Source organism: Benincasa hispida, chromosome 1, assembly GCF_027475165.1.
Source record: "Benincasa hispida cultivar pf3 chromosome 1, pf3_genome.v1.1, whole genome shotgun sequence".
Taxonomy (NCBI): Eukaryota; Viridiplantae; Streptophyta; class Magnoliopsida; order Cucurbitales; family Cucurbitaceae; genus Benincasa; species Benincasa hispida.
In genome coordinates this window covers 70,642,523-70,714,611 of record NC_143478.1, presented here as the reverse complement: position 1 = coordinate 70,714,611, position 72,089 = coordinate 70,642,523, and the positions used below count along the sequence as shown (strand labels likewise).

The following is a 72,089-nucleotide window of genomic DNA, read 5'->3' as shown; positions in this document are numbered from 1 at the left end:
ATGTATCAAACGCTTAATAGACATATTAAATGTTTCGATAGCTTTCATATACCATTCTCTGTCTATTTTCGTTCCTCCATTAATAACTTTCCCCATGATGTCTTTTTAATCCCCTGATAGTTAATATGAATCAAACAAGTACTTAATCTGTGTTAAAGGTATAAAATGAGTTTAGCTAAGGCATGCTTGACGACATCTTCACCTGTGAGAGCAGAAGTGAAGATTCCATTCTGATCTATTGAGAGAGGGTTGGAAGAATGCGTTAACTAAAGTGAGTAGTACTTCCAGATATGGAAGCAACCATGCATTCATTACATTATTCTCTGTTTCTCCACAAATATGTAGAAGCGTGGCCAATCACTGAAAGGTGTACGCCAAGAGAAGAGCGAAACAGTATTTCTAGCTTCAACGCAATTGAGAACTTGCGTTGTTTATATTATTTATCTTTCTCTTTCTATTCTGTTCATAAAACTTGCCGCCACATTCCACTTTCTTTGCATAACCTTCGTAGCCAGCCTTGACCCCAACATCTTGTATCATGAGCCTGTATCTTGTATCATCTAGCTTAGGTTTATTGTATTTCATTTTACTATCGCATTTTTACTGCTTACTTTCTTTTACCGCAATTTATTTACTTGTACAAACCACACTTTTAAAGATTGAAAACCTGGTCGCATATATCACGAACATACCGCAATAACCTAAAACAGTCCCTGTGTTCGACCTCGGATCACACTAAAAAACTTGCGATGGAATTACACTTGGTACCATCGCAAGAAAACTTGTGACAACGCATGGCATACTACGTGAACATCCATAATTAACACATATCCAGCAGTAGTATCGCATCATTTTGAGCATAAAACATCATCAATCATACACATCAGTGTTTTGTCACAACACTCCACTATTGTCACAATAGAGAATGACAGGCAGGTGCATATTAGGAATTATTTCCAGATCTGTCAGAAACTTTTTGATCCATATTGATTCTTTTGCTACTTCGCTTGCAGCTACATACTCAGCTTCCATTGTGGAGTCCGCAATACAACTCTGCTTGATGGCCCTCCACAAAAAAGTGTATCCAGTAAGGATCAGATCCTTAAGACCATACGCGAGCATATAATCTCTCGTTCTCCGAAGGTACTTGAGAATATTTTTAACTGCAGTCCAATTATCATGACCAGGATTGGACTGAAACCTGCTAGCAATTCCTATGGCATAGCATATATCGGGATAATTACACAACATTGTATACATCAAACGCCCAACTACAGATGCATATGGAATTCGATTCATCTCCTCAACTTCTTGAGGTGTCTTAGGACTTTATTCTTTAGACAGGTGAATTCCATGCTTGAAAGGTAAAGATCCTTTCTTGGAATTTTGCATTTTATACCTAGACAACATTTTGTCTATATAAGATGCTTGAGATAAAGCTAATGTTCTGTTCTTGCGATTCCGAACTATTTGGATTTCAAGAACATACTATGCTTCTCCCAAATCTTGCATTTGGAATTTCGAAGCCAGCCTTCTCTTAACGTTAGCTAGATATTATACTTCATTCCCAATGAGAAGAATATCATCAACATACAACACCGGAAAAGTGACAGTTTCGTTTACGATCTTCTTGTATAAACAGGATTTGTCAACATTTTGTTCAAAGCCATAAGATTTGATCGCAACGTCATGGGATCAACTGGTAAAGCGGTTTATGAAGAAGTTTTTCCCACTTGCTGTCAAAGCAAGGCAACGAAAGGATGTGTTGAACTTCGAACAGATGGAGAATGAGACCTTAAGCACCGCCTGGGTGCGATTTAGGAGAGTGGTGAAAAACCGCCCGCATATCGGGATCCCCGATTGCGTCTTGATGGAAACGTTTTATAATGGCCTTAACAGAGCAATGCAGGCTGTTGCTGATGCCTCTGCAGCAGAAGGTTTTATGGAGAAGACATACATAGAAGCTAAAGTCATCCTCGACCGCATCTCGCGAAATATGGATGACTAGATCGATGATGGATATGGAGGCCGAGGTGTCGAGAGAAGGAAAAGTGAAACAACCACTGTCCTTACGGAGACAATGACCACGTTGGCCGCTCAAATCGCCGCGGTGACCTCGATCCTCCAGTCAATGGCAATCAACCAAGGAGCCATTGTTCCACAATCAGCGCAACCCGCTGCACCGGCTCAAGTGGCCGCAATCAGTTGCGTCAATTGTGGAGGAGCTCATGGAGCTGACACATGCCCATTGAACCTTCAGCAAGTGTGTGCTATCCAGAACAATCCCTTCAGCAACACCTATAATTCGGGCTGGAGGAGCCATCCTAACTTTGGTTGGGGAGGCAATCCCAACCCAGGAGGGCCAGTTAACCATCAAGGGGGTAGTAGAGGGAATCCGCCTTTTTACCACAATCAAGGGCAATCAAGACCGCACAACCAGCAACCATCATCATCTAACACCTTAGAGACGCTGCTGAAGCAATATATGGATAAAAACGATGTAGTGATGCAAGCGCAAGCATCTTCAATAAGGAATTTGGAGATCCAAGTGGGCCAGCTGGCCTCTGAGCTAAGAAGTCGAACACCGGGAACATTGTCCAACAATTCAGAAGCCTCGGGATCTACAGGAAAGGAGCAATGTCCTTACAGACATTGAGCAGGTAAGTCTGATCGCCTGCGGATATGTGGATTGAGATCACTCATGACAACGCAATTTTTGGTCCATATCTCAATACTATGTTTTATGCTTTATTAAATTTTTGTCTATTTGAATTCTGAATTTTGTCTTCAATTCTTCATTTAATTCAATTTTGACTTTATGAATTTATTTCCTCGGTGATTTCTTTGCATTTAATTCGGTCTCGTCTTTAATTCCTTGACTTTTTCTGTAATTAATGCATTGAGCTTTAAATGGTGAATGATTGGGTAATAAAGAGAAATTTATTGCCACAAGTCACAACACTTGCGTTGATGAAAAATATATAATAGCAATAATAAAACAATTAACAACAAGAATGCAAGGCAACAATGGACACATCTTAAACCAATAAGGAATGCCTTGCGTTCACCTAACTCAACTATATTGAGTTGAGGGGTGTGTTGCGCTCGTATATGTGCTTTGCCCATCCTTAGCTAAATGCACTATGTTATGGTATCCTCCAGAAATGCATTGGTTAAGGGGTGTGTTGTGGGGATATATACATTGTTGACCGTCCTCTGCGAAAAATGCAGTTGCGTTGGTGAGCATAATGCATTAATCTTTATCTTGCGTCCATTCAAATAAAATATTAAAGAAAAAATCTTTTGGCAATTTGAGGGGGAAGTCCAATCGATTCGTATCCCCAAGCAATTATGACTTGGCAGATGAAAGGACAACTTTATCTGAATTTTCATAAATGAAGGAGGTGAACCGGCGCACCTGTTGAACTGCTCGATGCCTGTCACCGCAAAAATCGCGTTGGGCTCACCACGGCCCAATCTATAAATAAGGCTTCCTTCTTCGTGGGAAGATCTTTACCTCATTTTGGGAAAATCCGAAACCCTAAGCGCCTTGCACCCAGACCTTTCTTTCTCCCCTGTAGCTCAAGGTTTTAACCAGACCTTTCTCAAGTTTGTATCCATGGCTGACTAAACTCCCACCCAATCTGCTTCACTTTCCACACCTGACCAAGTAGCCATGCGAGAGGCAACATTCTTGGCTGCCAGTCTCAGGCTTGCCGCCCAAACCCACATTGTCCCCAGACTCGCTGAGAGAGCCTGGAGAAACCTTTTGGCCATTAGGCCTCATTTGTTAAAGCGAGGAGGAAGCACCGAGAGCATGCCTACACCAACACCTGCCGTCTCAACTGAAAGTGAAAGGAAGAGACGCGGTGATACGGAGGTGTTTGGCAACATCCTGAGTACCTTAGAGCAAGGAGGTGGACTGCCCGAGGCAGGGGTTGTAAATCAACCACTACCTATGGAGGAGGAGATGGTGGGGGTAAAGGATGGAGTAGTGGTGGCGGAGGAAGTGGTGGTTGAAGAAGAAGAGACGGGAAGAGGCATTCTGGCCCCTAAGATTCCTGAGGTGGCTGCCAATGCAGAAGCCTATAACGGACCTCCAAGAAGAGAAGAAGAAGAGATTGCGAGGAAGGAAAGAGAAGAAGAAGAGATTGCGATAGAGGAGGCCAAGGAAGGCGAGGTTGCGTTGGAGACCCCTGACATTGCGTTGGAGAAGGTTGCAAGGGAAGCGCAACCAGTAGTGGCTGAAGAAAAGAAGAAGAAGTAGAAGAAGACCAAGGGAAGAAAGGCTTGGGAGGCTGAATCTTCCCATCATCGCAAAGAAAAGAAGAATAAAGAGCAAAAGGATGATGATGAAGATGAAGAGGCAAAGTAGAAGAGAAAGAAGAAAGAAAAGGAAGAAAGGAAAATGCGCCGATGTGAAGAGAGGCACTTGAGAAAAGAAGAGGAAGTGAAATAGAGGGCTGCGAGCCTTGAGAAGGATAGAGAATCAACCTCCGTAAGGGGGGATAGGGGAAATGACACAGTTGATGGAATCGGTGCAACCCATACCAACGTAAATAGTTGCGATCAATCAAGGAGAAGAAGCAGAGGGAACCCCCTTAATGCGGTGTCGCAGGGAGAATGCACCGCAAGGGTCCACAATTGACTCTCAAAGATTAATTTTGGCATTAGAAGAGAAGGAGAGAAAAAGAAGAGGAAGAGAAGCAAGAAAAGATGGAGAGGGGAAAGCTCATCATCGCAATGGGGAATAGAAGAAGAAAATTGGAGTTTGAAGAAATGTGAAGCAATAATGAGCTTGCAAGATTTGAAGGGATCTGGAAGCGCGAGGAGGAACAACATCTGTTGCTGGCCTCTAAGCAATTTGAAGAATAATTTGCAGAGAAGAAATAGAAGAAGAAGAAGAAGAGATGAGAAAGAAGGAAGAATAGGACAGATTGTTGCTGGAGGAGAAGAGGAAGAAGCGCGAAGCTAATAAGTGGCGCTTATATAAGAGCAAGGGCAAAGAACTCCCAGAGCGCGAGAAAGAGGAACAGCGCAAGGAGCAGGAAAGGAAAGAAAGACAAGCAGCCCGCCTTGGCTGGTAAAAGAAAGGCAATAGTAGAAAGCAGCGAACCCGTGGCGGCCAATAAGCACTCATCAAAGAAAAAGGAGAACGATGATATGTTAATCGAGATGGGTTTCTTTCTTGCACCGAATCCACTACCTGACCTCATCACGAGCGTAATTGTGAAACATGGGTGGGACACATTCTGCCAGTGCCCATCCATCATAGTGCCTCAGGTAGTATGAAGCTTTTACCGCGGGAGGCTACATGGAAATAGGGATGTGGTGAACTTTAAGGGAGAAACAGTATCCTTCAACACAAGGGACATCAACAAAATTTATTATATGAAGGACAACCCTAATGCACCAGGGAATAAGATTATTGATGATCCCACAGAATAGCAGATGGAGGACGCGTTGAGGATACTAATGCAACCGGGCACGAAGTGGTCGGTCTCGCCCAAAGGCATCCTTACCTTGGAGTCCAAGTCCTTGCTACCGGAGGGGAGGCTCTAGGTTTAATTGGTTAAGAAGCGGCTGATCCCAACAACACACGACAGAATTGTATCAAGGGATCGGGTCATGGCCGCATACTGCATAGCCCACGGAATTCTTATCGACGTAGGGCAGTTGATCGCGAGGCAAATCAGAGCATTAGCAGGGCATGTTCAGGGGCAGTATTTCTTCCTGTGGATCATTTCAAGTCTATGCCTGTCTATGGGTGTAGGCATTGATGAGGAGTCCATGCCAAAAGTCCACGGCTTCATCAACATAAAAATCTTGAAGATGCTCCTCAAAGATTCTCCACACTGCCTCGAGCTGCCAGCAAAAAGGCCTGCGATCGATTTGAATGTGCCTCAAGTACCAGGGCCCAAAAGACAGAGAAGAGAAGATAAGGGAAAAGAGAAGGGTCAGGAGTCACCAACGTAAGATCCGGAACTTATGGACCCTCTTCCCTTAGTTATCCGGCCTCCAAGCCCTCCAAGCCCACCAGCGCAACCCTCTTCTCCCTTACACGAACATTTTATAAACCCCTTTATTGTCCCCAAATCTCCTATTATTTATCTAGCAGCCCCCACTTCACCATTAGCTTCATCACCGCAACCCACCATTCCACCGGCGCATGTTGATGACCCACACGATTTGGGTGAAGGCACCTCTGCCTAACCCCAAAACGATGTTGGCAAGACATCACAGGCACAACCATCCTTCACCTCCATGGCTGCTAAGTTAGCTGAAATGAGAACCCTCTTCTCTCAACAATAGAAGCTTGTCTCTCAATAGCAACACTTCTTCAATCAGTGATTTGAGGTAGTAACAAGGCGCATTGATGAGATTCAACGTAGTACTGCAACTTCAAGGGAGGCGCTCATCAATATGCAGCGCAGTATGCATAGGATCTTCCTGCACCAAAGACAGATAGCGAAGCGTAATCAAGAGTATTTTAATTTTCTCACCGCATATCTGCATGGTTCGATGGTGCCTCCACATCTAAGGCAACACTTATTGTTTGATTACGCTTCTTTTGCACCACCTCAACATCCTCCGCCAGATCCCCTGCTTCTCAACCTTAATGTTTACACTTTCTTCCAATGTTATTTCTTTTATGCGGCCATTCTTTATTTTGTATTCAATTCATTTATTCTTTGTTAGTTAATCAAATTCTTTGACTCTTGTACAGGCAACAGAAAATTTTGTATTGTGTTCAATTATACTTATTTGTACACTTTGTTAATATTCAATACAATTAGAGTACATGATTCACTCTACTTTTTGCCTGTGCCTTTTTCTTTATCTTCCATTGTTAATTTTTGTGATATTCTTAATCTTTTATTTTTACGATCTTCATTGCGTTGCTATGATGTATTATATGTTTATACTTAGAAACATTTCCCATACTTAGTAAATTCTGACTAACACTTAGTTAATTCTTCGTCTAGCGGTACTTTACCTTTTATCTTTCAAAGTTCTGCTCAAACCTTCTGTTTGAAATTTTCTTCCAAGTGTTTATACTTAGGACCTTGCCCATCTTTAAATTTAGGGGTGGGGAAGGTCTGAGTAGATGAGATCAAGATTATGCAGTATTAAAGAAAATGCGTCCATTTTTCATAAAAAAAATTAATGCAAAACTCCAATATTAGCGTAAGGGAAAACCTCAAAACTGTCCCAACCTGATAAGAGTTTAGTTGTGAAAGGAGCCTGCTCGTAGTTGGATGTTCGTATGACACCCGTAGGAGCAAGCCAAAACGAAGGTGGGTTTCCAAGAACAAAGCAGTATGGATAGGAAAAAATAATAGAATGCAAGAGACAACTCTTCTGTATGACATGAGTTAAAGTTGAAATTGGCACACAACCTAGTTCCCGCATGACACCCGTGGGGATACGCCAAAATGAAGAGTGTAACCATGACCAACAAAGTTTTGCTCACCGCATATAGATACATTAAGTTGTTTGACAAATAAGAGATAAACATTCTGTTTTGAAAACTAGAAAAGCATCTTTGAGTAGAACTTTGTCATATAGAAGAATAAAGTAGGGCTTGCTAAGAATTAGCAAGGATAGAAGGAAATTGCGATGTCAAGTAATGTGCCTAAGTGTAACATTCGGAGCAACCAATCTTCGCAAAAATATAGGATAGGAATTAAGCATGATTGCCTTAGTAGAAGATATGCTTGAGGACAAGCATATATCTAAATTTGGGGGTGTGATAACTTGTAGAAATACAAGTTATTTATGCCACCTTATCTAGATATTGCGGCCAAAAGTTAGTGAATATGCGTCGATTGTATGAAAATTAGCTTAGAATTACAATAATTATAAATGATCGCAATTAAACCCACTAACACTATAAAGATGGAATACAAGCCGAGTTTTACTCTGTTTTGCAGGAAACCAAGTCACCGCTTTCGCTCAAGGCTCACGAAAAGCTGATCAACGCAACTCTGTCACATTGCGCCTGTCAATCAACAATGAAGTGATGATTACTGCAACGACGGCGCAATGTGATAGTCGATCCAGAGCTAACTTTCAACCACATGCGATAATAAAAACAACATCGCATGCGAACTCACGATCAAAAGATGCAGTTGACCAACACAAAAGCTGAGGATTGAGATTCGTGTACAACTAACGATTATGCAGAATTGACGGTCTGATTGCATAACAGAAGGAATAATATCCCTCCATCTTCAAAATTACCATAACAATCAGTGGGGACCACAAGGCTGGAGTCAAACGCCTGCACCTATAAATATAGATTTCAGAGAAAACTTATGGTACTTAATACGGGGTTAATTGTTGCAAAAGTGTTGAGAGAAAAGGCTGAGCTGAGTACTTAAATGAAGAAATCCGGAAAGAAGACGAAACAAGGCCAAGAGGTAAGTCTCAGATCTAATCTGCCGAATACCCGATCCGAAGCTCTGTGTACAGAAACTTGCTACTGGTGGAGCAAGCCTGAAATGGAAGCTCTTCCTACCATCAGATCCATCCTATCCGGCAAGCAGATCTCCATCGAATCGGTGCCAAGACATTGGTACTTGTTTGTATATGCTTTGTCTCTTTCATCGTTGTATTTCACTTTCTCTTTATCTTCTCATTCACACACCATGTATCAAACGCTTAATAGACATATTAAATGTTTCGTTAGCTTTCATATACCATTCTCTGTCTATTTCCGTTCCTCCGTTAATAACTTTCTCCATGATGTCTTTTTAATCCCCTGATAGTTAATATGAATCAAACAAGTACTTAATCTGTGTTAAAGGTATAAAATGTGTTTGGCTAAGGCATGCTTGACGGCATCTTCATCAGTGAGAGCAAAATTTAAGATGACATTCTGATCTATCGAGAGAGGGTTAGAATAATGCGTTAACTAAAGCGAGTAGTACTTCCAGATATGGAAGCAACCTTGCATTCATTACATTATTCTCTGTTTCACCACAGACATGTGGGAGCGTAGCCGATCACTAAAAGGTATACGCCAAGAGAAGAGCGGAACAGTATTTCTAGCTTCAACGCAATTGAGAACTTGCTCTATTTATATTATTTATCTTTCTCTTTCTATTCTGTTCATAATACTTGCCGCCGCATTCCACTTTCTTTGCATAACCTTCGCAGCTAGCCTTGACCCTAGCATATTGTATCATGAGCCTGTATCTTGTATCATCTACCTTTGGTTTATTGTATTTCATTTTACTATCGCATTTTTACTGCTTACTTTCTTTTATCGCAATTTATTTACTTGTACAAACCACACTTTTAAAGATTGAAAACCTGGTCGCATATATCACGAACATACCGCAATAACCTAAAACAGTCCCTGTGTTCGACCTCGGATCACACCGAGAAGCTTGCGGTTGAAGTACACTTGGTTCCATCGCAAGGAAACTTGTGACAACGCATGGCATCCTACGTGAACATCCATAATTAACGCATATCTAGCAGTAGTATCGCATCATTTCGAGCATAAAACATCATCAATCATACACATCAGTGTTTTTCCACAACACTCCACTATTGTCACAATAGAGAGTGACAGGCAGGTGCATATTAGGAATTATTTCCAGATCTGTCAGAAACTTTTTGATCCATATTGATTCTTTTGCTACTTCGCTTGCAGCTACATACTCAGCTTCCATTGTGGAGTCTGCAATACAACTCTGCTTGATGCTCCTCCACACAAAGTGTATCTAGTAAGGATCAGATCCTTAAGACCATACACGAGCATATAATCTCTCATTCTTCGAAGATACTTGAGAATATTTTTAACTACAGTCCAATTGTCATGACCAGGATTTGATTGAAATCTATTGACAATTCTTATGGTATAGTATATATCGGGATGAGTACACAACATTGCATACATCAAACCCCCAACTGCAGATGAATATAGAATTCGATTCATCTCCTCAAATTCTTGAGGTGTCTTAGAACTTTATTCTTTAGATAGGTGAATTCCATGCTTGAAAGGTAAAGATCCTTTCTTGGAATTTTCCATTTTATACCTAGACAACATTTTGTCTATATAAGATGCTTGAGATAAAGCTAATGTTCTGTTCTTGGGATTTCGAACTATTTGGATTCCAAGAATATACTGTGCTTCTCCCAAATCTTTCATTTGGAATTGCGAAGCCAGCCATCTTTTAACGTCAGCTAGATATTATACCTCATTCCCAATGAGTAGAATATCCTCAACATACAACACCAGAAAAGCGCCAGTTTCACTGATGATCTTCTTGTATACACAGGGTTCGTCAACATTTTGTTTAAAGCCATAAGATTTGATCGCAACGTCAAATCTCATATTCTAGGATCTAGAAGCTTGTTTTAATCCATAAATGGATCGATTAAGTTTGCAAACCTTTTGCTCTTGACCCTGCTGTATAAACCCTTCTGGTTGAGACATATAGATACTCTCTTCAAGATAGCCATTCCGAAAAGATGTCTTTACATCCATTTGCCATATTTCATAATCATAAAGTGTGGCTATGGATAAGAGTATTCTAATAGATGTTATCATGGCAACTAGAGAGAAGGTTTATTCAAAATCTAACCTCTCTCTTTGGGTAAACCCTTTTGCCACTAGTCTAGCTTTGTAGGTCTATACCTTACCAGCTTGGTCTCGTTTCTCTTGTAGATCCATTTGCAACCGATGGGTTTAACCCCTTTCGATTGATCTACAAGATCCAGACAGAATTGAAATACATAGATTCCATTTCAAGGTCCATGGCTTTAATCCATTGATCTTTGTTCACATCATTCATTGCTTGACTAAAAGAAAATGGATCCTCTAAACCATCATCTGGTATGATGACTTGAGTTTGAGTTAAACCCATGTATCGGTCAGGCTGTTGCACAACTCTCCCACTATGATGAGGCATTCTCAACTTTTGAGAAGGATGTGAACTATTAGTTTCATCAACAACTCTTGTTGATGGACCTGCTCTATCAACAACTCTTGTTGAAGGACCTGCTCAATCAACAACTCTTTCTGATACGTTTGTCATTTTTCTGGACATTTCTTCTATTACTAGCTTACTGCGAGGTTGATGCTTTTTTATATAATCTTCCTCTAGGAAGGTTTCATTTGTCAATACAAATACTTTATCTTCCTGAAGATAATAAAAGAGACCACCTCTTGTTTCCTTTGGGTAGTGATGACACGCAAAAATGCATGTCATCTTAGGTCTTTTACTTAAAATTATGAAGGTTGTTAGGCAGAAATTGTGTCGATTATGATAGGAATTAATAAGAAAAAGAGTTTGCGTCGATTAGCTTGGCGAATCTTAGCTAACCCATTGTTTTGCGTTAATTATGTGTTCAATGTTCTATCTTTGTAGCTAATGCAGGAAATGAACGCAAATGTGGAAATCAGACCACCGCATAGACGATCGCATATGGAGAAACTTTCCATCGGAAGGCAAACGCATCGATCAACGCATGAATGTTGCGGTAATCAGTTGTATGCGTTCATCGCATGGGAATTGCACTCGTCAGGCGATTGCGGTCATCATGTTGAGTTATGGTATTAAGGGAATGCGGTCATTGAATGATTGTGGCTACCCGACAACACATTCTAATGGGATCAATGCAAGGTAGGTGGAATGAATGCATCAATGCATCTACCTCGAGAAAATCCAAAGATGATGTTGACATTTCACCTACCACGTCGTTAGTGGCAAAGGTTCAGAAAGGACGAACACACCGAACGTCAGACTTAGAGTAGTCCAATGAACGTTGTTGACAATCCAAGCTCTATAAATAAAAGTCAATAAGTTGAAATTCATTTCATCTAAGGTTTTTCCCTATAATCTAGACAAATGCGTGAGAAGACGCTTGAGAGTTCTTCACCTCTTTCATCCATTTCGAGTGACGATCGGAGCTAAATCTCGAGAGAGTCGGTTCCTGCACCCATCCATGGCACCACCGACAGCCTTGATGCACAACTGCTAGAAGCAAGTCTTTGCTTCCAGCTGGTCATTTCCTCTTTCTTCCTTTTCTTATATTGTATTGTATGACATTTTAGAATTAAGAAATTAATACAATTTGTATTCAATGCATTTCTCTGTTCCTTCGACTCCAAATCCTTCTTCTTTGCTTAGCATCATTACTTTCATTGCAACACTTAGTGGGATTGCTTGGGTATTGCACACTTAATGATGTCGATTAGGGATATGAAGCATGTAGCAAACCACCGAGAGGTGTGCGTTGCATGAGTGTGTGAGAAAACTTTATTTGCTTAGTATGAAGCTGCGGCAATGCCTGTCTATAGGCTAACACATTGCTTATCTATGAGTAAAGTCAGCAACAATCAATTGCTCGGGAGAGTAAGTGTTTGGACGCATTAAGTGAGGTTTGCGTTGTTCACTAGGGATAGTAACAATCTTGCGTCAACCAAGTTCATGCGTTTGTCTTGTTTTATGTAGTGCCCAACACCCCTTTAGAGCTACTCGAGAGAAAGTCTAAAGAAAGAACCTAACAACTCAAGAGAGCTAGGTTAGAATCTAGACTCAAGAGAGCAAGATTAGATCGGCATAAGCAAGAGATAGGGACTTAGAGATAAGCTCTGTTTGTCAACATGCATCGCATGCACCCTAGGAATAGGTATGATGATATGTGGTCGCCTTGTTTGTGTATCATCACATAGACAATAATTATTGGCTTATGTGTAGGCCCTATAGACACCTTTGCACATACATCGCATGCGTTCTAGCATTAGAAGCCATAGCATTCACACCGAGAGGTGGTTTATTATTGTATGCATGTTGCATGATTGCATTGGCCTGTGTTGACTAGGGTTGCCCTTGCGGTCACTCTTAAGAGTTGCAATGGAAACATCTCCGCATTTTATCTATTTTCCCACACATTTATTTCATGTCAAGGTTTGTCGTATCTCTACCTTTCATGCACATTCTCATTGTGTTGTCTGTTAGATATGACTAGGAGTAGGATTAACTTAGCAACATCCCTTCCATTCTTTTATTCAAACCGTCGCATGCACATCATTTAAGCATATAGCTATAAGTCCCTGTGTTCGACCTCGGATTACCCGAGAAACTTGTGTTCGCGTTATACTTGGCGTGAGTGCAAGAAAACTTGTGGCAGGATGTATGGTCATTGCATACATTCGTTAGCGCATGATCATTCGAATGCATGACCATCGACACATGACTATCAACGCATATCTTAGGAACATGCATCACATATTGCGTCCAAGGAAAATTGGTTGTCAAGTAAAATTGACTTCCAATTTCCTGTCATCAGGTAGCCTACAAATAGGCACACTTTTGAATGATGTTCCAACTTTTTAGGATTTTGCACCAACATATGTGTTGGACAACTTTAAATCCTGAAGTAATACAGATTTCCTCTACGTTCTTGATAATGGGTAGAAATGCATGTTATTATTGGCCTTTTATTTAGAATTATGAAGGCTAATAAGTAGAATATGCGGTCATTATACTAAGAATTTATGAGAAAAGTGAGCTTGTGTTGATCAACATTGAAAATCTTAGCTAACCCAATATTATGCGTTATTTTGCATCCAAAAGTCTATTTCTGTAGATACTGTAGGAATCGATCGCATGCGGTGAACCTCACCATCGTGGAGGCGATCACATACGTTCAACACATGGATGTTGCGGCCATTAACCACATGTGTCCATCGCATAGAGGTTGCGGCTATAGAGTAATAACCATAATAGCGGGATGAACATAAGGGTGGTGGAATGCGATGGTACTTCAGAAATCAAGCATGAACACATACCGTTGAAGTATCAAATGGTGATGTAGTCATTTCACCTACCACGTTGTTAGCAGCAGAAATTCAGAGAAGGACTATTAATACTATCGGCGATCAAGCTCTATAAATCGAAGCCTTGGAGCCCAACTTCAAATCATCCGAGCTTTTGCCTTAGGGTAGATCCTTGTGATCCAGAAAAAAGCGTGAGGAAACATTCTCTGAGAGTTCTTCATTCCTCAAACCTTTCTGAGTGACGATCGGAGCTTTGCTAGAGATAGATCTCAAGAGAGACTACTTCACCGCCCATCCATGGCACCATCAACAGCCTTGACACACACCTGATGAAAGCAAGACATTGCCCATCTGGCCCTCCATCTCTCTTCTATCTCTGTATTGTATTACATTGTGGCTTAAGACATTAATACATTTTTTGATCAATGCATCTTTGTATTTCCTTCAATTCCATCTTCATTTACCTCTTCTTATCATCCTTTACTTTCATTGCAACGACTACGTAAGATTGCTAGAGTATCGCATACTTAATCATGCGACATAGACATATGAAGCATGTAGCAAACCACCGAGAGGTGTGCGTTGTGCGAGTATTGTGAGAAAATACTCTTTGCTTAGTGTGAGGCTATAATAATGCTTGTCTATGAGCAGTCGCAATGCTTGTCTATCAGCTAAAAAGCTGCGACTAACTGCCTGAGAGGGTAAGTAGTGGAACGTATTAAGCAAAGTAAGTAGTGTTCCTAGAAATAAGAATAATCTTATGTCAACCATGCTTTATGTGATTACTTTGTCTTATGAGCGCATCATTCATCATTTGGACATACTTGAGAGAGTAGTCTAAAAACAAAATCTAGGCTTAGAGAGTCAGATTGGAATGCATAAGCAAGAATAGAAGCTTAGGAATAAGTTCTATTTGCTATTACACAGCACATGCACCCTATAGATAGGATATAGTAGTATGCGATCACGTCACATGCGTCCAGAAGTAGGATACAATGGTATGCGAACCTTGTTTATGTGTGAGAGCATGTGAGCAAGAATAGAGACTTAGACATAAGTCCTATCGACACTATTGCATATACATCGCATGTGTCTTAGTCAATTGTGTCATAATCGCATAACTTGCGCTAGTTGGGGTTACCATTGCGATCAAGCTTAATGTTACAGTTAAGTCATCCCTCTCCCCCCCCCCCCCCCCCCACCTACCATTTTATTTGTTTTTCCCATGCATCTTATTACGCGTTAACAGTTTCCGTATCTTTAACTCTCATAGTCATACTTCCATTGCTTAATCTGTTTAGTTAGGAGTAGGAGTAGCGCATAGTCTTTAAACTTCAATATTCTTTTATTTTTCGCCACAAACACATTACCTCATAACATTTAGCTACAAGTCCCTGAGTTCGACCTTGAAGCACCCTGAGAAACTTGTGATCTTGTTATACTTGGCAAGAGAGCAAGAAAACTTCTGGTAGGAACGCATGGTCATCGCATAGATTCTTAGATGCATATTGCATATCCCTTAGTCCAACGCATGACCAGCGACACATGGAGAACGAATGATGAACGCATATTTATTTACTCTATTTTCCACACATCAATCCTCTCCAGAGCTCGTAAGGTGTTTTAGAAACACTTTTCGAGGGAACCATATTCAAAATATACACCGCAATCTCAATTGTGTGTCCCCAAAAAGAATTTGGTAAATGAGTGTAACTCATCATGGAACGAACCATGTCCAACAAGGTTCTGTTTCTCCTCTCTGCCACACCGTTCTGCTGAGGCATGCCAAGGGCTGTGAGTTGAGACTGAATTCCATGTTCTATCAAATAGTTCTGGAATTCTATGTCCATATACTCACCACCTCGATTTAATCGAAGCATTTTAATATTTTTACCTAATTGGTTTTCAACCTCAGCCTTATACTCTTTGAACTTTTCAAAAGTTTCAAACTTTTGGTGCATTAGATAAACATGCCTATATATTGAATAATCATCTATAAAACTGATGAAATATTCAAACCCTCCTCTTGCTCTAACATTTAGAGGCCCATAAAAGTCTGAGTGAATCAACTCTAGGGTTTCTTTGGCTCTAAGACCTTTTACAGAAAAAGATCTTTTTGTCATTTTATCCTCAAGACAGGACTCACATGGTGGTAATGAACTATCTTCCAACTTGTTTAAAAAAATCGTTCTTAACCAATCTCTTAATTCTGTTGAGATTTATGTGACCCAGTCTCAAGTGCCAAAGATAAGCATTTGGAGTAATCTTCCTTTTCTTATGAGCCCCAACAATTTTAAACATCTCTATGTTCAAAATAGCTTTGACCTCAGTTGGTTTTAACATATACAAGTTATTTTCTAATTTTGTAGAGCAAATCTGTTTATTTCCCATTTTGATGAACACTTCACCATTTTCGAAATAAACTTTATAATTTTGTTCTATCAAACAAGAGACAGATATTAAATTCCTTTTCATAGAAGGAATATAATATACATTTTTCAAGTAAATGTACTTATCTTCTATAAATAACTTCATATCCCCACTGTTTTGGCTGAAACAATCTCCCCGGTCCCTACCTTAAAGATTGCTTCACCTTCTGTCAGTTGTCTCCAAGAACTTTTTTCCTGTGAGATAGAACATACATTATTAGAGGCACCTTATCCATATTTTATCGTTTTCCACTAAACATGCTTCGATAACAAGTAGATCATATTTATCTTGTTGATCGAATAGTGCATTCTCATCTACATAATTCATAATTTCAGATGAGTTGGAAGATCGAGGACAATCCTCTGTTAAAACTCTGTTGGTGTAATCAATCGCTAGTAATTTGTTTGTTGATTTGATTTTACTGTTATATGAGTCGGAAGTGAGTATTCTAGAATTCGACATACTGATAAAATTCAAACAAATTCTAATTAGCAAATTGTAACTAAATCCAAAATCAAATTTTTAGCAAAAAGTAATAATGTAACCATGACAATTATTTATTTGCGACGATATTTTAGTGAGTCAGAATATGTGCTATCGTGGAGCAGTCAGATACTCCTTCACTAAAACAAACAATTTTGACCAAACACTATCCCCAAAATAATATTTATTCCCATAGTCGTTTAGTTATCATTTTTTGTCAAAATCTTTACTAACAACTTACTAATTCTTGTAAGTGTGACCCGCCATTTTCAGATCTTATAGAACGGTATGAACTTGCCTCCAAAATAGAAGACAATATCCAAGACGGAACTATAAAACCCTATTCATTTTACTGGAGCCTGGGTTTTTTCGAATCCTATGTTACAACCCTCTATGGGGATAACCATCACTAAACTACTAGCAAAGGACCGCTTAAAGTTAACCAGCAGGCGCAACATAGGAATCTCACGGTTCAGACTAATGGAGGAGACCGTAGGATATATTGACACATATCCTTCACCCACTTACTATGAACTCTTTTCTTCGTTTACCTTGATATTGACTCATGCAAAACACTCTCCGAAGGGAGGTCACTCCCAGGGTGACACAAAGCATCATATGAATCTCACGGTGTAAACTATAAGGAGACGTGGTAGTTGAAATCTATTTATCATATAATAGACTTATATTTGAACAACTTCCTCTTATTCACCGAAATCTAGATTGAAGCTAAAAAAAGAATACTTTCTGAAGGGAGGTCACTCCCAGATGACACGAAGTACCGCTTAAATCTGGAGTGTGAACTCTTAGAGATGTGAGAGTTAAAAATAGCGTATCATATATGTTATTAATCTCCCACTGAAGTTTTTTAATAACTCTATCATATAGAAGTTATTAAACTGCCACTGAAGTGTTCTAGTTGGGTATATTTATACTTAGGTTCTTTTTGGCTAATAAAACAACCTTAAGTCTATATGGTTTATCCAAGTATAACTCTTATAATTGGATTTTAACCTACGATGTCTAGTTGATAAACCATTTTATTACCTCACATCACTCATGTATGCTCATAAAACTTGTTACCAATGCTCAATAATTCGGCCATAATCCCCAGGTAGGAGGTGTTCCATAAACAAGTACCCCGAGCCTTAGACGGGATTATATACTCGTTGAGTTTGTAACCTAGGTTTTATAAGTTTTAATAATTAAAACAGGGTCAACCTATGTGAGCATACAACTGTTATTTATGGATTTTAACTGTCTAACCCAATTTTATAACAACTTATAAAAATTTAGACATGCTATTCATCCATAACATACATGAGGCATTCAACGTTTAATATAACATTTATATTAAATATAAGAAATCCTAATATGCATACTATATATTATAACAATTATAACATACGTTCAATGCATGTAACATGCTTTCTATAGTGGAATTTTAAATCTAAATGGCATACTATATCAAGATTTATTTAATTATAACATACATCAAATGCATAAATAATTAAACACAGACTGATATGGTTTGTAGTTTTGGCAAAAACAAGCAAACAAAATCTAATTATTACAAAATAGCTTTGAAACTGCTCTCGAACCGCTCGAACCGCTCCAAAACGAACTTAAGTAGCTTAAGCCAAACCAGCCAAGAAGCATTTGAAGCTAAAACGGACCAGACTAAAAGAGAACTGGTCGAACAGGCAACCCTTGCACATGTTCAACATCTTGCTAAGTCTCATCATTTAGAAATGACGTGGTCTTGCAATTTTCCTGATCATTTAGTAAATGCTTGATCGTTTAGCAAAGTTACACGATCGTGTAGTATTTTCCTTCTATCGCATAGTTTGATCGTCTAGTGCCAAAGGAAGCTACATGATTGTTTAGCTCCATCGTCTAATGCATGAAGCCAATCGTTTAGCGCGCGTAAAAGGCAAACGATCGTTTAAGGCCATCACATAGCATTCAATGCATCGCCCAACTGTCGTACAAAGGTATGCGATTGCATAGTGTTATCGCATAGCAACTCGACGCATCGTTTAGCTACCGCATAGAGGTAAACAATCGCGTAGTGCTATCGCTTAGCAACTCAACGCATCGTTTAGCTCCCGATCAAAGTTAAATGATCGTAGTAAGCGATCGCTCAAGGCTATCATATAGTTCTTCATCGGATCGCTTAGTTCTATCGTATAGAACCAAACGATCGCTTAACACCATTGTCTAGCACTTCATGTCATCGTTTGTAGCTAAACGATCGCTTAGCTCCATCGTATAGAACATCATCGTGTCGTTCAGCATTGTAGGTAAGCGATTGTTTAGTTCTATTCCATAGGAACTTCAATGCATTGCTTAGCAGTCATCTACACAATTGCTTAGCTCTGCATCTAAACGATCGCTCAGTGCTATCACGTAGCATATCATCACATCGCTTAGAGTGCATCATTGCTAAACGATCGCATAGTACCATCGTATAGTAAATTCAACATATCATTTAGTTCCTACACCAAAGCTAAACAATCGCTTAATGCTATCGTATAGCAAATTGAACGCATCGTTTAGCTCCCGCAGGTACACGATCATCTAGTGTTCAACATCACAACGACCAGCGCCCATTGCTATATAATCGTCTAGCTTTTCTTCACATCGTCTAACTCATAAAGCTAAACGATCGTTTAGATACTAAAGCTTAGCGACGATAAGAACAGAGGTTGATTTTCTGGAACTGCAACTCGGCCTCTTTGCTTGTTTCTTTGATTTACATCTTAATTTCAATTCTAATGACTCCAAATAAATTACAAACTCTTAGGATTAAAGCTCATCAAGAAAGAGCCAAAATTTAATCGAGAAATTAAAGAGAATTAAACAGCCAAAACTCAGGAAACCATATTAGTGCACCAATTTCATATTTCTCATATAAAACACTCACCAAACCAAAATTAAATCGAATTGAATGTTTATTTGATGCTTTGATACCAATTGTAAGATTTTATCAATACTAATTTTGGCAAAATATAAAGCATGCTTTTGCAGAAACCAGAGAGTTTCAAGACATACCTCTTGTAGAACTTCTTCAAAACTCCTCCACCAACTGTTATCTTCTCCAAATCTTGTTGTAGACCACCTCAAGATATTCCCCACTGTTCTTTGGGACTCTAGATTGAGTTGTGAGACTCAAAACATGCTTGAATCAAGGGTAGAAAGAGAAATGCTCACTGTAGAAAACTAGCTGAAGAACTCTTTCTTCAAACCCATTTTTCTCTCAAAATCTCTATTGATCGCATGCCCGATTTTCACTCCAATCTCTTAATTATATTGCAAATCAACATGCAAAGACAAGAGCTGCATGAGTTGCAGCTCATGCTTGGAAAAGATAAGGCTAAGATATTGCTTCATGTGTGAGCTACTTAGGTCGATAATGGAAAAAACCCTCTTTTCCATTTTGTGTGTTTTTGGTTTTTACTTTTCTAATTTTATCTAAAATCAAATTTTGATTTTATAAAAATCTATTTTTATTTTTAAAAAATAAAAAAAATTAATTAGTTTCATAAATTAATTACTAAATAAAACTTAATTAATTTAATATCAAATATTAAATTAATTTTAACACATATCCATCTTTATATACTTAAATCATATTTAAATATATAAATTCTCCTATTCCATTTAATTCTAAAATTAAACATATAATTATATCTCATATAATTACTAATTCCCTTAATTCTAATTTGAACGTTTCAAATTAACTTATCACGCTATTCTAGAGCTAGTTCGTTCCGAGTTAGTAGGGGGACCTTGCGGACCTACAGATCATAGGCTCCAATGATCTGAGATTAATTGGCTAAATTCATTAGACCAAATTAATCCCCATTCGTTAACTAATGGGTCACCCCACTAAAGCCCATAGTTGCACTCCCCTCACTGTAGATATGTCCACATGATTTAACCATAATCAGCAAATCGACCCTTCACAGGTTGTTCGTAATAACGACTCGGTCAAATATCTGTTTTACCCCCGAGATTACGTCTTATTCCTTAAGTCCCTACTGATCCTCTAATAAACCACTGGTTTGTGATCCAATCACTTAACCATTACTAGGCTGAGACCCCTTGTTCAAGACCTGGATTCAGTACTTGAGAGAACATCCTTTCTCCTATCCTTAAATCGGGTAGGTGTGAACTCCGTCTTGCACCCCATATCCTCGGCTATCTATCCAGTCTTACCCCTGAAATGGGAGTCTTATTGAGCCGGCGTTTTGAGCCAACCCTCAACTATGCAAATCTAAGGATAATCCTGAATAAAAAGGAGTTCATAGTTAGCTCAGGATTAAGATCGAGTTACCTAGGTCATCTAGGTGAAATAGTCAGTCTTAAATAGTAAACAACATTATAAAGTAAGAGTGACTTATTTCTTGGTCCTTATCATATACAAACTCTTTGCATAGGACGCCCCCACTCCTCATGTCATAACATGTACGAATTAGAATGACATCGTATGTAGCACTTGACAACTCTTTGTAACAACTACAGAGTAGGCCGCATCCAATGGTGTTACCAGAATAAGGTACCCAACCTCATTCATGTACCATAGATCATTTTGACTATTTACTCGAACTGGATCCACTCTTATGTCTCCACATAAAGTTCAAGTACTCATACAATAGTAATGGGTCTTAGTTTATTGGATTAGACTTTCGTACAATTTATGAAATGAATAACAAGTATATTTATTATAGAAAATGTTTATTATTTTACAAACTGCGAGCTTTTAGGACATAAAACCCAACATGAATAAGGTTGGGTGCCTTATTCTGGTAACACTATTGGATGTGGACTACTCTATAGTTGTTACAAAGAGTTCTAAAGTGCTAACGATGTGATCCTAATTCATACATATTATGACAAGAGGAGTTGGGGTGTCCTATGCAAATGAGTTTTGTACCAGATCAGACCCCGAGACTGGTCATTCTTACTTTATAACGCTGTTTACTATTTAAGACTAACTATTTCAAAGCGATGACCTAGGTAACTTGACCTTAATCCTAAGCTAACTATGAACTCCTTTTTGTTCGGGATTATACTCTGATCTACAAACAGTGAGAGTAGTCCAACATCGCTACTCAATAAGCTTCCCATTTTGGGGATAAGACTGGATGAATAGCTAGGGACATAGTCTTGCAAGATGGAATTCACTCCTACCCAATCAGGGTTAGTTGAGAGGTTGTTCCCTTTAAGTGTTGATTTTGGGTCTTAAACAAGAGGCCTCACCGTCTCATTGGCCCGAGAGGGACTCGATTTGTTGATTGGATCACAAATCAATTGTTCATTAGAGGATCAGTGGGACTTAAGTAACAATAGGTAATTTTGGGGGTAAAACAGAGAATCGACCCAACCGTTATTACGAACAACCTGTGAAAGATCAACTTACTAATCATGGTTATATCGAGTGGACATGATATATCTACAGTGAAGAGAGTTCCAATAGGTAATTTTGGGGGTAAAACAGAGAATCGACCCAACCGTTATTCTGAACAACCTGTGAAGGATCAACTTACTAATCATGGTTATATCGAGTGGACATGATATATCGACAGTGAAGGGAGTTCGACTATGGGCTTTAGTGAATTGACCCATTAGTTAACAAATGGGGGTTAGTTCGGTCTAATGAGTTTAGCCAATTAATCTCAGATCGTTGGAGCCCATGATCTATAGGTCCGCGAGGTCTCCTTACTAGCTCGTAAATGGATTAGCTCTAGAGTAGCATGGTAAGTTAATTTGAAATATTCAAATTAGAATTAAACAGAATTGGAGAATTAATATTTGAATATGATTTAAATATTTGAAGATGGAATTGTGTAAAATTAATGTAATATTTGATATTAAATTAATTAGAATTATTTAAATTGTTTACATAATTATTTATTAATTTTATTAAAGAATTATTTTGTAAAAGTTGAAAAAGAAGAAAAATCCACAAAATGGAATTTGGCTTTTTTCCATTGTCTTCTTCAAGTTGCTCACACTAAACCCATCAATTAAGTCTTCAATTACTCCAAGCATGAGCTGCATCTCATGCAACCATTCTCATTGCATGATTGTCCGCAATATATTGAAGAGATTTGAGTGAATTTGAGGAAAGGCAACCGATAGAATTTTGCTGAAAATTCATGAGAAGAAAGAGTTCTTCATTGGGTTGCTGTTGTAAGTTTATCTCCAAATACCCTTGATTCCAACTTATTTTGAGTCCTACAACTCAATCTAGAGCACAAGAGGATAGTAGAAAAGAACTTGGGGTGGTCTACAATAAGAATCGGAGAGATTTGCAGTTGGATTCAATCTTTGAAGATGTTCTACAAAGGTATGTCTTGAAACCCATTTATTTCTATATAAACATGCTTTAGTTTCTGCGAAAATTAATGAATTAGAGTGCTTATCAATCCTCATCGCTTCTGTTGCATGATGATACAATCCAACAATTATGTTTTGTTCCTTAAGTTCCTACTGATCCTTTAATGAATAATTAGTTTATAATCCAATCACTAAACCTGATCCCTTTCGAGCCAGTGAGAGGGTGGGGCCCCTTGTTCAAGACCTACATTCAGTACTTAAGAGAACAACCTTTCTCCTATCCCTAAATTGGGAGGCATGAATTTCGTCTTGCTCCCTATATCCCCAACTATCTACCCGGTCTTACCCCTGAAATGGGAGACTTATTAAGCCAACACTCACCTATGCAAATCTAAGGATAATCTCGAATAAATAGGAGTTCATAGCTAGCTCAGGATTAAGATCGAGTTATCTAGGTCATCTAAGTGAAATAGTCAGTCCTAAACAGTAAACAACGTTTATAAAAAAAGAGTGACTTATTTCTTGGTCCGATCTTATGCAAACTTATTGCATAGGACGCCCCTACTCCTCATGTCAATATATGAATGAATCAGGATCACTTCATTTGTAGCATCTTTACAACAACTTGTAACCACTACAAAGTAGGCTACATCCAATAGTGTTACTAGAATAAGACATCCAATCTTATTCGTATACTATAGACCATTTTGGCTATTTACTTGAACTTGATCGATCTTTATGTCTCTACATAAAGTTTAAGTATTCATGTAATAGCCATGGATCTTAGTTTATTGGATTTAGACTGTATGAAAGGAATTTAAAGATTCAATAACAACTTTATTGAAGAAATGTTGAATAACATCTTTATTGATAATTGAATGTGTTTAACTTTACAAACTACAAGATTGGCTTGTAATATGTAGCATAAAATTACGGGTTAATCTTGAATGAAACAAAAGGTCAGATAGGCTTACAATTTGTGATAAAGTTGACATTCAACAAATGGAAGAAATTAAGGATCTAAGCACTCTAACTACATCAATTTTAGTTAATTAGTATGCATGTTCATAGTTTTAGTATATTAGGGTTTCAAGTGAATACCTTTGATGATTCTCCCAAATTGATTGGATTCATCTCGAGTTTCTTCTTCAATCTCTGTAATAGACCACCACAAATATCTTCTCTACTGATCTCGAGCCTTAGATAGAAGTTTGATATTCAAATTGAAGGGAATTTGAAGTGGTTTTTAGAGGTGAGGTCGAGAGGAAAAACTAATTTTTCTTTTTTCCTTTTTTAGATTGCATGGCCTCTCAATCTGATCTAAAACTTCAATATATAGAAGAAAATCATGCAGCTGAAATTAAACATGAAGTAGCCATTTCATATTCCATTTAATCTTAGTGGTTTGAGGTGTTATTGAGAGTGGAATAAGTGGGATTATCCCACTTTCAATCATTTCCAATTTTTCTAATAAGTTGAATTAATTGAAAAATATAAAACTTGTTTAAAAAATTGATTTTCAAAATCAATTTAATTTAAATATGACTTTCATAAAGCTAAAAATAAATGAATCCAATTTTATAATTTTGAATTTCATAAATTCAAAATTGAATCATTACTAAATTGGAAAATTAATTAAACTATCGAGACATACCACTATAAATTTTGAGTTCCAACGATTTGAGATTAGCTAAACTCTTTAAATCGAATTAATCAATATTTGTTTACTATCGAGACATACCACTATAGTTTAGTAGTTACACTCTCCTCACTGTAGATATATTTCTATCCATTTGATTTAACCATAATCAGTAAGTCAATCCTTTATAGGTCATTCATATTTACAGTTAGGTCAAAATTATCGTTTTATCCCTGTAATACATCTTGCTTCTTAAGTCTCCACTGGTCCTCTAATGAACAATTGGTTTATAGTCCTACCAATAAACTGAATCTCTATAGCCATGAGAGGGCAGGGCCCCTTTGTTCAAGACCATGAGTCAGTACTTAAGAGAACAACCTATCTGCTAACCCTAAAACGGATATGAGTGAATTCCATCTTGCAAAACTATGTCCCTAGTTATCTATTTGGTCTTACCCCTAAAATGGGAGGATTATTGAGTGGTGATGTTCAACCCTATGCAAATTAAAGGATAATCTCGGATAAAAAGAGTTCATAATTAGCACAAGATTAAGATCGAGTTACCTCAGGTGATCGAATTGAAATAGACAATTTTAACAGTAGACAGTTGTTATAAAGAAAAAATGTCTATATCGTAGTCCGGTCTTATGCAAACATCTTTTGCATAGAATGCCCCTACTCAAGTGTCTCCACATGAACGACTTTGGGATCACATTGTTTGTATCAATATATGATGTGAGCCGCATCCATAGTGTCCCTAGGATAAGGTACCCAACCTTCTCCATATACTTATGGTCCTTTCTTACTATATACTAAAATTTGATCATCTTTTATGTCTTTACATAAAGTTTTAAGTATTCATGTTATAGCCATAGGTTAGTTTATTAGATTTAATAATGAATACAATTCAATAACATCTTCAATAACATCTTTATTAAAAGAAATCTCAATAATATCTTTATTGTGAATAGAATATGTTTGATGTTTAAAAACTGCGAGTTTTATGGCATTTCCAACAATTTGTTGTGTATAACGAATAGTATTGTTCCTATTGACTGACGGGAAAGTATATTGAATATTTGGTTAGACGATGGAAACTAAATATTCATCCTAGCGGAAGCCCTAGAGCATAATGAGGTTAGGTTAATGTGTTTAGTATAGATTCATCTACCATGTTTAACTAATTAGGTATTTAGGACAATTAGTTGGATGTCCAATCAATTGGGCTAGCCATAATTTAGAACCACACGATTGTATTCGAATAATTCATGAACAAGATTACATTGAGTCATTTTGATATTCGTTCTCTAAGCTAGAGCATCTATGTTAATTGCATTCTATCTTTTATTTTTTCGCATTTTATTTTCTTGCATTCGACTTATCCAATCCACACCAAACCCCACCATTTTTACCACTTTAACTAAAAATGTGCTCCGAGGAACTAATCTTCCATACTTCCCTGTAGTTCGATCCAGATTTGCCACTTGTACTACTAGTTAGTATAAGTTGTTTGTTCAGTAAATTATAAGTATTATTTGATTGGCGGTCTTTTAGGAGCGACACCAAAAAGATATCGTCTCATCATGGAAAGATAAAGTGCATGAAAGTAAAGATAATAGGTAAATGTAATTTTAATTTAATTATCTGGTCTAGGAGAAAGTTGTGATTCGATACAATTCGATCATCGAAAGTGAAAATGTCGTCACTAACATTCAACCTATCAAATAACTTTATAATATCAATATGCACTACTATTACTACTAAAGCGTTGCATTAGTGACAAGACCAAATCGATCCGAACGGAAGCTCGAGATATATTTCGTAAAACTAATTTTCTAGTTATATCGGTAAATGAGGTGTGGTTTGGTGTGGGATAGAGATAAAGTACATGAAAATAAATAAAAAGAAAATAAATAAAATCTCCAATTGGAAAATCTAGTTCTAGGAGCAAGTGGGATTTCGATGCAATTTTAATTGTTGAATTCTCTTGATTGAACATATATTTGACTTATACGTGAAAAACGATTTACTTGGTCAAAAATTTCATTAGCGTAGGAGACAGCCAACTTGTTGGGTAAACCAAGCCAGCACCCTAAGTTTTAATTAAAGCTAAAGCCTTAACTAAACTAAATGCTTTAGTCCTATTGAGTTCGAGAGCGTCCATATAAAACTAACACATTCGCATTAAGAGCTAGGTTCAATTTTGTGATTAAACACTTAGGCAGACCAAATATTTAACTAGTTTATTTTTTAACCTAGATTGAGCATGCATTTTAGGATCTATGGGTAGCCAATATTCCTTAGCATACATGATTCAATCTTTACTTCTTGTGATTTAAGCTATAAGTTTAAAGAAAGATCGTGCAAGCCAAAAATATATAGTCAAGATGTATATTCATGGTAGGAGAGTCAATCCATGCACAAACATACATCTAAGTAAAATAAGATTTAGACAAAGTAAATAAAAAATGCATTAAGTTCATCTAGAGAAATTTCAGAAAATTACATTGGGTTCTTTACTACCAAAAACTAGAAAAACCACTAACCTCAACAATCCATGGAGAATAAGAGATTATCGAGCTTCAATCCATAATTACAACTCAAAATATAAAAGAAATCCAACATAAATATGTTATAACAGTAGTGGAAGAAGAAGAAAAGTCAGCACTGTTGGGAATATCCTAGAACTCGCAGTTCATGTTAAACATTCTATTTTATCAATAATATCGACTTGTTTATTTTGCATCTTATTATGAAAATCCAATAAACGCATCATTGGCTGTGACATAAACAGGATCAAGTTGACAGTATATAGCCTAAATGGTCTAATAAGTATATGGATGAAATTGGGTATCTCATCCTGGTAACACTATTGGATGCGGCTCACTCTGTAATTGTTATAAGAAGTTGTAAAGTGCTACAAATGATGTGATCCACAACTCGTTCATGTTGAGGCATGAGAGTGGAGGTATCCTATGCAATGAGTTTGCATATAGACTGAACCACAAAAATAGTCACTTTTCTTGATAATGATCGTTTACTGTTAAAACTGACTATTTCATTTAATATGTAACCTAGGTTAACTCGATCTTAATCCTGAGTTAGCTATGAACTCCAGTTTATTTGGGATTATCTTTGATCTGAAAATGGTGAGAATAGTCCAACAACACTGCTAAATAAGCTTACCATTTTGGGGATAAGACCGGATGAATAGCTGGGGACATAGCCTTGTAAGATGGAATTCACTTCTACCCTATTTAGGGTTAGTAGATAGATTGTTCTCTTAAGTACTGATTTCAAGTCTTGAACAATCGCGGCCCCGCCTTCTCATGAAAGAGAAAGGATTTAATTCATAAAGATTATGAATCAGAATTGTTCATTAGAGGATCAGTATGAACTTAAGGAACAAGATGTATTCATAGGGTTAAAACGGTATTTTTGACCTAGCTGTGATTACGAACAACCTGTGAAGGATCGACTTACCTTATGGTTATTAAGTGGACATAATATATCTACAGTGACAGGAGTTCAACTATGGGCTATAGTGGAGTGTCCCATTAGTTAACGAATAGGGTTAGATCGAACTAATGAGTTTAGCCAATTAATCTCGAATCGTTGGAGCCCATGATCTGTAGGTCCGCGAGGTCCCCTACTAGCTCGTAAATGGATAAGATTTAGAGTAGCTTGATAATTTAATTTGAAACGTTCAAATTAAACGAAACAAGAGAATATATATTTAAATATGATTTAAATATATGAAGATGATTATTATGCAAAAATCAATTTAATATTTGATATTGAATTAATTAATAATTTAAATTAGTTTACAAAAATCATTTTTAAAAAATCATTTTTCAATTTTATTAATCAAATGATTTTGAAATCACTTAGTGGTTTGAAAAGAAAAATGAAAACCGATTTTTTGCATGATGCACAAAATGGAGAATTCATTTTCTCCATTAACCTCATCTTCATGCTCACACAAAAGCCATTAACTTCTCTTCATTAATTGTCCAAGCATGAGTCGCAAGCCATGCACTTCACTTCTTTTCATGTTCATCTGCAATATATAAAGAAGTTTCGAGTCATTGGAGAAGAACTAATGCAGAAATTTTGAGAGAAAAATTTCTGTGAGAAGAAACTATTCTTCTTATCCGGTTGCTGTGTGTCCTTCATTGTTCTTTACCTTTTCAAGCTGTTCTTGAGTCCTACAACTTTTCTTAAAGCTCCAAGAGGATAGTAGAGAAGGCTTTGAGGTGGTTCACAATGATTTCTAGTGAAGACTACCACTGTACAATCGGATTCTTGGAGAGTTCTTTAAAGGTATGATCTTAAAACCCACTTTTTAGAAAAGCATGTTTAGTTTCTGCGAAAATTAGTGAATTTGAATGCTTATGGATCCTTGATACTTCTGCTGCATGTTATTTAACTCTTACAAGCTCCTCCTCAACCTACATGAAAATCCAACATAAAAAACCTCAAATCAGAGGATAGTATATATATACAATTGGCATAGTGTCACAACATTGAGGGGTACCGTCGTGATGCGCCTACCCTTGGGGGAAAGTTACCACAACGTCGGCTTCTACTACAGCACTCAAGTGTCACCTACTCCTCACACCCGTGCATGTTTCCTTATGATATGGGTGAACAATTATGTATGTTGTGCGATGTCACGAGCTTAGTTCTTTTTCACTCAAGTGTCACCTACTACTCCTAGGTGTCACACATGATATCATGACTCTTGGTCTACTTGGGCCATTTTGGTTCTTTTTCACTCCTTGAAGCCTCGGATGCTCAGTATCACTCCTAATATTTCCAAATTAACCCCGAATGGCACATAACACTCAGAAATGCATGAATTGCTCGATATCCTACAAATACAGATAATTAAGCATATTAATCATAACAGACGAGTGAGATTAGAGGCATCAAACTAGCTTCTTTCCGAAGCTATCAATCATTATCTCAAAATTAAACATACATTTGATTAGCAATTACACAGTCGACTTACTCAGCTCAATCAATGCATTCGAACTACCAACTTGTTGGACAAGCCGGACAAGTGTTCTAATAATTAGTTAAGAATGTTGCCCTAATTAAAAAAATTCATTCATCCTATTGGATTCGATAGTGTCCATATAGTCTTCAAACATTTGCTTAAGATTAAGGGTTTCGTTGTGACAATTAATAAATTAAATGGTCTAAGTTAATTAATCAATTTATCTTTGAATTTGAGGATTGCATGAGTGCTCTATTAGCCTATATATCAAACATGCATAAATTTAACCTTGCTACTTTGGCAATTAAAACAAGATGAAATATGAGGGATAATGTTCAGGCTAAAATCTATAGCAACAGACGTGCATGGGTGATTAGAGCATCAATCTATTCACAAACAAACCAAAGCTCAAAGATGAAAGAATCCATAATGTAACTAATCAATAAAAGTTCAGTTCTCACAAATTTACAACATAGTTGTTACTCCTAAATTAGGAAACTAACCCCGATAACATGTCAAGATGATGTGGACAAGATTTAGCATCATCCAAAATAAGATTACAACCCAAAAAAAAAAAGGTAAAAACTAAGAAGATAGAGAAAATAAGAAGAAGAAGAAGAAAAGAGGTTAAGCTCGGGTGGTGGCTGCTCTCCCTAAACTCTAGACACAAATGAGACTTATTTATAAAGTTTGTCGCAATGCCACGACAGCACTTAATAGCATCATGGCGTTGATACATTTGCGTGTATCTACTGGTCGAAGATTTGTGACAACATCACAACGCCACACGGCAACATTGTGGCACTTTCAATTTTCTATGTAAATAGCACTAACCCTTTAGGGACATTTTCATAATTTACCTTCTTATGATCTCGATGACTCCAGTTGACCCCTAAATTCTTTGTTTTAACTCATTTACCCCAATATTTTTGAGAGTCTTCAAAAAAAGTTGATATCTGACATATAAGCACGTTTAAACATTAAATAACTAAGAATTAAGCCGATTTAGGTAGAAAAAAGTAGCTATTGTAGAGAAGGGGATTCATGCCAAACTGAAAGGAAATAAATTTTTTCTTCCCAAACTATCCCATCTTGGCTCCAAATATCAAAATTAAAGGAACATAATACCCAATAATTGAACATAACTAATTTAAATTTTTCTCAAAGGTTATTACATTCTTTCCTTCTAAGATATTTCGTCCTCAAAATTTCAAATCTCGAAAGAATCTCGAAAGATAAATGATTTCACAGAGGAAGAAGACATTTGTTGGAATTGGATTTGGTTGAGGTAAGGGATTTCCCGTTGAAGTCGCGTAAATATTAGCTTGGGTATTAACGCATGTTGACATATAATTAAGTTTATTATGAGATATAAAAGTTACGTGCTTGGAATCTCTTAAATCTAAATGCATAGGTACATGAATATTAAATATATGAATCATTTAGTTTATTATGAGATATGAAAGTTGGAATGTGAAATTTATATGCAAAGGTACATGAATGTCATTTATGAGAACTCTTCCTAAGTGACAAACTATGAACTGTATATGTTATTACTAATAAAAGTCGTGAATATCATGTGATGCGCGATATAGATTCGTGACTTAGTGAAATCTATTACATTGCACACATTGCGAAAATAACTTTTTTTTTTTTTTTCGAATTCATGCATTCATGAAAGTTCAGTCAAATAGAAACGAAAAATTGATCCCCTCTTTTTCCACCAACACTTTTATTTGCATGAAAAAGATACATGATTAAAAGTCTTGGTATGTGAATTTGATGTAGTGAAGATGGTATGCATGAAAGTGATGCATATTTAGAAAGGCTTGAAGCGTATGAAAGAGTTGTATGTCTAGTGAATCTTATATGCATGAAAGAGGTGTGTGTAAAATTATTCATACGAAAGAGATGCAAATCCTGAGTTTAAAGAAAAGGAGTGGAGATTTGAAAAGTAAAAATTAAGTCCCACCATAGAAAAACCTGTATGTTGTTTTTATATGTTCATGACCAATCCACGAATTCTATACACTAACTATTGATAATTAATAATTTATTCATGGTTTACTATCTATAATTAATTTGTTAATGATAATAATAAGTTTAACGTATACAATATTGGTCAAGGTGATTCAATTTTAAATCTAAAATGTTGCTTTGTTTCAAAGAAAATTATAAAGTGTAAAGTTTTAATTTTAAAACACAATTTCAAATATTGTACTAAAATCAATAATTTTTACCTTTTTGTCAACCGTTATAAACTTTTGAATGCAAAGGTTCTACTTTTCTGTTTTTGAATTGTTGTGGCATATAATGGTAACTTTTGATAAGGATAATAACCCTTCAACTATTTTCATAATGGTATGTTATTTTTCATTTTGGACATAAATCCCGTGGCTTTGGTGTCATACCAATAAAGATAGTTGTCATCACTTATATACTCATGATCATCCTCTTATTTAATCAGTATGAGATTTTAGTCGTATTCCTAATATATCTCGAATAGGGACAAAATAGTTTGAAAGATTGAATTGTTATTAAAAATAAAATTAAAATAATATAAAATTGAAAACTACCAGAGACAATGTGAGAATTAACAAACACATTACAATTTTTTAATCTTCATAAAAATGGAAATTAAAACACAATGGGAGAGTTATTAAATAGTAATGTGTTTATATATTAAGTTCTGGACTCTACAAATATTTTTTTTGTTCAATTTCATCCTAATTTATAAACTTAACTTAAATAAAACATTCTTTGAAATTTACTTCACAAATTAATTGCAAGCATTAAATAATTAATTCTTGTGGGTTTCAATTTTATATCTTGAACCGTTGCTTTTAAAATATGAAAGAATAATTTAATTTTAATTTTAAACGGTTGCTTTATTTTAAAGAAAACTACAGAAAGTAAAATTCAAATTTAAAGTACAAAAAGGTCATAGATGTAATTTAAAAGTCATTTTATAGGTCAAACAGGTGCATGGACCAAGAACGCAATAAATACAATAAATTGCAAATAAGAGGCAAAAATAACTTTTTTAAATGGTCGCATTCTTGTAGGTCTGTTGGTCTTCTAGGGTTTAGCACAACCGTAGGTGGGTTCGCGTAAATGGTCTTCAGTTCGCATTCTTCAGGTTCTTCACATTCAGTTTCGTTCGTCTTCTCCAGTCCGTCTTTATAGGTGTTGTTCGTCTTCTCAGGTCGTCTCTTCAAGTCGATTTCCTCGTTAACAAAGGTTTTGAGGTTCGTTCGATTTCCTCACGTTAACAAAGGTTCATTCTATTTCGTTTGATTTCCTCGCGTCCGGTTTGTGTTTGGTCGGTCGCTGTCGAGGTGGAGGGTCAAGGTCAGTCGTTGTTCACCGAGGTGCTGGTTTCGATTTTTTTGGCTGTTCTGATCCGAGGTAGTTCGTGCCTTTGGAGGTATTGAGGTGCCGACTAACCACAGTGGAAAGAGTGACGATGGTGCGTAAGCAGTCGCCTTTAAGACTGAAAAAGAAGAATGGAGGTCGAGTTGCTCGACAACCCTTTCGTCTGCTTAGACCGGAGATTGATGATCGTTCTTCAGAGGTGAAGGATCTAGGGTTGTCTGACGGTCGTTCTAAGGAGGGTCATGGGTCTGGTAGGAGGAGTGTCGACAATGTAGGGCTGGAAAGGTCAACGATGGGTGTTTCGAAGGCGGTCGAAGGGAAGTCTTTGTTGCCTAACCTAGATTCGGTAGTAAGTGGGGTTGTGGGTGTTGATCTAGGTGGGCGGGGTTTTGGGTCAGTTAATGGGCAGGAGAGTTTGGGTGCTTGTGGAGTTGGGGACCAGGGTCTGAAGGGTGTGTCTGGGAACATTGAGGGTGTTAGGGGCTCGGATGAAAATTGAGTTGTGAGGGGTGTTGGGTTAGGCCTTGATGGAATTGGGGTGATCGGAGTTGAAGGGGGTGGTCTGGTTCTGGGGGAGCTAGGAAAAGGGTCAAAAGGAGTGAGGGTTTTAGTGTGTGTGGGTCGCGTGCTGGGCTGGAGTTGAGAAGCTTGGGGGGGGGGGGTGCAGAAGTCAGGCAGGAAGGAGGTTTCACGGGCTGGGCCTTTTGGTAGTGAGGGTCGCTCGTTGGACACACAGAACCTTCGTGTTCGGGAGGAGTCGGTTCCCAAAAATGGTTTAGCTAGGGGGTTTGGTCCTAAGTCGATCATGTTGGAGGAAGGGGGTGTTTCTGGTGGTTCTGGTCACCGCGTGAAAGGAGATAATTCGTGGGCGGCCCTTTTTGGGTCGAAGTTGAGGGGAAATTTAGAGTTCATTCCCCTAGTGGTTGAAGATGAAAGGTTATTGTTGAACCCTGTGAGCAAATTATTGAAGAGGGTGTTTGTTTGTGGGAGAAATCTTTGGTTGGCCAGTTTGTGGACGCCAAACTCCCGTATACTGTTATTTGTTGAATTATTCAGAGAATTTGGGGATGCGTAGAGATGCCAACTATTACCTTGTTGGAGAACGGTTTGATTATCTTTAAATTTCAGAAGGTAGAGATAAGGGATTGGGTGCTGGAGAATGGTTCATGGCACTTGGGTGGTAAACCCATTTCATTACGACAGTGGTCCCCAGGTATTGTTCCTGAAACCGTTGTTTTTTATTCGGATCCTATTTGGATTAAACTGGAGCGTGTTACCCTGGAGTTGTGGATGGATAGGGGTTTAGCAGTGTTAGCTAGTGTCGTGTGTAAACCTGTCTCTTTTGATGTTGCAACAAGAGAGCAGCAGCGGTTATCATTTGCGAGGGTTTGTGTTCAGGTGGATGGTGATTTGTTAATGCCCCCTTCAGTCACTGTTAGAATGCGGGGTCAGGAGTTTATTATTCCAGTAGTGTATGAGTGGAAACCTCATAGGTATGCGTGTTGGGGATCCTTTGGGCATACTGGGGCTGTGTGTGAGAAGCAGCGTGTGGAAAAGAGTCAGGAGTTATGTATTGTGGCGGTAAATGAGGAGTGTTTGGGGGAGAATGGGAGTATTGAGAGTGTGAGGAAGGGACAGGATGTGGGTATTGGTGAAAGGAGAAATAACCCAGTGGTTGGGAGTAAAGGTGTGGGGAGTGTTGACGAATTTACTATGGTCAGTCGTCGTAGGCGGGATAGAGGAGGTGTAGGCCATAAGGGTGGCAATGGGTCACCGGACTCGGTGCCCTTGAAGAACAGAGCAGTATATGGATCCCCTGGAATTACGGGGTTTGTAAAGCATGTTGATGATCGCAATAAGTTTGATATTTTGTGTGATGAGGGGGGAGACTCGCTAGCTTTAGCTCTAATGCAGGCAGATCCTGATCCATTGTCTGTTATGGATGAGATGTTCGAGAGTTCGGGAAATGGCCCAGTGGGGGGTGATAGGTGTGATCTGTTGCAAGGTCCATGATTTGGTGTTCCTGGAATGTTAGAGGGTTGAACGACCCTGTTAAGTGTAGAGTTGTGGCAGACTTTCTGGCTTCATCCTCTGTTACTTTCTGTTGCTTGCTTGAGACGAGGGTTCGTCGTGAAAATTTTGGTATGGTGATGGGTAGGTTTGGTGATGCGTGGAGTTGTGTGTGTAGCTATAGTGTGCAAGTAGTTTGGAGGATCTGGGTGATGTGGCGGAAGAGTGTCTATGAGTTTTCTATTGATGTTAGTGGGAATCAGTTTATTTCTGAGACCTTAGTGGATATTGTATCTACTGCTAGGGTACATATCGGTGTTGTGTATGCCTTGAATCATGTGAACAAGAGGAGGAACTTGTGGTCTCAGCTGATGGATGTGTGTGTCTCGTGGCAGCTTCCTGGAGTTGTTTTGGGGGATTTTAATGCTATTCGTAGTAGTTCGGAAGATTTTGGTGGTTGCCCTAGCTTGAGGGAGATGGAGGAGTTTGATGAGGCGTTATTGGAGGCAGATCTAGTTGAGTTGGGTGTGATAGGTAACTGGTTTACATGGACTAGTAAAATTCAGGGGAATGGTATCTTGCGCCGGTTGGATCGTTGTTTGTCTAATGGGGCATGGAAGGTAGTGTTTTCGTACTCGGAGGTTAAGGTTGGTCAGTGGGGAATTTCTGATCATAGCCCTCTTTTAGTGTCTACAGAGGAGACGAGAAGTAGGCCGCGTCCCACTTTTCGTTATTTTTCTCATTGGGCGGAGGCTGAGGGTTTTATTGATATTATCAGATCAGTGTGGACAAGGTCTGAGGATGTGTCCCCGATGGTTAGCTTTGTGCGAAATTTGAAGGCAGTGAAGAGAGTTTTACATGCTTCGTTTGGGAGGCATATCTCTGTGTTCGCTGATGAAGTGAGGGCGTCTAGGTAGGTTATGGAGGTTGCTCAAGCGAAGGTAGAAAGGGATCCTAATTTAGAGTCGGTGTGTGCAGAGGCGACTCGGGCCACTGAGGTGTTCTGGTCAGTGGCGAGATTGGAGGAGGCGTCGCTCCGACAGAAGGCCAGGGTGAGGTGGCTGAAGTTAGGTGATATGAACATAGCTTTATTTCATCATTGTGTTGGTTCTCGACACAGCTGTAGTGGTTTATTTACGGTCGTAGATGCTGGGGGGACTCGCCAGACAGTGCATGATAGGGTGGCAGGGGTGGCAGTAGATTTCTTTAAGGGTTGTTTAGGGTCTCAGCCAGTGAAGTATAGGGATCTTACTGCCCGAATTGGGAATATTGTGCAATTTAGCTGGTCCGAAGAGGGGGTGGAGGCGCTTGGTTGCCCAGTGAGTCGGGATGAGATTAAGAAGGCTTTATTCTCGATGAAGTCTGAGAAGGCTCTTGGGTCTAATTGGTTTTCGGTCGATTTTTAAGTAGTTGCTTGGAATGTGGTTGGGGATGATTTCTATGATGATGTGCTGAATTTTTTTTAGTCCTGTTTCCTATCTGGTGGAGTTAATTCTACTGCTATCACTCTTATCCCAAAGAGGCGGGGAGCTAAACGTATGGAGGAGTTTCATCCCATTTCTTGTTGCAATGTTATGTATAAGTGTATCTCGAGGATCTTAGCTAAGAGATTGCAGTTATGGTTGCCTGCTTTCATCAGTGGTAACCAATCTGCGTTTGTTCCGAGTAGGTCAACTTTCGAAAACATATTATTGTGTCAGGAGCTTGTGGGGGGCTATAAGAAGGGCAGAGGGAAGCTGCGTTGTGTGTTGAAGGTAAACCTTCAAAATGTGACCGAGGTCTTGTCTAGGTTGTTGAATAATCCTCCTGTGTGGTTTAGGTTCCATGATCGGTGTGAGCGTGTGGGCCTGACTCATTTGGTTTTTGTAGACGATTTGATGATTTTCTATAAAGCTGAGAGAGATTATTTGGAGTTTTTGAGGCAGGTCCTGGCAGATTTTGCATGGTTGTCTGGGTTAGTTGCTAATGTGGGAAAGAGTTCCATGTCTGTTGCGGGTGTGGAGTCTGAGGAGGTGGAGGAACTAGCTGCGTTTATGGGTTTCTCTCTTGGTTCGCTGCCTGTTAGGTACCTGGGTTTACCTTTATTGGCAAGTCGGTTGAGGGTTGGGGATTGTGATCCTTTGATTCAGAGGATTACAACTCGTATTAAAAGCTGGGCAGCGCGGTCCCTCTTCTTTGCTGGGAGGTTACAGCTTGTTAGGTCTGTCTTACAATCCTTTCAGGTGTTTTGGTGTAGCATCTTCATGTTGCCTGCGTGTGTAATTCATGAGGTTGATCGTCTGTTATGTAGTTATTTATCGAAGGGTAGTGTAGTGAGTCGGGGTGGTGCACGGGTGGCATGGGATGAGGTGTGCTTGTCGTTGGACAGGGGGGGTTGGGTGTGAAGCATATGGCATCTTGGAACCAGGCTGCTATTATGAAGCTGCTCTGGCTTCTCTTAATTAAATCAGGTTCATTATGGGTGGCGTGGGTGGAGGCTTATGTTTTGCGTGGGCATTCTCTGTGGGCTATTTGGAGTGAGGTTGGGAGTTCTTAGTGCTTGAGGTCTATCTTACGAAATATAGATAGATTCAAGCATTTGGTTTGTTTGATGGTTGGCGATGGTCGTTCTTGTTTTGTTTGGTGGGATCCTTGGCTGCCAGGGGTGCGATTTTGGATTCATATGGGTCTACGGTGGTTTATGATGCAGGGAGTAGTTTGGAGGCGCAGTTGTCGAAATTCATGGATGATGAGGGAGGTTGGAGTTGGCCTACAGTGTCTTGGGAGCTTCTTGAGATCTGGGATCTTATTAAGGCAGTGGGGCCGAGGGTGAGGGGGAAGATTATTGGGTGTGGGTACCGGATGCGAGTGGTCAGTTTTCTAGTGCTAGTGCGTGGGAGAGTTTGCATCCTCGTCGTCCTAGGGTGTCTTGGGCTAGTATTTTGTGGGTGGGGGGTGGTATTCTGCATCACTCCTTCTGTGCATGGTTAGTTGTGAGGGACAGGTTGGGTATGCGGGATTGGTTAAGGAGTTGGGTTGTGTTGTCAGAGGGGGGGTGCCTTCTGTGTGGGGGAGGTGTGGAGTCGCGAGATCATTTATTTTTTGAGTGTGAGTTTAGGAGAGAGGTGTGGTTTGGTGTGTTGCATCAGTTGGGCTCGTCACATCGGGTGGCGAGTTGGAATGTGGAGTTGAGTTGGTTGTGTCGAGTGGGGTCAGGTAAGGGGGTGTGTAGTAAGTTATTCCGTATTTTCTGGTGTGCTTCCATATACTACATCTGGCAAGAACATAATCGGTGACTGTATAGAAGTATACCGAGGTCGGTGTCAGCTCTGGTTCACCTTATGGTCTCTACGGTTCGTGCTCGTTCTTCTTCCTGGCGAGTTGATCTTCTTGGTCTTATATAGTGTGTTTTACGGATGTTTTTCTTGTTGTACTTTCCGTTGTTCTTTGTTTTGGTTGTTGTCCCTTGTTTGTGGGATTTTATTTTCTTTTCTCTCGCTTTTTCTCTAGTGGTCTGCGAGTTTGTTTCATTTTGTGTTGGTTTTGTTCTGATCTTATCTTGTAGGCTTTGTTTTGGATTTTGTTATCTTGTCTTTGCTTGTGCTTTGATGCTTTGATGCCTTGATCCTGGGCTATGGGATCCTCCTTATTGTTGTATAATAATATCACCTATTCTAAAAAAATAAATAAGACCTTGAAACTTAAAACATAATTGCATATTAATTAATTAGTCAAAATGCAAAACTAAAAATGTAGAAAGTTTCCAAATCATCTTAAATATCTCCTCTAGAAGACAAGTTTAATTCTCATGTTTGACAAGGTTTGACATCACGGTTTCCCATGCAGAGCACACTTGACAGCATTTTCTTTACAACATTTGCACACTTTTTTTTTACCTCCATCTCAAATTCTAAACTATAATACTTTTCTTGTGTCATCTTCATATCATTCTCTTCTTGATTCATTGAACTAATATATACATATATATAATTGGGATCAAAATTGTTTGTCGGTTCTTGTGAATTTGCTAGCTTTTGAAGATGTAGTGTGAATGCCTCCTAAATCTTCTTTATTTTACTTCTTGTAATTGCTCCTTCAGATTCATGCAATGGTTCAATGGTTGAATTCACATCACTAACCTTTTAAATTATCAGAAATAAGCAAATAAAAAATTAGCTAGTAACTAACAATCGAGTATCTACACGTTTCCTTGAGAGACTATACGATAGCCTCATCATCTAAACGATCGAGTAAGCTTGTCTATGCGATAGACTTCGTCGTCTACAAAAATGTGTTGTTCCCTACTTGGTCGTCTTCCTCCTTCAAACTCCAAACTTTCCCTCTAGCCAAAATTAGCTAAAGTTCACCACTCCTGGATTCTCACACGGAGAATACCAAGGTCATCATGTGATAATGTCCTGTTGGTTCGAGGATCAAGTTTTTGCTTGTTGCTTGTTCGATAAGTATTCGAGTTTTTTGACGCATTCGTGAACGAGTTCATTGGAGGGATTATCTTGAAGAACGGTTCTTCAAAGGTATAATTTCTTAGTTCTTTGTTTTTATTCCTAAGCATACTGTAATTTAGTTTCTAATGCATAATCTATTCTGTATGACTATAAATGTATGTATTCAATCACAATGGAATTTGGACGATCCGCTTCCGCTCAAATTTTCACTTTAAATAGAGTTCCTTCAGTAGATATATTGTGTCCACTCTATATAACTAAAGCCCAGTAGTTTCACTCTTCACAAGTTGTTCGTAATAACTGTTGGATTAATAGTTGTTTTACCCTCGAGATTACCTCTTGTTCCTTAAGTTCCACTAATCCTCTAATAAACAATTAGTTTTGAGATCAATCATCAAATTTAATCCCTCTCGAACCAATGAGAGGGTGGGGCCCTTTGTATAACACTTGGAGTCAGCACTTAAGGGAACAACCTATCAACTATCCCTAAAAGCGAGTATTAGTGAATTTCATCTTGCACCCTATGTCCCTAGCTGTCTACCCAATCTTACCCCTAAAATGGGAGGTTTTATTCAGGCAGCGCTGTTGAGCCAACCTTCACCCATGCAAATCTAAGGATAATCCCGAATAAATAGGAGTTAATAGTTAACTCATGATTAAGGTTATGTTACCTAGGTCATCACTTTGAAATAGTTAGTCTTAAACAGTAAACAACGTTATAAAATAAGAGTGATTCATTTCTTTATCCAATTTTATGCAAACTCAATGCATAGGATGCCCCTACTCCTCATGTCACCACATGAACAAATTAGGATCACTTCGTTTGTAACATTTTACAATGATAGTAACAACTACTAAGTGGACCGCATCCAATAATGTTACCAGAATAAGGCACCCAACCTTACACATATACTATAGATCATTTTGACTATTTACTCAAACCTGATCCACCTCTTATGTCTCCATAGAAAGTTCAAGTACTCATACAATAGTCATGAATTTTTAAGTTTATTAGATATCTTTCTAAATCAAAATAAGCAACTCATATATTCAATAACAACTTTTATTGAATCAAACTTCAATAACATCTTTATTGATTAATATAATAAGATTATCGTTTACAACTCACGAGTTTTATGACATAAAATTCAACAGTTGAACCACTCTCACCTATGCAGATTAAAGGTTAGTCTCAAATAAACAGGAGTTCATCATTAGCTCAAGATTAAGATCGAGTTACGTTAAGTCATCAAATTGAAATAGTCAGTTTTAACAGTAAACGGTTGTTATAAAGAAAAAGTGACTATTTTGTGGTTCAGTCTTATGCAAACATCTTTTACTTAGGATGCCCCCACTCATATGTCTCCACATGAACGACTTTGGGATCACATTGTTTGTATCAATATACGAAGCGGGCCACATGTATAGTGTCCCTAGGATAAGGTACCTAACTTTATCCATATACTTATGGACCTTTTTGGCTATATACTAAAAATTGATCCTCTTTTATGTCTCTAAATAAAGTTTTAAGTATTCATGTTATAGCCATGGGTTAATAGATTTAGTAATGAATACAATTCAATAACTTCATCAATAACATCTTTATTGAAAGAAATCTCAATAATATCTTTATTGTAAATAGAATATGTTTGAAGTTTACAAACGGCAAGTTTTAGGACATTCCCAACAATTTGTTGTCTATAACGAATAGTATTATTCCTATTGACCTAGAGGAAACTGTATTGAATATTTGGATAGACGATGGAAACTAAATATTCATCCTAGCGTAAGCCCTAGAGCATAATGCGGTTAAGTAAATGTGTTTAGTATGGATTCATCTAGCATGTTTAACTAATTAAGTATTTAAAACCATTAGTTGGATGTCCAATCAATTGGGCTAGGCATAATTTAGAACCATAAGATTGCATTCGAATAATTCGATGAACAAGATTACATTGAGTCATTCTGATATTCGTCCTCTAAGCTCTGCATCTCCATTAATTTCCTTTCTATCTTTTATTTTTTTGCATTTTATTTTCTTGCTTTTGACTTATCCAATCCACACTAAACCCCACCATTTTACCACTTTAACTAAAAATATGCTCCGAGGAACTAATCTTCCATACTTCCAAGTAGTTTGACCACGGATTTGCCATTTGTACTACTAGTTGGTATAAGTTGTTTGTTTAGTGAATTATAAGTATTATTTGATTGGCGGTCTTTTGGGAGCGAGACAAAAAATATATCGTCTTAACATGGATAGATGAAGTGCAAAAAATAAAGTGCATGAAAGTAAAGATAGCAGGTAAGTGTAATTTTCATTTAATTATCTGGTCTAGGAGTTAATGGTGATTCGATACAATTCGATCATCGAAAGTGACGAATGTTATCACTAACATTCAACCTATCAAATAAATTTATAATATCGATACGTAGTACTATTACTACTAGAGTGTTGCATTAGTGACAAGAGCAAATCAATCCGTAGGGAAGCTCGAGATATATTTCGTAAAACTAATTTTCTAGTTATATCGGTAAATTGAGTGGGGTTTGATGTGGAATAGAGATAAAGTACATGGAAATAAAAGAATAGAAAATAAATAAAATCTCCAATCGGAAAATCAAGTTCTAGGAGCAAGCGGGATTCCGATGCAATTTCAATTGTTGAATTCTCTTAATTGAACATATATTTGACATATATGTACAAAACAACTTACTTGGCCGAACTAGCTCATTAGCGTAACAAGCAACCAAATTGTTGGGTAAACCAAGCAAGCACCTTAAGTATCAATTAAAGCTAAAGCCTTAACTAAACTAAATGCTTTAGTCCTATTAGGTTCAAGAGCATCCATATAGAACTAACACATTCACATTAAGAGCTAGGTTCCATTTTGTGATTAAGCAATTAGGTAGACCACTTAGTTAACCAATTTATTTTTTAACCTAGATTGAGCATAAATTTTAGGATCTATGGGTAGCCAATATTCCTTAGCATACATGATTGAACCTTTAGTACTTGTGATTTAAGCTACACGAACAAAGAAAGAACGTGCAACCTAAAAATCTATAGTCAAGATGTATATTCATGGAAGGAGAGTCAATCCATGCACAAACATACATCTAAGTAAAATAGATTTAGAGAAAGTAAATAAGAAATTCATTAAGTTCATCTAGAGAAATTTCACAAAATTACATTGGGTTCCTTACTACCAAAAACTAGAAAAACCACTAACCTCAACAATCCATGGAGAATAAGAGATTATCGAGCTTCAATCCATAATTACAACTCAAAATATAAAAGAAATCTAACATAAATATGTTACAATAATAGTGGAAGAAGAATAAAAGTTAGCTCCTCCTCAACCTATATGAAAATCCAACATAAAAAACATTAAATCAGATGACAGTATATATATAGAATTGGCATAGTGTCGCAACATTGAGGGGTACCGTCGTGATACGCCTACCTTTGAGGGAAAGTTACCACAGCGTTGGCATCCTCTACGGCACTCAAGTGTCACCTAATCCTCACGCCTGTGCATGTTGCCTGATGATATGGGTGAAAAATTATGTGTGTTATGATATTGAGCACCTACTCCTCACACCTATTGATCTATGGGCACTGTGGTGTCACAGGGCAACATCACAGCGCCATGCTACTACAAGCACGCCCTTGCAATTTTGTCCTAGGTGTCGCACATGATATCATGACGCTTGGGGTATTTGGCCCATTTCGGTTCTTTTTTCGCTCCTTGAAGCCTCAAGTGCTCAATATCACTTCTAATTGCTCCAAATTAACCCAGAATGGCACGTAACACTCGAAAAATGATGAATTGCTCAAGATCCTACAAATATAGATAATTAAGCATATTAATCATAACAGACGAGTAAGATTAGAGGCATCAAACTAGCTCCTTTCGGGAGCCATCAATCTTTGTGTCTCAAAATTAAACATACATTTGATTAGCAATCAAACAGTCGACTTACTCAGCTCAATTAATGCATTCGAACTACCAACTTGTTGGAAAAGCCGGGCAAGTGTTCTAATAATTAGTTAAGAATTATGCCTTAACTAAATAAATGCATTCGTCCTATGGGTTTGATAGTATCCATATAGTCTTCAAACATTTGCTTAAGATCAAGGATTTCGTTGTGACAATTAATAAATTAAATGGTCTAAGTTAATTAATCCATTTATCTTTGAAATTGAGCATTGCATGAGTGCTTAATGCGTGGTTAATGTGATGAAATAATGGTATAAACTGCGGTGGTGGTGTATACATTATGCTTGCAAGTTTTCTTAGCAAGATCCAAGTATAAATCCTACTAAGTTGCCTGGTAAGCCCAAGGTCCAACACCGGGACTATGGAAACAGTATGCGATGGTAATTTCATATCGCTTTGTGGTGACAACTAAAACGATGCGTTGGTTGGTATGTTGTTTAAGGTATAAAGTCTCTGCGGCGGAATTGAGAAAAGAGTTAATAACACGAAAGTACAATGAGTATGCAAAGAAACGGGTTGAGAAGGGATTTAGCTAATACTTCTTAAGATTGTATTCACATTATGCGATCATGCTACACACATACGATATTAAATCATTTCTCAATGCAATTGCTATAGCTCCTAGTTTTAGAACACTTGCGATGTATGCGATGATGTCTATAGGACTTATGTCTAAGCCTCAATTCTTGTCTATGCGATGATGAATGACACACACATACACAAGGCGATCACATACTACCATAACCCATTTCTAAGGTGCATGCGATGCATGTTAGCAAACAGAACTTATCTCTAAGTCTCTATCTCTTGCTTATGTGGATCTAAAAGCTCGAAAATATAATACTGGAACTAAAATGTACCAAGCAAACGTGTACATAAAACCTTTAAAACCACCATTAAACATCATTATTCCTTAGTTGAGAACAAGTATACATCGCTCTAGCTCTCAATGTCTGTTACTGGCCAAGAGACCCATACTTCGGCCTCCATTTGCTAGTATATAGCCTAGGAGACCCATACTTCGACCTCCCTTTATCCTTAGTTGAGAGTGAACTACTGGATCTAACCCTCAACGTCAACCTTAGTCGAGGAGAACCCTTTTGCTCAATCCCTCAATGTCAACCTTAGTCGAGGAGAACCCTTTTGCTCAATCCCTCAACATCAACCTTAATTGGGGAGAACTCTTTTGCTCAATCCCTCGATGTCGTATTACCAACATGCACGTGGTATTTTCTATGTACCGTCAACACCTTTGGTACATTTATTCAGATACCTTCCTTACCTTCAGTATTCGGCTCACTTAAGCTATCAAGTTCTCAAAGAGCATTAAAAAATTAGTTTTCAAATATAGCATAGAAAACTCTTTAAGATACCTTCCCTACCTTCAGTATCCATTTTCATTATGTTTAGAAATACCAACGTCTGTACTTTGACAACCTTAGGTATTTAAAGCATAGTACATCAGTACCGTCATACCTTAGATACTTAGCTAGGATACTTTCTCATTGTCTTTCAGTATCCGTCATATAACTAGACACAAACATTTAGTTGAACACTAAGGCTTATTGCTCAAATAATCATACTAGTTCATCATGAAAACGAAGTTACTAAAATATGCTGAAAGTATTTGGACAAGATAACATATTTAAATTATGTCAATTTCCATGGAAAACATGCTTTGCTTAGCATGAGAAATAACTTCAAAGAAATCATAGTTTCTAAATCATTAAAACATTAAATCATCACATAGTCACCCATAGCTCGTTGACCTCTTAACGGGTTATACGCCTCTCCTAGCTCTTCTTGGCCTAAAAGGACATAATTCCCGGTTAACTACTTAGAATTCTTAGCAAAATACCTCAAATAGTTCATTTACTAATGGAACTTCCATCATCAAAGATAGCTTTATTATCGAGATACTCATCATGAGTGCATTCTTCTCATGAATGAGATCCTCTTGAGCGAGATCCTCATAAGCGAGATTCTCCTCATGAGCGAGATCCTTCATCCTAGCGATACTCACTTTTCCAGCGAGATTCAGCCCAATTTCTAGCGAGATTTCCTTCTAGAGCGAGATCCTCGTCACAAAATAAGTGAGATTTCCTTCATTAGCGAGATCCTCAGCAAAAAATTAGCGAGATTTTCTTCATAAGTGAGATCCTCATTCTCCATATGAGCTATTTGCTTGTTGTTTCCAAGCAGCTGTTTGCTTATGCACAGATTCTCTGTTACAACATCAAAAATTCATAACTCAAAATCCAAACTTCCTTCTACAAACATGTTTAAAACTGAGTTAATTTTCTTACCTTAAAGTTTCAGCCAAAAATTCCTTATAGTTTGGCCTAGAGATTTCAATCTTCACCTCAGGCCATGATTAATCCGCGATTCTGCCTCTTCTGCAAATTCCTCACTTTTTGTTCCAATTCTTCTGCAATCTTTCTTTGGCAAGACAACCTCAGAAACTAGATTCTCACAGCTTTCAAATAGCACCAATTTCACTAAATTTGCTCATGTAGATTGCCGAAACCAAGCTTTCGAATTTCCTTTTCCCTTTTAATCTTCCTGCCGCCTCCCGAATTCAAGGATTAACCACCACGTGCCAAACCAATAAGTGAGTTTCCTTATTTAACATGTTTTTCCTTTCCTTTCTCAACAACTCCTATAAATAACATGGATTTTCACTTATTAGATATTTAATATATCATTCCTTTGGCTAAACATGCTTGTTTAGGAAACTTAGAATTCGAGGTTTACACTTAGCTACACAAAAACTTATTTCTTCTTTCTTCCATCCTCTATCCTTCCTAAACTATGGCTTCATTTGACTCACTAGAAGACATCACATTACTTACTCTTACTTAAAGTAATAATTAGGGTTCGGGTTTTACGAATTCTTCCCCTCTAAAAGAAATTTTGTCCTCGAAATTTGCTCGAACCTACTTATAACTTAGAATTTGACAACATCATTTGGTCATAAATTTACAACCTTCCTCCTTTCTTTCTTCTTCCCCACTTTTTTTTTACTATGCTTTCGCTACGTTACTCCGATACTAACTTCTTCATGGTAAATAATACTAGTATGTATGATAGACTTGGTCATCATAGTTCACTGTATTTTTCACATCCTCTGATGACTCTTCCATTTTCCATTGAATCATAGCATTCATTTATTACTAGGGTGGTCCTTTTCCATTTCCCAGCAATACCACTGGAACATTCTTTTCCAGTTGTCATACCTTTGAATTACTTGCTAGTTGTGAAATCAATATTTGTGTCAACTAGACTTCTCGACCTAACCGAAGGCACTCTTCTTAGTACATCCTTTCTATCCATACTTGGGAGAAAACATTCTTTGTACTATAACATTTCCCAATTATGACTTACCATATTGTATACATAAGGTTTTCTTAACTGTACTAGTCCCTAGCTCAGTTACAATTCAAACTTCGAGCTATTACCTGGAACATCAGCAGATCTGGACCTTTTTCTTTTTGTCTTCTGTTGACCATTTTGTTCCTTACTTTTATACTCAATGTACCCCTGGTACATTTTGAGCTCATTGTTGCTCATCTTTTCACTTGTTGACAAATCAAACATCACATAGTACTTTTCATATCTTGCTAGACTATGCCTTAGTCTATTAGTCTAAAGTGGCTGTTTTGCTCACTTCTTATCATTCTTTACTGCGTTACTATTTAGCTGGGAAGGAACTCCTCTTGTTCTCTTCCTACAATCTTAACTTGCATTCTTAGTCGAGAGAGAATCTTTATTCAATCCCTCAACATCAATTCTTGGCTAGTATGGAGTGTTCTCGACACTATCAATCACATTTTTTTCCTTAATTGTACAATTCTAGTTCAATTACCATCATACCTTAGGTACTATTGCTCAGATACGTTCCCCATGTGCTTCAGTATCGAGCTATTCAAATTCTAGGGCAAGGCCTCAGTACCTTCTCTATGTGCTTCAGTACTGAGTTATTCACATTCTAGTCTAAGCTCTAATACCTTCTTCATGTACCTCAGTACTGAGCTATTTATACTTACATGCTTTCATATTCTTATCTCTTAATAACTTAATTGCCCAAACACATCCCTTACTAATGCATCCTCATGATCATTATAAAACATAGCATAAATGCAACATTAATGTGAGATGCGTTGTTTGGTAACTATTTGAGAATAGTTGTCATAAATAGCTTTCAGTAATCATGCATTGCTAAATATCCATAGGCTTTAGCAATCTACTTAAAACATTTAAAGTATCTAGAGTCACTCACTCCTGCTGCTGGAACCATATGACCAAAAAATACAACCTGGTCTAACCAGAAATCACATTTGTTGAATGTGGCATACAAATGCTTCTCTCGCAGTGTCGGCAAAACTATCCTTAAATGGTTCCCATGATCTTCCCTACTGCTTAAATACACCAATATGTCATCAATGAAGATTATCATGAACTGATCCGAGTAGGGATGAAATATCGTATTCATCAAGTCCATAAATACTGCAGGGGCATTCGTTAATCCAAATGGCATTATTAGAAGCTCGTAATGTCCATACCTCGTCCTGAATGCAGTTTTTTTTTAAACATCTGCCTCTACCTTCAACTGGTGGTAACCTGATCTCAAATCTGTTTTAGAGAAAATCGTGGTTCCCTTTAACTGATCAAAGAGATCACCTACACCAAGCAATAGGTACTTGTTCCTGATCGTCACCTTGTCCAACTACCTATAATCCATACGTATCTGAGAGTACCGTCTTTCTTCTTGATAGAAGATCGGTGCTTCCCAAGGTGACACACTGGATTTGATGTAACCCTTATTTATTAATTCCTGTAACTGAACTTTCAACTTCTTAAGTTCATCTGGCACCATCCTTAATGGTCCTAAAAAAAAAATAGATGTTGTATCTGGAATTAAATCGACAGTAAACTCAACTTCTTTGTGAGATTGTAAATCTGATAACTTTTCAGGGAAAACATCCAGAAACTCTTGTACAACTAGTACATCCTCAGGTTTCATCTTTTCATCCTACGAAACCGTCACATGGGCTAAATAGGCTTCACATCTTTTACTTAACAGCTTCCTAGGCTTCACTGCTATTATTACACTTTCTGGAATATTCCTTTGCTTCCTACAAATACTTTCCCTTGCCTACCAAATCTCTCGAACATTATCCGTCCTTAAAAAAATTCATACGGTTGTAACATTTATTCGGAAAATCCATGCTCTAGAGTGACATCAATTCCAGAAAATCTAATGGAATCACTTCATTACTATACTTATCAACAACTACTCTAGAGCCTGTAAAACTCTTATATTATTACAACCTCTCCACAACATAATAATAACTACTTAAGGTCATGCTTTCTACAATCTTTCCTACAAGCAGTGCAACATATTAGATAAAAATAAAGGTATAACACCATAGGCAACTAGTTCATAAATATATTGATACATAAAGTTACTTTACCATTCATAACATTAGGTAACTCCTCTGCCTTCTGGTAGGACACTTCATAAAAAACTGCCCTGCCGCTAAGATCGTTCTGCTTCCTTTCTCGTTTTTCTTCTTTTGAATCCCCTTCCTCGGCTTCTGAGCCACTAGGCTTATCTATCCTCTATAAAGTCATTCCGTGTTCCATCTGAACTCCCCGACCTAGCTGGGCATTCCTTCTTGAAATGTCCTGCCTGTCCGTACTGGAAACATACGTTTTTCCCTGAATAACATGTCCCTCAATGATGCTTACCACAATTCGTGCATAAGGGTTTCTGACCCAAACTAGCTACTAGCTTAATAGGATGCCAAAACCTTGATCTATCACCCATACTAACCACAAGTCTTGGCTTCTTCCTTCCTACACTATGCTTACTTATAGCTCTCTATCCTTTATCAGTTCCTATTAGGTCATTCTCAATATCGTACTTCCTTTCCGAATATGCCAGAATTGATTTGACACTTTTGGCTTCTTCCTTCCTATACTATGCTGACTTGTAGCTCTCTGTCCTTTATCAATTCCTATTAGGTCATTCTCAATACCGTACTTCCTTTCCGAATCCACTAGAATTGATTTGACACTTTTGGCTTCTTCCTTCCTACACTATGCTGACTTGTAGCTCTCTTTCCTTTATCAATTCCTATTAGGTCATTCTCAATACCGTACTTCCTTTCCGAATCCACTAGAATTGACTTGAAACTTTCTGTCAAATATTTTGTCCTCTAACTGAGGATCTGTTCCTGTCTGCGGAATCCTCGACTTCCCGTCTGAAGTCTTTTCCTGATTTATCGGGTCTTTACCTCTCTGTTCACTAACATTTGAATTCCCTTGAATCTCAGAACTTCTAAAGGTAGGGTCAAGGTTCTCGTTGTCTGTCTGCCTGCTCTGCTTGCCACTTTTACTTGACATCTTCCTCTTACTTAGGTAGTACACATGCTAAGGACTCAGGACTTAGACTTATATATAAACTTTTCTCCTCTTTTCCTAAAATCTTTTGCTTTGATACCAACTTGTCATACCCCACTCTGATGGAATGGTGACTGTAGCAGTTACCAACCCTTTTGCTGGCACTTACTGCCTAACTAACCTGTTAACATTTACTCAAACCCTAAATACATACATATCATCAATATACATACATATTAACTCGGAACTTAACACATTTACATTACAGGGTTTCACAGCATTGTTCATCATGAATATTACAACTTAGTAAGCCCCATCTAGTATACTAGTCACTAGACAGACACATGTGTACTAACTAATACAGGTTTTCAATTACACTTCCTTCAACTTGTTTCTTTGAGTGGCAGAGCAGCAGCAGAAAAGTCTTTTGGGAACTGATCGCTACCTGAAAAGGAAAACATTTGAAAAAGTGAGCTAGAAGCCCAGTGAGTGACTTAATAAAAACATAAATCTCATGCTTAAACTAAAAGCTCGAAAATATAATACTGGAACTAAAATGTACCAAGCAAATGTGTACACAAAACCTTTAAAACCACCATTAAACATCATTATTCCTTAGTTGAGAACGAGCATACATCACTCTAGCTCCCAACGTCTGTTACCAGCTAAGAGACCCATACTTCAGCCTCCCTTTGCTAGTATATAGCCTAGGAGACCCATACTTCGACCTCCCTTTATCCTTAGTTGAGAGTGAACTACTAGATCTAACCCTCAACGTCAACCTTAGTTGGGGAGAACTCTTTTGCGTAATCCCTCGACGTCATATTACCGATGTGCACGTGGTGTTTTTTATGTACCGTCAACACCTTCAGTACTTTTATTCATATACCTTCCTTACCTTCAGTATCTGGCTCACTTAAGCTATCAAGTTCTCGAAGAACATTAAAAGAATAGTTTTCAAATATAGCATAGAAAACTCTTTAGGATACCTTCCCTACCTTTAGTATCCCTTTTCATTATGTTTAGAAATACCAACGTCTATACTTTGATAACCTTAGGCATTTAAAACATAGTACATCAGTACCATTGTACCTTAGATATTTAGCTAGGATACTTTCTCAATGTCTTTCAGTATCTATCATATAACTAGACACAAACATTTAGTTGAACATTAAGGCTTAGTGCTCAAATCATCATACTAGTTCATCATGAAAACGGAGTTACTAAAACATGCTGAAAGTATTTGGACAAGATAACATATTTAAATCGTATCAATTTCCATGAAAAACATGCTTTGCTTAGCATGAGAAATAACTTCAAAGAAATCATAGTTTCCAAATCATTAAAACATTAAATCATCACATAGTCACTCACAGCTCGTTGGCTTCTTAACGGGTCCTAACTCTTCTTGGCCTGAAAGGATATAATTTTCGGTTAACTACTTAGAATTCTTAGCAAAATACCTCAAATAGTTTATTTACTAATAGAACTTCCATCATCAAAGACAGCTTTACTAGCGAGATGCTCATCATGAGTGCATTCTTCTCATGAGCAAGATCCTCATGAGTGAGATCCTCCTCATGAGCGAGATCCTCTTCATGAGCGAGATCCTCTTCATGAGCGAGATCCTCCTCATGAGCGAGATCCTTCATCTTATCGATACTCACCTTTCCAGCGAGATTCAGCCCAATTTATAGCGAGATCCTCATCACAAAATTAGCGAGATTTCCTTCATTAGCGAGATCCTCGGCACAAAATTAGCGAGATTTCCTTCATAAGTGAGATCCTCATCCTCTATATGAGCTGTTTGCTTGTTCTTCCCAAGCAGCTGTCTTCTTATGCATAGCTTCTCTATTACAACTTCCAAAATTCATAACTCAACATCCAACCCTCTTTTGAAGAAACTTCCTTCTACAAACATAGAATTGAGTAATTTTCTTACCTTAACATTTCAGCCAAAAATTCCTTATAGTTTGGCCTAGAGCTTCCAATCTTCACCTCGGGTCCTGATTAATCTATGATTCTGCCTCTTCTGTAAATTCTTCACTTTTTGTTCCTCTTCTTCTGTAATCTTTCTCCGACAAGACAACCTCATAAACTAGATTCTCCCAGCTTTCAAATAGCACTAATTTCACTAAATTCGCTCATGTAGATTGCCGAAACCAAGCTTTCGAATTTTCTTTTCCTTTTTAATCTTCCTGCCGCCTCCCGAATTCAAGGATTAATCGCCACGTGCAAAACCAATAAGTGAGTTTCCTTATTTAACATGTTTTTCCTTTCCTTTCTCAACAACTCCTATAAATAACATGGATTTTCACTTATTAGATATTTAATATATCATTCCTTTGGCTAAACATGCTTGTTTAGGAAACTTAGAATTCGAGGTTTACAATTAGTTGCACAAGAACTTATTTCTTCTTGCTTCCATCCTATATCCCTCCTAGACCATGGCTTCATTTAACTCACTAGAAGACATCACATTACTTACTCTTACTTAAAGTAATGAGGGTTCGGGTTTTACACAATGGGAAATAAAGATAAGGGGCCCGGTAGCAATTTCTTGCTTCCCAAGACTTTTACATTGTTTTTCTCTACTCAGCTCAAAGATTATTCTTGTTTTCACAAGAGTTGGCCCTCTCTCTGTTTTCCACGCTCCCTTGCACTCTCTCGAGCTGACCAGGACGATCTTCCGGCGTCTTCTCTCTAATCTCGCCTCCACCTTCGAAGTATATGAAAATTATGAACAAAGGCTAACTATCTTCTATATGGTGAGCTCTCTATATGGCTCAGCTAGAATAGAACCGAATCGAACTCCTTTAATGAAGGTGGCCTTCAGTATTTATAGAGCTTAAGGGTGAAGAGCTTTTTGTCTCAAATGATTGTACTGATGGGATGTCATTAATTCTCTGTCTGATGCGCCGAATAATTATCACCGAAACGTTGAGTGTACTTGCTACAGTGTGTCGTTAGCGGCTTGTCAACTAAATTCGGATTCGACTATCATCAGTTTTCTATCCCATCGTGATTTATTAAGCTTTCACTTTGATGTGTCGACTCTATGCGGCCACCTTCTTGAGCAGATCTTCGCGAACGCATATGATTGCATAGCCTTGTAATCGCAATCTCTTAATGCGCTCGGACGCTAAATTCCTTGGATCGCAATTCTGCCTTGTGCCAACGCATTTTCCTGCACAAAATACATAAGTTAGCTGCTTTAATGTGATGGACGCATGCGATCGCAATTTTCTAAACATAATGCTTTTGGACGCTATTTCATATATTTTTACCGTAGCAATCCTTCATTGTTTTATATCTTTGCATTGTAATAACGTGCATTTCTGCCCGTTATCACACCCCAAAATTTAAAATAATGCTTGTCCTCAAGCATAAACTAAAGATTTTCTCTAGAAAGTCAGTTGCCTTTTCCTTTCCTAGATTTCTTGAGGTGCCTTATTCAAATCCTATGTACCAAAATCTCCTTAATTCCTATCCAGGTATTTTCTCAAAATAATTCTAAAATTTAGGGACCGCAAGTTTAACCTTAAAAAAGACTTTACTTGTTTCCAGGGCATCGCATGATTTATTTCATATATAAAAAAACTTTTTCATCTGGAGTGTTTTCAAATGATTTTTATCCTTGCATAGTTTAGATATTTTTTCTATGACCTTGCGCTGATCCAAGTGCCTAGCCTTTGTTTTGGCTTGCCCCCACGGATGTCATGCGGACATCCAACTACGAGCAAGGCGTTCTTTCTCAGTCTAAACTCATGCCCATTTGGCAGCGGAGTTGCTATCATTTTATTTATGTGTTAATCACGATTCCCACCTTCATTTTGGCTTGCCCCCACGGGTGTCATGTGGACATCCAACTACGAGTAGGATCCAATCGCAACGTTATATATTTTTTTTTTTTTGAGAATGCTTAAAAATAGCAAGGTTTAAAATAAATACTGCACCCCCAAATTTAAACGCGGCAATGTCCTCATTGCTAAAAGATTGAAAGAATTCATGTGATGCTCTTAGGAGGTTTCGTAAAAGTCAGTTTGAAAGAAAGCTAGTGGACCACTAACGTTATTATTCCCTAATTGAGAACGAGCCTAAACACTCCAGCTCCCAATGTTTACAACCAGCCAAGAGACCCATACTCCAGTCCCCCATTCATAACTACCTACGTGCACGTGGCCATAGTAAATACCATCATATTTTAGATACTTTCGCTTAGATACCTTCTCAAATTTGTCCTTCAGTATCGAGCTTCTATGATACCTTCTCATATGTCCTTCGGTATCAAATTGGCCGAATACCTTCTCAAAAGTCCTTCGGTATCAAATTGGCCAGGTACCTTCTCAAGTGTCCTTCGGTACCTAATTGGTTGGATACCTTCTCAAAAGTTCTTCGGTATCAAATTGGTTGGATACCTTCTTATAAGTCCTTCGGAATCGAATTGGCCAGGTACCTTCTCAAGTGTCCTTTGGTACCTAATTGGTTGGATACCTTCTCAAAAGTCCTTCGGTATCAAATGTGTATTTTGTAACACACACTAAGTTCCATAGCCTAGTATTACACAAAAGTTATTCCATTGCCACTCATTTACACAATAATTCATTCTCCCGTATCCTCCTTTTAGAAAGCATACATCAAAATCAGAACATAGCTTTTGTAAAGGTTACACAACATACCTTGGCCTATGCTATACACATACAAACTGGGAGACATGCATTAAGTTATTCTTCCACAATTTGTTACTTGAGGAAGTGTAAATACATCATTAATGTCACTGTGCTTTACTTGATCAGATATGCGTGAATATTAAAACTTAGAGTTTACTTAGCCACTCACAGTTCGTCAGGATTCTACTGGTTTGTACACTTCCCCTAGCTCTTTTTGGCCTGAAAAGATATAACTCCTGATTAAAACTATTTAGAATTCCTAGCTTATCTCAAATAATTATTTATTAAAAGAACTTCCACCAACACAGACAGCTTCACTGGCGAGATTCCCCAAGCGATGCTGGCGAGATCCCCTCAAGCGACACTAGCGAGATCCTCTAGTGCGATACCCCCTGGAGCGACACCAGCGATACCCTCTAGAGCGATACTAGGCTTTTCCTGTGAAATTCTTAGCTATACTCACCTCAATTCCTAGCGAGATTTCCCCCGAGAGCGATACCTTTCTTACAAAGTCTCGCTGAAATTCTCCATGTTGAATTGCTTGCTTGTTCTTCAGAAGCAGCTGTCTGCTTATGCCCAATTCCCTGGTACAACTTCAAAAATTCATAACCCAAAATCCAGAGCTCTTTTCAAGAAACTTCCTTCTACAAACTTGTTTAGATTTGAGTTAGCTTTCTTACCTTAAACTTTCAACCTAAACTTCCGTGGTCCTGCCTCTCTTGCAAATTCTCCTCCTTTGTTTTTCTCCTCTTGCAATCGTTCTTCATCATGACCACCTCGAAAACTAGATTTCCCCCAGCTTTCAAATAGCACCGAATTTACTAGATTTCCTCTTGTCAATTGTCGAAACCATGCCCTTGAAGACTCTCTTCCTTTTTAATCTATCTGTTGCTTTCTGAATTCAAGGAATAAGTTGCCACGTCAGCCTCTCTTAGTGCCTCCAGCCAGACAATGATTGAGTTCCTTCATTTAAGATATTTCCTTCCCTTTCTTCATAATCCCTATAAACAACATATTTATCTACTTTTTTTAAAAAAATATGTAATATAGCACCCCTTTTGGCTAAACATGCTTATCTAAGGAACCTAAGTTCGGGGTTTACATGTGCGTTGTGCGAGTATGTAAGAAAACCTTATTTGCTTGGTGTGAAGCTGTAGCAACACTTGTCTATAGGACAACGCAATGCTTTTCTATGAGTAAAGTCAGCAACAACCAACTTCCCGGGAGGGTAAGTGGTTGGTCACATTAAGCAATGTAAGTTATTGTTCACTAGAGATAGGAATAATCTTACGTTAGCCAAGTTCATGTGGTTACCTTGTCTTATGCACGCGTCCATCACACCTTTAGAGCTACTCGGGAGAGAGTTTAAAGAAAGAACCTAAGACTCGAGAGAGCTAGGTTAGAATCGATGCTCAAAAGAGCTAGATTAGGTTTGCATAAGCAAGAATGGAGACTTAGGAATAAGCTTCGTTTTCCATCACACATTGTATGCACCCTACGGATAGAATATTACATGCATCTAGGAAGTAGAATATGGTATGATATACAGCCATCACGTTCATGTGGCGAGAGAACGTGAGTGGGTTATAGGGGTTTAGGCTAGCATAGGCTTCTTGGCACTATCGCATATACACCGCATACGCTGTAGAGTTAGGCTCAAGTGTATGTAGCATGATTGCATGGCTTGCGTTGACTAAGGTTGCCCTTGCGGTCACTCTTAAGGGTTGCAATGAAGACATCTCCACATTTTATCTATTTTTCTATCCATTTACTTCATGTCAAGAGTTGTCGTGTCTCTACCTCTCATGCATATTCTCATTGCGTTGTCTGTTACTTAGGAGTAGAAGTAGGGTTAGCTTAGAAACCTCCCCATCCATTCTTTTATTCAACCGCCGCATGCACATTACCGCATTCACCCAGCTACAAATCCCTGAGTTCAATCTCGGATCACCCGAGAAACTTGCGTTCACGTTATACTTGGCCTGAGCACAAGAAAACTTATGATAGGACGCATGGTCATCACATACATTTATTAACGCATAGTCATTCCAATGCATGACCATCGATGCATGACAATCAACGCATACCTTAAGAACATGCATCACATATTGCATCCACGGATTTTAGTTGTTGAGTAATTTGACATCTAATTTCCCATCATCAAGAACATCAAGAGGGTCAAATAAAAGACAGAGTTAGCAAATATATATATATATATATATATATATTTAGAGGATAAAGAAATGATAATGAATATAACGAGGTAGAATTAAGTTCATGAATCGAAGGTTTCAAAGGATACTTCACAAAACTTGCGTCCCTGATGAAATTGAATCACATGATTGTGTAGGGACTGCCCACTTCGTCTTCAGTCAGAATTCCTTAGGTACACGGAGGTGTTCTCGTGGTGCAAGTCTTCTCCGTGATATATTTTGACTTTTTGCCCGTTGACTTTGAATGCATTGGTCCCGTCCTTATTGGATAACTCAACTGCGCCATGTGGGAATACCTCTCTGATTATAAAGGGTTCGAACCAACGTGACTTTAATTTTTCGAGAAAAAGTCGTAGCCGCGAATTGAATAATAAGACCTTTTGTCCAACTTGGAGATTATTCTCGCATAATTGTTTGTCATGCCAATGCTTTACACACTCCTTGTAGATTTTTGCATTCTCGTATGCGTGAGTTCTCCATTCCTCAAGCTCGACCAACTGAAGTTTCCTTGCTTCCCCTGTGGCCTTTAAGTCAAAATTTAGCTTTTTCATTGCCCACAGCACTTTATACTCCAGCTTAAGCGGTAAATGACATGCCTTTCCAAACACCAGCACATACGGGGACATGCCTACAGGTGTCTTATAGGCGGTCGTGTATGCCCACAAGGCACCGTCCAGCTTCGTTGCCCAATCTTTTCGTGAAGGTTTTACCACCTTCTCTAATATCAGCTTGATTTCTCTGTTGGACACTTCAGCTTGACCATTTCTTTGTGGATGTTATGCGGTGGCCACTTTATGGAGGATATTATATTTGAGCAGCAAATTGTTGACGATGTGGTTAACAAAGTGAGAGCCTTCACCACTTATTATGGCACGTGGAGTGCCAAAACGAGTGAAAATATTTTTCCTTAAGAACTTGGAGACTATCGCCACATCGTTCGCGACGCACAATATCGCTTCTACCCATTTGGAAACGTAGTCGACGACCAATAGAATGTATTTGTGACCATTTGATGGTGAAAATGGTCCATGAAGTCTATGCCCCAAACGTCGAACAGTTCCAATTCTAAGATGATCATGGGCATCACATGCTTCCATGAAATGTTTCCCATGCGTTGGCACCGGTCGCATTTCATTGCATAGTCTCTTGCGTCTTTGAATAATGTTGGCCAAAAATACCCATTCTATAACACCTTTGCTAATGTGCTTGGCCTCCAAAGTGTCCTCCATATGGCGAGTCATGGCATTGTGACAATATGTGTTGGTGAGCAGCGTCTGGTATGCATAGGCGCAAAATCTGGTCTGATCCCCTCTTATAAAGATTTGGCTCATCCCAATAATATGCTTTGCATTCATGTCTGAGCCGCCTCTTCTGGTGGGCTATGCAATCCTTAGGGAATTGTTCGCGAACTAGAAAATTGACCACGTCCGCATACCAAGGTAATTCTTCAATTTTAAATAAATGCTCGTTTGGGAAAGTTGCGTTCACCTCTGACTGGTTGCGGTCAACTTCTAGATTTTCTAATCTGGATAAATGGTTCGTTCTCCATCCCTTTGCGATCAATGATTTCCATGTTGAATTCTTGAAGGAGGAGAACCCATCGAATCAATCTTGGCTTCGCATCTTTCTTTGTCATCAAATATTTTATCGCCGATTGGTCAGTGTGAATGATTTCTTTAGTTCCCAGCAAGTAAGCTCTGAATTTTTTCAATGCAAATATCACCACAAGTAATTCTTTTTCTGTGGTAGTGTAATTTATTTAAGCAGAGTTCAAGGTTTTACTCGCATATGTGATGGGGTGTAGCATTGCTTTCTTCTTTTGCGCCAACACTACCCCCATCGCATAACCGCTTGCGTCGCATATTAGTTCAAAGGGCTTTGTCCAGTCCAGTGCGATCAACACGGGTGCGGTTGTTAATGCGTCCTTCTGTATCTTGAATGCGTTGAGGCATTTTTCATCAAAGTCAAACTTCAGTTCTACCTCTAGCAACACACTCAATGGTCGTGCAATCTTTGAAAAGTCTTTCACAAAACGTCGATAAAAGGCAGCATGTCCTAAGAAGCTTCTGACAACCTTTACATTTTCTGGATGTGGGAGCTTTTCAATCGCCTCAATCTTCGCCTTGTCCACCTCCAGCCCATCCTTGGAGACTTTGTGCCCATGCACAATACCTTCCTTCACCATGAAGTGGCATTTCTCCCAGTTTAGCACAAGGTTCGTCTCTTCACATCTTTTCAGTATCTTCTCCAGATTATTGAGATAGACTTCATATGTTTGCCCATACACCGAGAAGTCATCCATGAAAATTTCTACAGAATCTTCAATATATTCAGAAAAGATGGCCATCATACACCTCTGGAAAGTGCTCGGCGCATTGCATATGTTTGCCCATACACCGAGGAGCAATCATGATCTGGTTGTAGCCGGCATATCCATCCAAGAAGCAGTAATAATCATTTCCTACTAGGCGGTCTAGCATTTGGTCAATAAAAGGAAAAGAGAAATGATCCTTCTTTGTCGTTGTATTGAGTTTGCGGTAGTCCATGCAAATCCGCCAGCCAGTGACAGTCCTCATTGGTATTAGTTTGTTATTTGCATTTGGGACTACCATCATCCCTCATTTCTTTGGTAAACATTGCAGGAGGCTGACCCACGCTTTTCGGTGATTGGATAGATAATCCTTGCGTCCAACCACTTAATTATCTCCTTCTTCATGACTTCTTTCATCGCAGAGTTGAGTCTGCATTGATGTTCGATCGATCCTTTTTGGTTGTCCTCGAGACGAATCCTATGCACGGGGCTGATTCCTGTAATGTCTACTAGAATCCAGCCAATTGCTTTTATGTACCTTTTCAGGATGCTCAGCAGCGCATTCTCTTGATCTTCACTAAGTGCAGAGGAAATTATTAAAGGTAGTGTTTCATTCTGCCCCAGGAAAGCATACTTCAGGTCGTTTGGAAGGGTTTTCAGCTCTATTGTCGGTGGTTGTTCTAAGGATGGTTTTCTTTCTTCATTCATTGTCAGCTTGTCTTCTTTGGTTATTGTTTCTATGATCGCATTGCAGGCTACTATGGATGCGGTCGCATCCTTATCTTCATTTTCATCTTCGGATTTTTCTTCTTCATTCAAACTAGGTTCATCATCGGACTCAGTGAGGTCTTCTTCTTCCGGATATTTCATGGCTTTGATAATATCAAACCTGAGCTTCTGTCCATTCACGCTCAGTTTGATTTCTCCCTTGTACACATCAATCTGAGTGGGACCAGTGGATAAAAATGGTCGTCCTAGGATGATGGGTACATCCTTGTCCGCTTCATAATCCAGGATGAAGTCTACCAATAATATAAACTTGTCAATTGTGACCAAGACATCTTTCACCTTCCCTTCTAGATGCACAAGGGATCTATCAACTAGCTGGAGAGTCACCGTCGTGGGCGCCAGCTACCCAACATTCAGCTGCTTGAAATCGAAAGGGGCATTAAGTTGATGCTAGCCCTAAGATCGCAAAGCATTTGACCAATGTATAACCCTCCAATTGAGCAGGGTATTGTGAATCTTCCAGGGTCGCGCATTTTCAGTGGAATTATGGATTTTGAACTTTGCGTCAATGCCACCATTGTGAACTTACCAGTGCTTATTTTCTTCATCACCTTGTCCTTCAGAAACTTCGCATACTTGGGCATCTGTTCAATTTCTTCAGTGAAAGGAATGTTAATATGCAACAGCTTTAGCATGTCCATGAAGCATTGATACTGCACTTCATCATTTTTCTTCTTTTTAAGTCTCTAGGGGAATGGTGGTAGCTATATTTTCACAGTTCCCTGTTCTTTCGGCATCGAGGTGGATACAATCTCCAGTCCCATCTCCTTCTGTTCTTCTATTTCTTCTTGAGTCAACGGGGTGTTTGGTTTCATCGCAATTGGAGCAGTCCGGCTAGGCTCCTTCTTCTCCTCTGCCACAGTTTTTCCACTTCGTAATGTCACAACTTGACATTGCTCTTTTCCCATACCCCCTGGGTTGCGCGAGAGCTATGTTGAGCTCGGCAGTGCCCCTTGCGATCTACTCTTGAGTTCGTCTGCAATCGGTTGATAACTTGTAGAAATATAAGTTATTTATACTGTTTTATTTAGATATTGCGGAAAAAAGAAAGGAAAGTTGCGTCGATAGTATACAAATTGGCTAAGAAATATGAAAATTATGAATTATCGTAAATACACAACTAACACTATTACGATGGCAGAATAGAGTGTATCGGTTTCTGTTTTGTAGGAAATCAGTCACCATATGCGTTCATGGCTCAAAGATAAATGGAATACTCATCTACGTCGCATTGTGCCCATCAATCAAGAATGAAAAGATGATCAACGCAATGACGATGCATGCGACAATCGATCTTGAGCTTAGCGATCAACGCAACTTCAATCGCATGCGGTAATCAAAAACAACACAGCATGCGGCGATCGATCGAAGATAGTAAGAGCAACGCATTTGCCGACGATTCTGACAAGTGTACAACTTTCAGTTGTGCATTTCTGACGGATTGATTTCTTAATAGAAGGAATTTTCACTTTGCCATTTTAGGAACTATCTTAACTATAAAGTGGGGACCACAAATTCAAAGAACCAAGGCCTTGCCTATAAATAGCTTCTTCAAATTCACTGAAAAATATACATGAATACATAGAGACGTGCATATAATGATTCTGAGAGAGAGACTGGTCTGAAGCGACTTGATAGAGTAAATCTGGGTGAACCACGAGGCAAGGCCAAGAGGTGAGTCTCCAAGCAGAGAATTCTTCCAATTCCCGAAGTTGAAGCTCTGTGCAAAAGTCAATTCTACCGGGAAAGCAAGCCTAAGAGTCATCAACGGCAACCAAACAACCAACCGTCCTCCTCAAACACCTCTGGAAATTCATCATCATTGGAGTCCCTGCTGAAGCAGTATATTGAGAAAAATGATGTCATGCAGTCGCAGGCGTCTTCAATCAGGAACTTGGAGATTCAAGTTGGGCAACTAGCAGCCGAACTTTGCAATAGAACACCAGGAATGCTGCCAAGTAATTCAGAAGCCCCGAGATCTCACCGAAAGGAACAATGTCCTTGATGACATTGCGCAGGCAAGTTTGACCGCCTGCAGAGGTGTGGATTGCGGTAATTATGAGAAAATTGTCTTTCAATCCGCATTTCTAAAATCTATGTTTAATTGCTTCCTTTATTGCTTTATGAATTTCGTTATTTATTGCTTTATGAAATTACTTTTTATTTAATTCAATTGAGTTAATTTTCATGTTTTGTTCAATTTCCTTACTTTTATGCATTAATTGCGTTATTCTTAATTTTTTTTTGTGAATGACTAATAACAAGAAAGTGAATACCGCAAAGTCCTGGCGACTTGCGTTGATGAAAAAAATTTAAAAAATAATAAATAAATAATAATAATAAAATACATCTGGTATGCATTGCGATGATGGGTGCATCTTGCGCTGACAAGATATACTTTGCATCCATCCTACCCAAATGCATTGCGCTAAGGGGTGTGTTACGCTCGTATGTATTTTTCGCCCATCCTTAGCGAAAACGCACTATGTCGAGGTAGTGTTGTGCCAGTAGAAATACAGTGTGCCCGTCCTCAAGAAATGCATTGAGTTGAGGGGTGTGTTACGCTGATACATGTGTTGTTGCCCGTCCTCTACAAATATGCATTTGCGTTAATAAATGCATTACGTTAATTTTTAACCTTGCGCCCATCCGAATAAAACACAAAAGATAAAAAAAAAATTGCAAAAAGAGTAGTCCAATCGCTTAGGCTTCCAAGGCAATAATGACTTAGCACATGAAAGGATGTCCTTCTCAGCTAATTCATAAATGAGAGGAGTGCAGCAGTAGGCTTTTTAAGTATCTCGAAGCCTGCCACGTAGAATTTGCGTTGGGCCCATCAAGGCCCAACCTATAAATTCCTTCCTCCTCCAACTGAGGTCGTTTACATGATTCTTTTGTGAAATGAAAACCCTAGTGAATCCTCTGCATACCCAAGCATTTGAACTTTTTTCCTAAAAACCTAAGAACCTTCCCAACTCTTTCACTCATTACAGCCATGGCAGGTCAAGCTTCCCATTCATCCTCTTTGCCTTCATCGCCTTCCAAAGCCCAAATTACTGTAAAAGAGGCGACATTCCTCGCAGCAAGCCGCCGCCTCGTCACCCAACCAAAACCATCCCAAGAATCGCCGAAAAGCCTCGGCGAAAGCCTGTAGTAGCCAAACCATTCCAAATTCGAGAGGGGCAGAGCACAGAGAGTGCCTCATTCCCAACACTATCATCCGAAAGCGAGAAGAAGAGAAGAGACGACAGAGAGGTGTTCGGGAGCATACTGAGCAACATGGAGAAGGAGGGAGGGCTGCCTGAAGTGGGGGTCGTTAATCAACCCTTGCCTTCAGAGGAAGAGATGGAAGAAGCTTTGAGAAAGAGCGCCTTGGCAGTCTCGGATCCTAAGGAAACTGCTCACGCAGAATCCTATGAGGGACCCACCAGGGTTGCTTTGGAGGAAGTGATGGCGAAAAAGCAACCTGAAGCGGCGGGGGAGAAGAACAACAACAACAAAGAGAAGAGAGCAGAAGAAGATGGAGAAGCCCAGCCATGGAAGGAAAAGAAAGAAAGAAAAACGAGTGAGAGGAGGGAACGCAGGCGGGAGGAGAAGCGCCTTGAGAAGAAGGAAGAAAAGAGAAAGAGGGCTGAAAGCCCAGAGATCGACAGAGAATCCACCTCCACAAGGATGGATGACGGGGTGTCAACGCAACCTGAAGAGGAATCAATGCAAATAATAATGATTGCGACTGAAGACGGAGAGGATCCAGACATCACCCCCCTTATGCGGCGTCGCAAGGAGAATGCGCCGCAAGCGTCAACAATCAACCCTCAATTTTTGCAAAGTGTTGTAGAAGAGAAGGAAAGAAGACGAAGAGAGGAAGAAGAAAAGCAAGAGAAGATGTTACGAGCACAACAAATCATCGCAGAAGGAAATCTGAGAAAAAAACTACAAGATGAAGAAGTGCGCTGTAACAACGAAATCTCGAAAGAAGATGAGAGAATAATGCTCGATGAAGAACAGCACATATTACTGGCCTTGGAGAAATTTGAAAGATAAATGAGATAAGAAGAAGAGGAAGAAAAGAAGAAAAAGGAAGAGAAAGAGAAAAGGCGCAAAGCAAATGTGCAGCACATCAGAAAGAAGAAAAGTAAAGAAATTGCGGAGTGGGAAAAAGAAGAACAGCACAAGGAATGGGAACGATGACAAAGACAAAAATCTCGCCTTGCGCTGGCAAAAGACAAGGGCAAAGCGAAAGTGGAAAGCAGTGAGTCTACAGTGGCCAAAGGATGCCCATCAAAGAAGATGGAGAATGACGATATGATGATGGAAATAGGGTTCTTTCCTACACCAACGCCACTATCAGACTCAATCACAAGTGTTATACTAGAACATGGATGGGAAACATTTTGTCAGTGCCCATCCATTGTAATCCTAATGGTAGTGCGAGCTTTCTACAATGGATGACTTCATGGCACCAAAGATGCGGTGATCATGAAGGGGGAGGTAGTTCCTTTCAGCGCAAAAGACATCAATGAGTTATATCAGATGAAGGGCATCCCGGATGCGTTGGGAAACAAAATCATTGATGATCCCACAGAAAAGCAAATGGAAGATGTGCTGAAGATATTAACGCAACCAGGCACTCAGTGGTTGGTATCTATGAAAGACATCAGAACCCTTGCATCCAATAAACTGCTTCCGGAGGTGTGACTTTGGGTGTATTTGATGAAACGACAACTCATCCTGACATCACATGACAAAACAGTTTCGAGGGATAGAGTAATGGCTGCATACTACATAGCACGTGACATTCCAATAGATGTGGGCCAATTGATCGCAAAGCAGACTCGAGGTTTTGTGGGGCAGGTAAGAGGCCAATATTTCTTTCCTTGGATAGTTTCAAGCTTATGCCTTTCATTGGGTGTAGGTATTGAAGAAGAACCAATGCCAGAAGTCCATGGTCTCATCAACATCAAGATTTTGAGAATGCTTCTCAAAGACTCCCCTCATTGCCCCAAGCTTCCATTGAAAAGGCCCATGATTGATTTGAATGCGCCGCAGCAACCAAAGCCCAAGAAACAGCGCAAAGTTGACAAAGGCAAGGAAAAAGTCCAAGAGCCATCACCGCAAGATCAAATACCCTTGGACCCCTTACCTTTAGTTATTCGCCCTCTAAGCCCTCCTATAGAACCCCTTTCCCCACTCCCTGTACATTTCACTAATCTCCTCCTTGCTCCGGATTCACCTAACGCATTTCCAGCAGCACCCTTCTTCCCTTCATCTTCACCATATTTTCCTCCTCCACCGCTGCATGTTAACGACCCACCTGATTTGGGTGAAGGCACTTATGCCCAACCCCAAGACATTAATGGTGAAACATCGTAGGCGTAGCCCACCTCGCATCCCTAGCTGCTGACCTTGCCGAAATGCATTCTCTTCTCTCTCATCAACATGACTTCTTCTGCCAACGAATAACAGAGTTACACGAGAGCCAAGCAGAGGTACAACGCAGTGTTGCGATGACCCGACAGGTGCTGATCAACATTCAATGCAATAATTACACGATCCACCTGCACCAAAGACAATTGGCAGAGCCCAACTACGAGTACTTTAACTTTTTGACATTCTATCTACATGGTCTCATGGTGCCTTTGCATTTACAACAACATCTGTATTTCGAAGAAGTTCCTCGAGTACCTCCGCAAAATCCTCCTCCTGAACCTCTTCCTCAATAAATCTACAAAATTTTTGTTGCGGTCATTCTTTTATTAATTCATTTCATTATTTTTATGTATAGAAGCTATTCCTTGATTCTTTGTACATGCTCAATTTTGTATTGGGATATTTATAATTCTTTGTATACGTAGTTAAATTTTAATACAACTGAGTAACAATTCTTTCCGTATGCGTTAGCCTTTTTTCTTATCATCCTTTGTCAATTATTGCGATGTTCTTTATCTTTTATTTTGCGTTATTAATTGCGCTGCCATGATGAGTAATATGCATACCCTTAGCAACATTTCCCACGCTTTATATTTTCTAACTAACACTTAGATAATTTGTAACAATAACACTGCTTTACCTTTTATACTTCAAGACTCTGCTCAAACCTTCTTTTCAAAATTTTGACTACGTGTTTGTCTATTCTGTTCAAAACAACGCAATGAGGACCTTGCACATCTCTAAATTTGGGGGTGGCGAAGGTATGAGCAAATGCAATCAAGTGAATGCAGTCATCATTAGAAAATGCATTCATTATCATTAAAAAAAATCATACAAACTCCAATGTCAGCGGAAGGGAAAATCCCAACCTGATAAGAGTTAAGTTGTGAAAGTAACCTGCTCGTAGTTGGATGTTCGCATGACGCCCGTGGGAGCAAGTCAAAACGAAGGTGGGTTTCCAAGAACGACGCAATGTGGAAAGAAAAAGAAAGATAGAAAAATAAGAATACAAGAGACAACTCCTCTGACCAACAAAAGTAAAACTTAGTTGAAAATCAAGAGTTGAAGTTAAGATTGGCACATAACTGTAGTTGGATGTTCGCATGACACCCGTGGGAACAAGCCAAAACGAAGGGTGTAACCATGATCAACAGTCTCTAATAAAATGATGCAAACTAGACCACCGCATAAAGATGCACCAAGTTGTTTTTGCAAGAAGAGGTAAACATTCTTCTTAAAACAAGAAAGGGATTTTTGAGTAGAGATTTGTTGTATAAAAGAATAAAGTAGGGCATGTTGATGAATTATCAAGGATTGAAGGAAGTTGCATTGTTACATAATGTTGTATAGGTGGAGCATTCGAAGCAGCCAATCGACGCAAAATTGAGGATAAGAATTGAGAAAGATTGCCTTGGTCGAAGATATGCTTGAGGAAAAGCAATCTAAATTAGGGGGTGTGATAATTTGTAGAAATACAAGTTATTTATACTGTTTTATTTAGATATTGCAGCAAAAAGAAAGGAAAGTTGCATCGATAGTATACAAATTGGCTAAAAAATACGAAAATTATGAATTGTCGTAAATACACCCACTAACACCATTGCGATGGCAAAATAGAGTGTTTCGGTTTCTGTTTTGCAAGAAATCAGTCACCGCATGCGTTCATGCCTCAAAGACAAATGGAATAATGCATCTACGTCGCATTGCGCCCATCAATCAAGAACGAAAAGATGATCGACGCAATGATGGTGCATGCGACAATCGATCTTGAGCTTGGCGATCAACGCAACTTCAACCGCATGCGGTAATAAAATACAACACCGCATGCGGCGATCAATCGAAGATGTGAAGAGCAACCCATTTGCGGATGATTCTGACAAGTGTACAGCTTTCAATTGTGCATATCTGACGGATTGATTGCTTAACAGAAGAAATTTTCACTCTGCCATTTCAGGAACAATCTTAACTATACAGTGGGGACCACAAATTCAAAGAACCAAGGCCTCACCTATAAATAGCTTCTTCAAATTCACTGTAAAATATACATGAATACATAGAGATGTGCATATACTGATTCTAAGAGAGAGGATGGTCTGAAGCGACTTGACAGAGTAAATTTGGGAGAACCACGAGGCAAGGCCTTGAGTCTCCGAGCAGAGAATTCTTCCAATTTCCAAAGTTGAAGCTCTGTGCAAAAGTCAATTCTAACGAGAAAGAAAGCCTGAGAGGGAAGCTTTCCTCTCCACCATGTCCATACACCGGCAAGCATAATATTCGCTCGGGATCTTTGTCAAGACTTTGACACTCTTTCCATATTTGTTTCTATCCTCTATTTCATCATTTGTATTCATCTTCTTTAGTCTTTCATTCACAGACATGTATCAAACACTTAATTTTAGAATTAAATGTTATCATCGTCAGCATTATCATCTCTCTGTCTCTTTCCATACTTCCATAATCCATTTTCTCCATGATGTGTTCTTAGTCTCCAGGGTAAAAAGTGAGAATTAAGAGAGAGGGTTAATTTGTGCTAAGGAATTAATTAAGTTTAGCTAAAGCATGCTCGATGGCATCTTCACCTATGAGAGCAGAAGTGAAGATGTTATTCCGCCTATCGAGAGAAGGTTGGAAGAATGCGTTAACTAAAGCGAGAAGTATTTCCAGAGATGGAAACAACCTTGCGTTCATCACGTTCATCTTTGTTTCACCATAGAGATATAGGAACGCGGCTGATCACCAAGAGGTGTACGCCAAGGGAAAGCGGAACCTTAGTTGCGTCCTTAATGCAATTGACAAACTTGTGATGTTTTTATTCTTTACTCTTTCTCTTTCTGCTTCGTCCATAAGACTTGCCATTGCAAACACAAATTTTTTGTACAACTTTACAGTCAATTCTCGACCTCAGTATCATGTATCATGTATCTTGTATCATGTATCATATTCGTTTAAGATTTTATTTTATCAACGCAATTTTATTTCATCGCAATTTATATTTCTGTATAAACCCACATTCTTTATTCATTGTTAAAAACCAGTCGCATGTATCACATAAGTATCGCATTAATGACAACAATCCCTGTGTTTGACCTCGGATCATTCTGAGAAACTTGCATTGGAATTATACTTGGTTTCAGCGCAAGGAAACTTGTGACACACACTATTTCATCGCATACTACGAGCACATCATTAACAACACATATACATAGACATAGTATTTCATAGAATTATCTTTATCATAAAAGAACTTGAGCGCATATTGAGAGCATCATTCATTTCATTCACAAGCCATGCGTTAGAGTTAGATAAAGATAAAAAAGAGATTAAAATCATGTCATCAAGTTTATGGCAACATGGACTTGAATCATTTCATCATCATAGCACATGCATAATAAAGGACACTCACAAATCTTCGTTACATTTGTCCTATCTAAATTTCAAGATACGGATGGACGTTGCTTGATTATGAAGCACTGTTTCATTCTTCTCGATATATTGCTTCAGTAAGCTTTTCAAAGATGAAAATTGCGGCGCCTGCAAACTACCGGCTTGATTTTGCGTTTGACCGTTTGTTCGCGGAAAAAATCCTGATGGCCCTTCTTTTTGTGCCATTGGTTGAAAATTTTGTTGTTGATTTTTCCACGCGAAGTTAGGGTGGTTTCTCCACCCAGGGTTGTATGTATTAGAAAAAGGATTATTCTTCACAAAATAGACAGACTGTGGGTTCCTCGGACACTCTTCAATTGGATGGCCTTCATCGCAAGTAGCACAACTTGCATTCGCTTGATCGATTGTGTTGACCTGCCCCCTTTGCGTTCCTAGGCTGCTGATTACGATTCCTTGTATCAAATTCATCATTGCAGTCATTTGGTTTTGCAAAGAAGCAATGGCCCCATTATTTGCGTCACTGTCTTTAATTCTCAATCTTTTATCACTTTCTCCAGTCTTCATGATTTTTGGAAATGTGATCAAGTATATTCTTAGCCTCGTCGTATGTTTTGTCAAGCAGACCTTCAGCTGTTGCCACATTGGCAGCCGTCTGCGATGCAGGGTTTAAACCGTGGTAGAAAATTTCCATTTGTAAACAATCTAGTAAGCCATTATGCGGACAATCTCTTACCAACCTTTTAAACCTCGCCCAGGCGTCACTGAGCGATTCATTAATATCCTGTTCAGAATTAGTGATCAACTTCCTCTTTCTGGCATTTTCCGTTAGGGGGAAGTACTTCTTCATGAACTTTTCCACTATCTATTCCCATGATGTAATCTTCCCTTGTTCGAGAGAATAAGCCCATTTTTGTGCCTAGTCACACAACGAAAATGGGAACAGTGTTAATTGAACCTCCTTAGCAGAGATGTTTGGGAACACAAACGTGTTGCAGATCTCAATAAAACTCCAAAGTGGGCGTGTGGATCCTCGCCACGCCTACCACCAAACTGTTCAGTAGTTTGAATCATCTGCAGCATCACCGGTTTCATCTCGAACCTCGATCCGTCAAAAGCTGGCCTCTTGATTCCTGGTGAGAAATCATAGAGGTTAGGCGATGCATAGTCCCAGATGGGCCTATTGCGGTCGTTTGCCAAGAGGATGGGGTTCGCCATGATATTATTTGCATTTGGTGCTCTATCTTCTGGTTGCTCCACCATGTTTGGATCTTTCTCTTGTTGTTTTTGTTGGCGGCTGTTTCTTCTTCTTCTTCGAAAGGTTCTCTCAATCTCTGGGTCGTAATTGGGCTCAGGATTTTGTCCTTTGCTCATACGACGCCCGCTTCTTTCCTTACCTAAGGGGAGGTAGTGCACAGAGATGGAGAGTCTGCAAAGAAAATCAAAAAGTTACCGTTAGCACACTTGTACTGCCGTAGTCCCTGGCAATGGCGCCAAAAACTTGATGTATGGTTAATGTGATGAAATAATGGTATAAACTGCGGTGGTGGTGTATACGTTGTGCATGCAAGTTTTCTTAGCAAGATCCAAGTATAAATCCTACTAAGTTGCCTGGTAAGCCCAGGGTCGAACACAGGGACTATGGAAACAGTATGTGATGGTAATTTCATATCTCTTTGCGGTGACAAATAAAACAATGCATTGGTTGGTATGTTGTTTAAGGTATAAAGTCTATGCAGCGGAATTGAGAAAATAGTTAATAACACGAAAGTACAATGAGTATGTAAGGGAACGGGTTGAGAAGGGATTTAGCTAACACTTCCTAAAATTGCGTTCTTGTTATGCGATCATGCTACACATATACGACAGTAAGTCATCTCTCAATGCAATTGCTATAGCTCCTAGATTTAGAACGCATGTAATGTATTTGATGATGTCTATAGGACTTATGTCTAAGCCTCTATTCTTGTCTATGCGATGATGAATGACACACACATACACAAGGTGATCGCATACTACCATAACTTATTTCTAGGGTGCATGCGATGCATGTTAGCAAATAGAACTTATCTCTAAGTCTCTATCTCTTCCTTATGTGGATCTAATCTTACTTTTCCAAGTCTAGATTCTAACCTAGCTCTCTCAAGTCTAGGTTTTTTCTTTAGACTCTCTCTCGAGTAGCTCTAAAGGAGTGATGGACGCAACATAACACAAGATGATCGCATGCAATGAAGATTTTAGGTCATGCCAGCTAATTACTTCTCAACCCATTCGAAAGTTTAGTTACTCATGCGTAACGTAAAGACAGTGAACAGATGTAAAAATGCAGATTCCATTCTATAAATGAAATCGAAATACAGAATGACAATGGGAAATAACGATAAGGAGCTTGGTAGCAATTTCTTGCTTCCCAAGGCTTTTATACTGTTTTTCTCTACTCTGCTCAAAGAATATTCTTGCTTTCGCAAGAGTCGACCCTCTCTCTGTTTTCCACGCTCCCTGGCACTCTCTCGAGTTGACAAGGACGATCTTCTGGCGTTTTCTCTCTTCTCTCGACTCTGTCTTCTAAGTATATGAAAACTATGAACAAAGGCTAACTATCTTCTATATGGTGAACTCTCTCTATGGCTCAGTTGGAATAGAATCGAACCGAACTCCTTTAACGAAGGTGGCTTTCGTTATTTATAGAGCTTCAGGGTGAAGAGCTTTTTCTCTCAAATGATTGTACTGATGGGATGTCATTAATTCTCTATCTGATGCGCCGAATAATTGTCATCGAAAAGTTGAGTGTACTTGCTACAGTGTGTCGTTAATGGCTTGTGAACTAAATTTGGATTTGACCGTCATCAGCTTTCTGTCCCATCGTGATTTATTAAGCTTTCACCTTGATGCGCCGACTCTATGCGGCCACCTTCTTGAGTAGATCTTCGTGAACGCATATGATCGCATAGCCTTGAGGTCGCAATCTTTTAATGCGCTCGGATGCTAAATTCCTTGGATCGCAATTCCGCCTTGTGCCAACGCATTTTTCCTGCACAAAATACATAAGTTAGCTGCTTTAATGCAATGGACGCATGCGATCACAATGTTCTAAACTTAATACTTTTGGACGCGATTTTATATATTTTTACCATCGCAATCCTTCATTGTTTTATATCTTTGTGCTGTAATAACGTGCATTTCTGCCCGTTATGAGTGCTCTATTAGCCTATATCTCATGCATAACTTTAACCTTGCTACTTTGGCAATGAAAACAAGATGAAATATGAGGGATAATGCTCAAGCTAAAATCTATAGCAAAAAATGTCCATGGGTGATTAGAGCATCAATCTATTCACAAACAAACCAAAGCTCAAAGA

General features: G+C 38.7%; 1 protein-coding gene, 1 non-coding gene and 1 pseudogene across 2 annotated transcripts; all 3 read left to right on the top strand.

Annotated features, from left to right (window-relative positions):
• Positions 1-35,081: 35,081 nt before the first annotated feature.
• LOC150038689 (uncharacterized) lies at positions 35,082-35,999 on the top strand. Its single transcript, XM_090314128.1, has one exon. The coding sequence runs from the start codon at positions 35,082-35,084 to the stop codon at positions 35,997-35,999; it is 918 nt and encodes a 305-aa protein (XP_090170254.1).
• A 3-nt stretch (positions 36,000-36,002) lies between these two features.
• On the top strand, positions 36,003-38,357 carry LOC150038688 (uncharacterized; annotated as a pseudogene).
• A 31,083-nt stretch (positions 38,358-69,440) lies between these two features.
• Positions 69,441-69,547, top strand: LOC120070478 (small nucleolar RNA R71). Its single transcript, XR_005479972.1, has one exon. It is a non-coding gene; the product is annotated as a small nucleolar RNA R71 (small nucleolar RNA).
• Positions 69,548-72,089: the final 2,542 nt, after the last annotated feature.

Coding starts and splice junctions, on each gene's coding strand:
- LOC150038689 (XM_090314128.1), top strand. CDS start 35,082: ATGATTTGGTGTTCCTGGAATGTTAGAGGGTTGAACGACCCTGTTAAG.